Genomic DNA, 70422 nt, shown 5'->3' with positions numbered 1-70422 from the left:
AAATGTCTAGGGCTTCATCCAAGCCTGAAGTTTAATTTATCAGTGTCTGGGAGGAGCCACTGGCTTGTGCAGGTTTCTCAGTGTACTTGAGTGCTGCCGAGACTTATGCTTCGGGTCTCTTGTGTCAGGGATAACCTGGTTGACTCTTCCTTTGGTAAAAGAGAAGGAACCTGAGATAAGACATCCCATTTGGGTGTGTCTGAAATGATTTATCTCCTGAAATGGTTTACCATCTCTTGTTCCTTAACTTTATGGGATTTCTGACACAAGGGTAAAGTGCAGAAGCCTCTTCACTGAAGGAGGCACCCAGAATCCTGTGGGCCTAGTGTCCTAAATAAAGACGGTGCAGGACTTTGTGGCCAGTGCTCACCTCCAGAGCAGAATCAAGGGATATGTCAGGAAAGGGGCTGGAAGGAAGCGAAGAAGCCCCAAATGCATTTTCACAAAGATCAGGGACATTTACTCCTGGTATTTATGAAGATTTCTAGTAATGGTATGACAATTCTTCTTATCTTATGGAATCTTGCCATTAGGGAATTTATGTTTTAGAAGAACAAAGAAGCTAACAAACTTCTCAGATAGGGTCAGGGATGTGGAGAGGAGCTAGCCCAGATTACCTTTTCAACATCTTTCAATATTATAACTCCAATTCTAATGTTAAAAAGCTAAATATTGTTCATAAACTTGTTTCAGTGTCTGAAGGGTGAGGAATAAATTGGGAAACTGCATCCCAGTTTGAAACATATGTAGGTGATATGGTCTGGATTTGTGTCCCCGCCCAAATCTCATGTCGAATTGTAATCCCCAATGCTGGAAGTGGGGCCTGGTGGGACGTGATTGGATCACGGGGCGAAGTTCTCATGAATGGGTTAGCACCATCCCTTCAGTGCTGTTCTCCTGATGGTGAGTGAGTTTTCATGAGATGTGGTTGTTTAAAAGTGTGTGGCACCATAAGAATGGTATAATGAGGCCAAGCACGGTGGCTCACGCCTGTAATCCCAGCGCTTTGGGAGGCCAAGGCGGGTGGATCATGAGGTCAGGAGATCCGGACCATCCTGGCTAACATGGTGAAACCCCGTCTCTACTAAAAATACAAAAAATTAGCTGGGCGTGGTGGCAGTCGCCTGTAGTCCCAGCTACTTGGGAGGCTGAGGCAGGAGAATGGTGTGAACCTGGGAGGCAGAGCTTGCAGTGAGCAGAGATCGTGCCACTGCACTCCAGCCTGGGCGACAGAGCGAGACTCTGTATCAAAAAAAAAAGAATGCTATAATGAACTTGAGGACTCAGGGGGAAGGGTGGGAGGGGGTTGAGGGATAAAAGACTACATATTAGGTACAGTACACTGCTCAGGTGATGGGTGCACCAAAATTTCAGGAATCATCACTAAAGAACTCATCCATGTAACCAAAAACCACCTGTACTCCAAAAACTATTGAAATACAATAAAAATGAAAATTAAAAATTAAGAAGTGTGTGGCCCCTCCCCCTTCTTTCCCTGTCCTGCTGCGCAAGTGCCTGCTCCTGCTTTGCCTTCCGGCATTACTAAAAGCTCCCTAAGGCCTCATGGGAAACAGAAGCCACCATGCTTCCTGTACAGTCTGCAGAACTGTAAGCCAATTAAACCTCTTTTCTTTATAAACTACCCAGCCTCAGGTCTTTCTTTATGGCAATGTGAGAATGGACTAACACACTAGGCAAGAAGTCAGCCTGGGGAGATACTGGTGGAAGGGGGAAAAGAGGGCAAGAGGCTAAATCCTGAGCCTATAGAATGTAAAATTAACTTGTTTCAGGGTTATATTGAAGGGACTTGGGCTTCTATCTCAACCCATAAGCCTAAAAGAAAGAACAGTGTAAGTCCTCATGGTGTGGGGTAAGGAGTGACTGTTTTCCCATGAAATCATTGGAGGGTGAGAACACAACAGTGAGAACCTGGGGCTCCTCTCTATCTCCAGAAACTTCTCTCTGGTCTTCAGGCACCTGGCATCTCCTAGGGGCTTAATCCTGCTTCTATCATCTGTACCTGATTTTTTCAACATAGCCAATATTCCCCGGGCTAAGGGAGTTCAGAATGCTGTTTGCAACCCCAAGCCATGCCAAAATGTCAGGAAACTGAGCCCATTTTTTCCCATGCTGAAGCAGCAAGAGCTCCAGGGATGTGGTAAGAGATTCAAGCATGGAAAAGGGGGTTGAACTTTGATGTCTTCTAGCCCGGAGGTTCTGCAGAGGGCAAATGGACAGACTCGCAGTAGCTGTCTTTCTCTAGGATCCTACTGTATGGGATACCAGGGGAAAGGATGTCATAATTACCTCTTAGTTACTTTTACCTATGATCTCACTAGCCTCACCTAACCACTGTTGAATATCCCATGGACTAAGTACCTGGCACAAAATAGATCCTCAGTAAATGTGTGCTGAATAAACTATATCAAAAAATGTGCCAAGGCAATTTTAAATGAATAAAATTAGTAACGAAATTATGGATAATTTTTCTATTTTTCCAAATTTCAGTATGGTGTTACTACTTGTATAATAGTCTTTTCCTTAAATATTTTACAATTAATAAGTATATCCTTAAATAAAAAATATGTAAGTATATACTTAAGTAATTTTATATAAAATTAATAGTTTATAAATATATTTTACCTATCAGTATAAAAATACTATTTTATATAAAAATTCAGAAAAATTTTCTCCACATATTTTCTAAATATACTGCAATCACTGAATCACTGCTTCCCTCTTGTCTATCACAACCTAACTCCCACTAGAATGTGAGCCCCCTCCAACATGATAATATGAGTCCCCTCCCCACAATATAAGCTTCATGAGAGCAGGAACTCATTTTTTTTTTTTAAAGAGACAGTGTCTTGATATGTTGCCCAGTCTGGCCTCAAACTCCTGGGTTCAACGGATCCTCCTGCCTCAGCCTCCCGAGTATATGATACTACATGCATGCCACCGTGCCCTGCTAACAAACTCCTTTTATGTTCACCACTATTTCCTTAGCTCCAAGAACAATGCCTGATAAGTAGTAGTCACTCAATAAATATTGCTGAACAAGTGAATAAACATGCGTATGCTATGCATCTTTATTCAAAATCAGAAACACTAAAGCAATCAAGTAGAGGCAATGAGAATATATTACACAGATTTTCTTATGATATTAATAATGGCTAATATTTATTAAGCATTTATTAAGTAAATAAGCTGGGTACTATGCTAAGCACTGGCCATGTAAAAATTCTATGATATAGACTCACTCTATTATTAATTTTATTTCAAACCTGGAGGAAGCTGGGCATAGTGGCTCACGCCTGTAATCCCAGCACTTTGGGAGGCCGAGGTGAGCTGATCACAAGGTGAGGAGATCGAGACCATCCTGGCTAACACGGTGAAACCCCGTCTGTACTAAAAATACAAAAAAATTAGCCTGGCATGGTGGCGGGCACCTGTAGTCCCAACTACTTGGGAGGCTGAGGCAGGAGAATGGCGTGAACCTGGGAGGCTGAGCTTGCAGTGAGCCGAGATCATGCCACTGCACTCCAGCCTGAGCGACAGAAGACTCTGTCTCAAAAAAAAACAAAAAACAAAAAACAAAAAACAAACAAACAAAGCTGGAGGAAATTGAAGTTAGAGAGTTTATTAATTTTTTTTTTGAGACAGAGTCTCACTCTGTCACCCAGGCTGGAGTGCAGTGGCGTGATCTTGGCTCACTGCAACTTCTGCCTCCCAGGTTCAAGCGATTCTCCTGTCTCAGCCTCCTGAGTAGCTGGGATCACAGGTGGGTGCCACCACATCTGGCTAATTTTTGTACTTTTAGTGGAGATGGAGTTTTACTGCGTTAGCCATGCTGGTCTCAAATTCCTGACCTCAACTGATCCGCCCACCTCAGCCTGAGATTATTATTGTTATTAGGTCCTTCCAGATGATATATTTTTTAATTTAGCAAAGCACTAAACCATCTTCACGAGTTACTCTTGATAGTAAAATTACTGAGTAGGACAATGTCCAAGTTCTCATTATATAGATTCTCAAAATCACACTGGGAGTAAGAGAGTTGCAATGAGGATTTTGATTCCACAATTTCAGTGTGTGGCCACAGCCACTCAGATTCTTTCCAGAAGGCAGAAACAAACATATAGTAACATTGCTTATGTCACAAGTCTATGGTGAGGGAGAGTTAATAAGTGATTACAAAATTCTTTGTAAATACAGAGTGCCGTACAAATGCAAAACATCTACAACAACAGTAATTAGTTCTAATCACTATCTCTATTCTGTGTGCAGCTGTCTCTCAAAATTCATTTTGGGAGTTTAATCACCCCATCGCAATAAATAAAGTAACCTCCCTCTTCCTCTGACCCTGCTGAGAGCTGTCCCTCGTTCCTCCCAGCTGCTGAACATGCCTCCTGTGTAGCCCCAGCCCACCCCTCCTACTCTCAGCAAAGGCTGAATTCTGACATTAATTGGAAAAAAAAACAGGACCTCCTGAGCCTTAAGCCTTTCGAAATCCCTGACTCTCAAACTAAATTGGGCACAAGGGCTGGAGAAGTATACAGACCTTTCAAAATAGGACTCTGCCCTTCCCTTACACAGGAAGGGAACTTTTCCTTCCTTGGAGCTCCAGTAATGCTCAGGTAGCTATGGTGAAATACCAGGTTGACAAATGATCATTTATTTAGCAATGTAAGGCACATAATGGGTGCTGAATAATGTAGCAGTCATGACAATGATCAATTCAACATTTATATACTGTCTACAGCTTCTAGAGTAGTTGCAACAGAAACCATGTGGCTCACAAAACCAAAAATATTCTCTGGCCTTTTACAGAAGCAATTTACTCTCTGACCCTTTGTAGCAATAGTTTGCCAACCCCTGAAAGGATGTGAATATAAATAAAGGAAAGGACTGAGCCCTGAGTCAACATTTAGAGATGAGAAATATAAGAAAAAGCAGGTCATGACACAGGCAGAAAACTAGAGGAATGTGGCGTCCCCAAAGCAAGTGAAGATTGTTTACTGAGGTAAGAGGGAATGATCAACTACGTTAACGTTACCTGGAGATGTGGATTGAGAACTGTAATGTAAGATGTGGATTGAGAACTGAATGGTGGATTTCATAACTTGAAGGCCACTGGGGACCTTTACAAGACCATTCTCAGTGGAAGGGTAGGAATGAAAGTCTAATTGATGTGATGGGTTCAAGAGAGAATGGAACCGGGCACAGTGGCTCATGCCTGTAATCCCAGCACCCCAGCATTTTGGGAGGCTGAAGCAGGCAGATCACCTTAGGTCAGGAGTTTGAGACCAGCCTGGCCAACATGGTGAAACCTCATCTCAACTAAAAACACAAAAATTAGCCGGGCATGGTAGCACGTGCCTGTAGTCCCAGCTATTCGGAAGGCTGAGGCAGGAGAATTGCTTGAACTCGGGAGGCAGAGGTTGCAGTGAACCAAGACTGTACCACTGCACTCCAGCCTGGGGGACAGAGTGAGACTTCATCTGAAAAAAAAAAAGAGAGAGAATGGGAAGAGAGGTGCTGGTGGAGACAGCTACATAGGAAAGAGTTTCACTAGAAAGGATAACAGAGAAAACAGCCATAAATTAAAAAGGGTTGTGGAATAAAGGAGTGTATGGTGGGGGGAGTGTATGTGTGTGTGTGTCAACAGTATCTCACAACATATTTGTGTGCTGATGAGAATGCGAAAATTATCCAGTACAGATAAGAATGATGATGACGATGAAGACAGATGAGGACAAAGAGGAGGAAAAAGAGGAGAAGAGGTTAAATTAGGTTACAGATACACTGTGGAAGCTGCAGCCCTACTGGTAAGGGATAGAGTTTCAGCAGTGGGGTGAAGTGATTCCTGTGCCAAGTATCTGGGGTGAATAAGAGTCCTCAAAAAAGAAATGAAAATCACAACAACAAGGCAGAAGAAAGCTGTCTGGCCTCGCTTGATGTAAAAAAGGTAATGGTTTTCACCTAATGGAGGTCAACCAAGGGCCAGGAAGGGAAGAACCTGGCTAGCCCTGCGCAGAGATGGAAAGGATCATGAAGATTCTGAAAATAAGGCTCTTACTTCCAAGTCACGTTGCCTGAAATAGATTCATGGTTCTCTAGATTAGTTTCCCTTTTGTTATCCTTTACTAACGTCTCAATCAGATATTCCATATTTTTATAGAGAATCTAACAAAAGCCCTGTGTCCACGTGAGAATCAGAATGTTGAAGGAACAGTGTTTTCTTGAGGCCAATGCGGTGAGGAAAACTGATCAGGAAAAGATGGATGAATTCTACAGGCACAGAGCCCGGGCCACAAAGTGGAGACAGCCCTTGATTTTCATTCCAGTGTGTTAACCTTAGAAATTTTGTGTTTTGTTTAATGAAGAAGAGGAAGCCTTACAAAATCATAGAGGATTTTGCTTGAAGAAGGCACATGTTCTAGCATATGGTCTCTTATAAAACAGAACTTTCAAGGTTTAACTCTTCCAGGAGACTCCCCAGGCAATGAGGGGAAGTTCAGCAAAGCATCCCCAACTCTGTTCCCTGAGTTTCTCCTTCCCCGTTACCTCAAGAACTGAGGCCCACCCCAGGAATACAAAGTTCTTTCTTTCACGTTATGTTACAAATGTAGTCAAAAACTCCTCTTGCCTTTGCAGGGCAGAGACAGACTAGAATATTCAAAAGCCTTTCCGGGAGAGTAAGGGAAAATGAAGCAAACAGAAACTGCAGAGGCACGAAAACAGGAAATTGCGATCTAGGCACATGGTTATATCTCCAGGATTATCTGGATTTAAGTAATAGCTCTGACACTTACTGGCAATATAACCCTGTGCAAGTTACTCAACTTCTCTGAAGCATAGTTTCCTCCTCTATAAAATGGGTTAAAAAAGCCATGAGCCTGTTGCTGGGCGCGGTGGCTCATGCCTGTAATCCCAGCACTTTGGGAGGCTGAGGCCGGCGGATCATGACAACGGGAGATCGAGACCATCCTGGCTAACGCAGTGAAACCCCATCTCTACTAAAAATACAAAAAAAAAAATTAGTCGGGCGTGGTGGCGGGCGCCTGTAGTCCCAGCTACTCAGGAGGCTGAGTCAGGAGAATGGCGTGAACCCAAGAGGCGGAGCTTGCAGTGAGCCGAGATTGTGCCACCGCACTCCAGCCTGGGCAACAGAGCAAGACTCCACCTAAAAAAAAAAAAAAAAAAGCCATGAGCCTGATTTATTTAAAAAAATAATAATGTAATAAAATTGGCCAGGTGCAGTACCTTACACCTGTAATCCCAGCACTTTGGGAGGCCGAGGCAGGTGGATCACGTGAGGCCAGGAGTTCGAGACCAGCCTGACCAACATGGAGAAACGCCATCTCTACTAAAAATGCAAAATTAGCCGGGTGTGGTGGCACATGCCTGTAATCCCAGCTACTCGGGAGGCTGAGGCAGAGAATCGCTTGAACCCAGGAGGCGGAGGTTGCAGTGAGCCAAGATCGTGCCATTGCACTCTAGCCTGGGCAACAAGAGTGAAACTCCATCTCAAATAATAATAATAATAAAGTAATGGGTAAATTTATACCTACCTGTATTAGTTTTGGTCCTCCAAGAAGTAGATGCCAAGAATCAGTGTAGACTTGCAGGATATTGGGGGAAATGCCTGCAAAAGGTAATTGGGAGGAAGCAGGAGGATGCTGACAGAGCTGTCAGAGAGAGATGCACACCTGACCCCTGAGAAGGAGAGAAGGAAAGAAGAAAGGTTGGATAGGTCAGGCCTTAGGGTGCCACGTAGAATCCTCAGGCCAGGGTTGTCTGTCAGAGGAGTCCTGTGTTTCATAAGAATGGACCTGCCATAATATCCCTGCCATGTGCCATCACTGGCTGGAAGCAGACCATGGGAAGCATGGCCTCAGAGCAAATACAGTGATGTGTTTAGAACACAGCACAAGTCAATTGTATTCCCTACAGTAGGAGATGGGAGAGGCACATTCTCATGGTCCCACACATCTACTTCTACTCAGGGGACTGAGGAGCAGCTCCTCTATGGTTCCCACAGACTCTTCTTCCTAAAGGTAAACTTAGAAGGGCCAGGTTAGTGGAACATCTAACATACTGTTGATATCAGGCCTACAACTGGTACTCATACTCTCCCTTCTCCATTCTAAATTCCCCTCACTATTGAGGTGGGGTGTGACAGAGCAGGAGCACCGTCATCTCAGACAAACACCACCACTTTAAGTTCCAGCTCCCTTCCTAGCCTCATACATTTCAAGGAAATCACTTCTCTTCTAACTACAAGCAGCCAGAAAGAGCAGACAGTAAAACACAGATAAGACAGCTCAGGCACAGAGGGAGGTGGGGGGGAAGTCTCTTGGGTAACTGCCAAACTTCACCCTTATACAATGGGCCCCAGTGAAACAGTGGGTCTTAATAAGCACAGTCCTTTCCTTGCACTAAGATAGGGGAGCTAAAAGCAGACTTGGAGGGTATGCCTGCAGCTGCAGAAAGATGGGAGGGAACAGACACACAACTCTCCCTCCCAGATAAGCACAACAAAGAGACACAGAAGCAGTCCAAGCCTCTGATAAACTCTCCCACCCCGAATCCTGTAAGAGAGTGTGCCTCTGACCTAACTTGGCTAGAATGCTCCTCTCAGGTTTGTTTTCTCTAAAAAAAAAAAAAACTGTCTTGACTGGCGAGCCACCTTTCGTGTTTCTTTCCTCTTTCTTTAATTCTTACAGGGTGTGGTGGCTCACACCTATAATCCCAATACTTAGGGAGACTGAGTCAGGAAGATCACTTGAGGCCAGGAGTTTTAAGACCAGACCAGCAACATAGTGAGCCCCATCTCTCCGAAAAAGTAAAATAAGTTCCCTCTTTGTTATCTATAACCTTGGCATGTCTTGGTGGCTTACCTGCCACCAAGGTGTGACCCAGCCTTCACTCCTGAAGAGTCTGGTAATCATGCCGTTGGTAATCACATCCTTCTCCAGCTGGAGTTGTGTATGTGTCCATTTGAGAGGGCAAGGGAATACCAGGAGGTGCCCAACTGTGTCACTTAGGTTTCACACATATTCCCTTCCTGTTCCCACTGTGTAAAAGCAGCCTTTCCTCCTTCTGCTGATCGTGGTTAATTACCTCTGCCAGTATGGTGACTCCTTTTCTCTCAGACTGGTTTCTAAACACAAGGAGCCTGCAATGCATTGGGGGAAGGCATAGCTTATAGTTCGGTGGGACTCTTGACTGTATCTTTTGGCAAGAGTGCACCTTCTTTGGAGACCAGGACACCTCCAATTTTGCAGAGCTCAGATTGCATGGATGTGAAATACAAAATCCTCCAGTGGGTCATTAGGAGTAAGGGTAAGTGGGGTTACTCCTGCTTGCACCCTTGGTTCCCAGATGCATGTATTCTTCCTCCTGGGGACCTAGCACAATGTAAAGGTCTCTGTCTATATACTGCATCATAAAGGATGGTGCCCCATCCTTTCAGAATGTTGCCACCAAGCTGGCACTTTAGCTGTGCCTTTAAATGGCTTGTCTAGCATTTTCTGAGACCATCTGCCCCTGGATGATGCCACATGTGATGTGGCCAGTAGACAATATGATCATAGGTCAACTCCACACTTCCTTCACTGGGAAGTAGGTCTCATGTCTGGATGCTAATGCTGTGTAGGATTGTATGCTTGTGGATCAGGCATTCCATAAGCCCCTGAATAGTGATGCTGGCTAAGGCACGAAAGGTAGCAAAGACAAACCCGTACCCAGAATAAGTCATTTGTCCTTCTAAGGATGAAACCACTGGCCCTTTGTCTTAGTCTGTTCTGGCTGCTATAACAAAATATCATAAAATGAGTACCTTATAAACAACAGGAATTTATTTCTTACAGTTCTGGAGGCTGGGAAGACCAAGATCAAGGCACTGGCAGATTCAATGGTGAGGACCCTCTTTTTCCATAGACAGATGTCTTCTCACTGTAACCTTACATGGTGGACCCCTTCCACCATGCTCTCTGACAAACAAGCTCCCTTGGGCCTCTTTTATAAGGACATTAATCCCATTCATTTCTACCCTCATGATCTAATCACTTCCCAAAGGCTTCACCTATTAATACCATCACCTTGGGGGTTAGGATTTCAACATTTTGAAGGGACACAAACAGTCAGACCATAGCACCCTTCCAGTATGAGAGATGCCCAATGTAGTTGACTTGTCACTAAGTGGCTGGTTGGTCTCCTCAAGGAATAGTGTCACATCAAGGGCACACCATTGGTCTCTATTGCTGATAGCTTAAACATTCAGAAGCAGCAGTAGCCAGAGTTCCAAGGCCTGCATTGTGATTCCTTCTTAGGAGCTTAACATAACCTTCATACTGCATCTTTTCCTGCCACTGACATTTCCAACACCTTAGGGTTCTCCAAATCCTACCGGCAAGACACCTTGCACCATAGCCTAAACCTACTGCAGAGCCCTTTTCTTTTCCAGGTCCCATTCAAAGCTGGCAGCCTTCCATGTTGGGGCAGAGCAATGTTCCTAGGTGTAGAATCTGTTGCTTCCAGATCCCAAAGAAGTCTGCTGGCACTGTACTTCCATCTTTATGGTAGAGGATACATGAGGTGCAATTCATTTTTTACTTTGGAAAGATATGCCAACAAACTTCTAATGATCCTTAAAAACTTCACTGAAGTTGTAGGTTCCTAAATCTTTTAAGGTGTCTCCCACCCTCTAGAGCACATCAGCATGCTATCAATGAAATGGATTAGTGTGATGATTCTGCAAGATACACAAGTGGTCCAGATCTCATCAAACTATATTATGACAGAGGGCAGGGGCGTTAACATAACCCTGAGGGCAAATTGTAAATGAATATTTTTGGCCATCCCATATGAATACAAACCGTTTCTGATCCTCTTTACTGATTGGAATTGAAAAGAATGCCTTTGTCGACGAGTTCATCTCCTTTACAGGGACATGGATGAAGCTGAAAACCATCATTCTGAGCAAACTCTCACAAGAATGGAAAACCAAGCACGGCATGTTCTCACTCATAGGTGGGAATTGACAATGAGAACACCTGGACCCAGGGCAGGGAACGTCACACATGGGGGCCTGTCGTGGGATGGGGGGAAGGGGGAGGGATAGCATTAGGAGGAACACCTAATGTAAATGATGAGTTAATGGGTGCAGCAAACCAACATGGCACATGTATACCTATGTAACAAACCTGCACATTGTGCACTTGTACCCTAGAACTTAAAGTATAATAATAAAAAAAAAAAAAGAAAAAAATGCCTTTGTCAGTTCACTGGCCATATACCATGTACCTGAAGACTCATCAATTTGCTGTAGCAATTAACCCATATCTGGCACAGTAGCTATGATTGAGGCTACTGCTTGTTTAAGCCTGCAGCAGCCTTCAGTCATTCCTCAGGACCCACCCAGGGATGTGATACTGTTTCTTTGTTTGTTTGTTTGTTTGTTGCTCTGAGTCTGCTTGCTAGGGAAGATATTGTTTGTTTACTGCCTTGGCTGGGAGAGGAGGGAAGGTGAGGAAACAGTTTCAAGATTTCTACTTGGCCTTTCTCACTATTACGTCTTTTACCTCACAGGCTAAGAACCCAATATGAGAGTTACTCTAATATCCAAGTATACCAGTGCAATCAGGAACAGGAAAAAATGACCACTGGGTGCATCCACAAACTAAGCAGGTCCACTCTGAGCCAGATTTTAGCCAGGACTTCATTTATTAACTGGTCTCTGTAGAGCTCGTATTCTATTAGAACCATGAGGATGTTTTGGGCCTCTAAGTATCAATATCAACTCAGACTGTGTGTCCAGTAGTCCTCAAAATGTCTAGGTATTTTCCCTTCCTTGGTTTACAATCACCCAAGTAAACAGCCCCAAGTCCTTTTCAGGAAAAAAAACTAGGGGATTCATCCCAGTATATATTGGCCCTGGTGTTGCTACCTATTTTTCTCCCAGAGAATTATGCTCTATTACCATCTTTACAACTCCCTCAAGCTCAAGCTCCTTGGCTGTCCCTCAGACCTTGAAGGTTGTTACAATTATTACAGCCTCTGTTACATTGAAGCTCATTAGTCCCATGGATATCAATGAGCCCAGCTCTGTAACCACCTCTCTTACTGTCAGCCCCTGAACTGCAGAGGGGAGCCACCACTGTGGTACTAGTGCTGCTTTCAGCAGCATTTTCCTGATGGCCTGGGTGAACTATATGTCTTCTGAGCTCTGCCATAAGACATAATCAACTGGTATGTTTTGTAGCCTGCATAATATAGCTATTCTTGCTTGCTCACTTTCCTCAGCCTCTTTATTTCTTCTACCATCTGTCAGAATAGCTAAAGCATTTCTACTTCACTCAACATTGGCCATCACTTTCTTCAAGTCTCTAAGAACCACCCTATTCTCTAGGGTTCTTGCCAGGGTGTTAAATCCTGTGTTCCGAAAAATTGTTCACAATCAAAGCATGATGTAGGCTGATAAAAAGAAAAAAAAATATTCACAAGTCATTATCCAGTCTTATATTCTAGCCTGCTTGATGAAGCACCCTCAAAACACAATCCCAGGTATATCACCTAGCTTCTGCCAATATGTGATAGCTAATTCTTTTAGTTCCTTCAGTGTGTAACATTTTGTCTCCCTTATCAGGTCTATCACTTCCTGGCCAGGTTGTGCTGGTATTTAACCCTAACTTTTTGGCCTAGCAGCCAGGAGAAGAGGTAGAGCCCCTGCGAGGGCCAGCTGTTGCCTTATGAGAGAAGGGACTCTGCAACATCTATCAATACACAAGTGCCAGCTCTTACTAGAGAAGAGTCGACCACTTCTGCAAAGTCTTAGGGTTCAGAGGGTCTTTAGAGCCAACATCCTCAAAGCATTCATCCAGATGTCTGTATGCCATATGCCAAGGTCCCAAGTTTTTCCAACCAGGACTGTGACTGTAGCATAATAGACCTGCCTTGCCTGCTTATTTAAATGTCTCTGGATTAGCCAGGCATGGTGGCACATGCCTGTAATCCCAGCTGTTTGGGAAACTGAAGTGGGAGGATTGCTTGAGTCCAGGAGTTTGAGACTACAGTGTGCTATGATTATGCCTGTGGATAGCCACTGCACTCCAGCCTGGGAAACATAATGAGAACTTGTTTCTTTAAAAAAAAAAAAAAGGAAAAAAAGAAAGAGAAATCTAAAAAATCAAAAATAAAATAAATTCTCTGGACCTCTTAACTGTTAATGGTCCTCTGATTCTCATTGTCCCTCTGCAAAGCATCAATTCAGCTTAGTAGTAGTCAGCCAACTCCATTGTCTTTGTATGCACTGTTCCCCCCATGTCTTCCAAATGACAGAATCATTGTACCAGCAAAGGCAATCCTTTCAATCAGAGAGTTTTCCCAGGTAACCTCTAGTGAAATCTTTAGCACCTGCACCACCACTGCATGCCAGGGACTATCCATCCTCCACGTACCACCCAAGAGGGAGTAATCTCTGGTTACTAGACAATGGGTGAACTATACCCAGAACTCCATCTTATGCCTATTTTCTTGGACCATGTGCGTTGGTTAGGTCATCAAATGGGAAGATGTCAAGATGAAATTAGATACACGAGAGCTTTGGAGGGGGTGAGGGAGGGTGAATTCCTGTGAGGGAAAATAGAGGGAATCAGAGAAGGCTGGGAGAGCTATCAGAACATGACACAGGTCCGAGTCCTGTGTGGGTGAGACAGAAAGAAAGAAGGTTAGTTTGGAAGAGCCTTACATTGCTGCTATGGTATGAATGTCCCTTCCAAAACCCATGTCGAATTTAATTGCCATTGTGATGGTATTAGGAGGTGGGATCTTTAAGGGGTCTGCCCTCATCAATAGACTAATTCTGTTGTCTCGGGAGTGGATTCACTGTCATAGGAGTGGGCTCTTGATAAAACGATGTTTGGTCCCTACCCTTCCTCCCTCTGTCTCCTGTACTCACTTGCCCTTCCACCATGTTATGACACAGCACAAAAGCCCTTGCTTGATGCCAGTGCCATGCTCTTCTTAAACTTCCCAACCTCCAGAATCATGAGCTAAATACACTTATTTTCTTTATCAATTACCCAGTCTGTGGTATTTTGTTACAGCAGCAGAAAATAGACTAAGACAACTGCCATGCTGTTTTAAGAAAATTTCAGCAAGGCCAATGGGAATTCCTCAAGCCAAAGTAGCCTGTCAAAGGAGTCCTACATCTTGTCAGAATAGGCCTGCCTTAGTATCCTGCTGCAATCACTTGCTAGCTGAGAACAGGCGATGGAAAGTGTGGCCTAGGTGCAAATGCAGTTGATTCAGAGTGCAGCAGCTAAGGTTGCCAATACTATGCTCTGCAGTAGGAGATAGGAAAGGCACATTTTTTTACGGTCACCACAACACCTTGCAGGATTATTTGGAGGATTAAATAAAATAATATAATCTATGTAAAATGTTTAACTATACTTAACACATAGCAGGCACTTAACACATGCATGCTGTTAGTTGTTGGTGTATTATTAATGGTAGGTGGTTCCTAACTGCCTCATTGAGAAGACAATATCTTGTCTATTTAGAAGCTACCTCCTTAATGTCTTGACACCTTCATGGTCAAGTCTGATAGAAACAGATTCTTTCTATTCTGTTCAACAAGAGTTTCAACATCTGGCATATAAGACAGGGTTTTTTCTAAGTGATTGACACTATTTCTCTTGTAAGTTTCCATACCCACTTCCAAACCCATTCGAAGATGTGACTTTGCTGTTTTACAGGTTTATAGGCACAATTTTAGATTAATCTAATTAAAGCCAATATATTGTAGATTGAGATTTCTGGTTCTACATGGGGTGGTTATTTGACAATATGTGAAAGTACTTTACAAAGTATACAAAAATTAGATAAATGCTGACATAATTTTTATGATAATGATGATGAAGTTGGTGTTTTAAGAAGTTGCATACAGCTACAGACTACCCAGGGATTGTTCTTATAATGAGAAGGCAGAAAGGACAATTTGGAATTTATTGACACAAGCAGGTGCAAGGTCACAAAGATCCAGACCAGGGTGATGAAGTTTGGGAGAAGAAGATGAGAAACATTTAAAAGGAAAAATCATCGGAAATTTGTAATTAATTTGCTCTGATGAATAAGAAAGGGAAATGAAACAAAAAGAAATGAAAAGTTCCCAGGTCCTAAGAAAAAAGGGTGGTTCAGTTGAGAGGGTAGAATGGACATCTGTTTTTAAAATCTGCCCCTCAATTCTTTTCTCCTCTTCTTCTACCGACAGCAACCCTCGCCTTTAGAGAACTTTCCCCACTCTACTCCATGTGTTTCTCTTTCAGCTGCCAATTGTAGTATTGTACTTCCTTGTCACAGGGTGAGCTTGAGACTCAGACCTAGCCAATTACAGAGTCCCATCCTTCTAGCCACAGTAGTTGTCCCAGTAATAGGCATATGACAAGTAATTTCAACAAGTAACCTTCCTTTAGATTTTATTTACAGCTATGTGCTGCATAAATGATGTTTTGGTCAGTGGTGGATGAAATATACAATAATGGTCCCATAAAATTATAATGAAGCTGAAAAATTCCTATCACCTAGTGACACCGTAGCCATTGTAAGTCACAGCGCAGCACATTACTCACGTGTTGGTGGTGATGCTGGTGTAAACAAACCCACTGTGCTGCCAGTTATATAAAAGTATAACACCTACAATCATATATAGTACATAGTATTTGCTAGTGATAATAGATGACTGTGTTACTGGTTTATGTATATAAATGCTGACATACTTTTTATCTTTATTTTAGAGTGCCCTCTTTCTTCTTATTTAAAAAAAAATAGTTAACTGTAAGACAGCCTCAGCAAGGTCTTTGAGGAAGTATTCCAGAAGAAGGCATTGTTGTCATAGGAGATGACAGCTCCAGGCCTGTTATTGCCTCTGAAGGCCTTCCAGTGAGACAAGATATGAAGGTGGAAGGCAGTGATATTAATGATCCTGACTCTGTGTAGGCTTAGCCTAATGCGTGTGTGTTCATGTCTTCATTTTTAAGAAAAAAGTTTAAAAAGTTAAAATAAATAAATATGTTAAAAATAGGAAAAAGTTGGCTTGGCGTGGTGGCTCACACCTGTAATCCCAGCACTTTGGGAGGCTGAGGCAGGCAGATCACGAGGTCAGGAGATCGAGACCATCCTGACTAACACGGTAAAACCCCATCTCTACTAAAAAGACAAAAAAATTAGCCGGGCATTGTGGCAGGTGCCTGTAGTCCCAGCTACTCGGGAGGCTGAGGCAGGAGAATGGCGTGAACCCGGGGGGCGGATCTTGCAGTGAGCCGAGATGGCGCCACTGCACTCCAGCCTGGGTGACAAGAGCGAGACTCCGTCTCAAAAAAAAAAAAAAAGAAAAGAAAAATAGGAAAAAGTTTATAGAGTAAGGATATAAGGAAAGAAAACATTTTTTTATAGCTGTACAATGTGTGTTTCAAGCTAAATGTTATTACAAGAGTAAAGAAGTTTTTTAAAAATTGAAAAGTGTATAAAGTTTAAAAGTTACAGTAAGCTAAGGTTAATTTTTTTGAAGAAAGAAAAACATTAAAAATGTACTATAGCCTAAGTGTACAGTGTTTATAAAGTCTACAGTCAAGTGCAGTAATTTCCTAGGCCTTCACATTCACTCACCACCCACTCACTGACACCCAGAGCAATTTCCAGTCCTGCAAGCTCCATTCACGGTAAGTGCCCTATACAGGTGGACCACTTTTTATCTCTTATACCATATTTTTACTGTACCTTTTATATGGTTAGATGGGTTTAGATACACAAATACCATTGTGCTACAAATGCCTGCAGTATTCAGTACACTAACATGGTATACAGGCTTAAGCCTAGGAGCAATCGGCTATAACACATAGCCTAGGTGTGTAGTGGGCTATATCACCTAGGTTTGTGTAAGTACACTTTATGATATTTGCACAATGATGAAATTACCTAACAACACATTTCTCAGAACCTATCCCCATGTTAAGCAAAACACGACTGTATTTCACAGTCTGAAAAAATCCAAACTCTCAAGCATTTCAGATAAGGGATACTCAACTTGTATAGATAGATTAAAAGTTAAAATATGAGAAAACACACAGCATGGCAACTCAAAGCTAGACCAAATATATTAACATTAGACAAAGTAGACTTCAGAACAAGAACTATTACCAGGAGTAAAGAGCCACATTATATAATGATAAGCAGGTTGATTCCCAAAGGTAACATCACAATCCAAAGGTAGATGCACATAATAACAGATGCTAAAGCATAAACTAGTATTACTAAAAGTCAAATCCACAAGTATACTGGAACATTTAAACACTCCTCTCTCTGTAATCAATAGAACAAGTATATAGAAAATCAGTAAGGATACAGAAGACCTGAATGACACTATCAACCCATTTGCCCTAATTGCCTAATTTAAAGAGCACTCCATCCAACAAAATTATTTTCAAGTGCACGTGGAATATTCACAAAAATAAACCATATTTCTAGGTGACAAATAGAGAAATGCAAATCAAAACCACAATGAAATACCATCTCACGCCAGTTAGAATGGTGATCTTTAAAAAGTCTGGAAACAACAGATGCTGGCGAGGATGTGGATAAATAGGAATGCTTTTACACTGTTGGTGGGAGTGTAAATTAGTTCAGCCACTGTGGAAGACAGTGTGCCAATTCTTCAAGGATCTAGAACCAGAAATGCCCATTTGACCCAGCAATCCCATTGCTGGGTATATATCCAAAGGATTATAAATCATTCTACTATAAAGACACACGCAGATGTATGTTTATTGCAGCACTATTTACAATAGCAAAGACTTGGAAACAACCCAAATGCCCATCAGTGATAGACTGGATAAAGAAAATGTGGCACATATACACCATGGAATACTATGCAGCCATAAAAAAGAATGAGTTCATGTCCTTTGCAGGGTCATGGATGAGGCTGGAAACCATCATCCTCAGCAAACTAACACAGGAACAGAAAACCAAACACTGCATGTTCTCACTCGTAAGTGGGAGCTGAACAATGAGAACACATGGACACAAGGAGGGGAACATTACACACCAGGGCCTCTCAGGGGGTAGGGGTAAAGGGGAGGGAGAGCATTAGGACAAATACCTAACGCATGCGGAGCTTAAAACCTAGATGACGGGTTGATAGGTGCAGCAAACCACCATGGCACATGTATACCTATGTAACAAACCTGCATGTTTAGCACATGTATCCCAGCACTTACAGTAAAAAAAAAAAAGAAAGAAAGAAATCATAAGCCAGTTATGGTTAAAAATAATAATAACCACATGAAAAATAAAATTTATATAATTAAAAAAAGAATTGACTGGTTACGGGTGGATCACTTGAGGTCAGGAGTTCGAGACCAGATTGGCCACATGGTGAAACCCCGTCTCTACTAAAAATACAAAAATTAGCTGGGCATGGAGGCGCACTGCTGTAGTCCCAGGTACTCGGGAGGCTGAGGCAAGGGAATCGCTTAAACCCAGGAGGCGGATGTTGCAGTAAGCAGAGATCGTGCCACTGCACTCCCTCCAGCTTGGGTGACAGAGCGAGACTCTGTCGCAAAAAAAAAAAAAAGAATTGAAATCATACAGAGTACGTTCTTGGACCACAATGGAATAAAATAGGAATTAATGACAGAGAAATAGCTGTGAAAAACCTAAAATACTTGGAAACTAAACAAGACACTACTAAATAGCCCATGTGTCAGAGAATAAGTCTCCAGGGAAATAAGAAAATATTTTTAATTTAGTGAAATTTAAATATATCAAAATTTGGGAATGTTTATATCAATAAAGAAGAATATCATGAAATTAGATAGTGGTGATGATTGCACAACACTGTGAATGTATTAAAAACCACTGAATTGTACCCTTTAAAAAGGTGAATTTTGTAACATGTGAATTATATTTCGATTTTAAAAAAGAAAAGGAGAAAGATCTTGGGACCAAAAGGCTAAGCTTCCACCTTAAACTAAAAACAGAAGAGCAAAGAAAACCCAAGGCAAACATAAGGAGGAAAATTAAAAAAGTAAAGTAGAGTTTAACAAAATTATCAGCAGAAAATCAATAGAGAAAATCAATTAAAACAAAAGCTGATTCGTTGAAAAGGCCAATAAAATTGACAAACTTCTAGCCGGACTAAGAAAAAAAGAAAAAGACACAAATTACCAATATCTGGAATGAAATAAGGGATATTCATGAATGAAATAAGGTCTGTAGGGCAGATATTAAAGGGATAATGAGGAAACATTATGAAAAATTATATGCCTATTATATTAGTTTTCTATTGTTCCTTAACAAATTACCACAAACATAGTACAATACACTTATTACCTCACACTTTCTGTAGTTCAAGAGTTCATGCATAGCTTAGCTGGGTGCTATGTTTAGGGTCTCATAAGGCTGCAACTAAGGTTTTGGCTGGCCTGTATTCCCATATGGGGGTTTGACTAGTGGGTAGGCAGAATAATGGTCCCTCAAAGATGTCAGTGTCCTTGTGACTATGTTATAGTACAAGGGCATTATATGGCAAAGAGGTCTTTGCAGATATGATTAAGTTAAGGATCTTGAAATGGGAAGGTTATTCTGGATTATATAGTGGGCTCTATAATCATAAGTGTCTTTATAAGAGAAAGAGATTCAAAGAACAAGATGTAACAATAGAAGTCAGAGTGATGTGATGTGAGAAAGATTCAACCATCTATTGCTGGCTTTGAAGACAGAGGAAGGGGCCACAAGCCAAATAATACAGGTGGCCTCTAGAAGCTGGAAAAGACAAGGAATGGGTTCTTCCCAAGACCCTCCAAAAGGAATAGAGCCCTGCTGATGCCTTGATTTTATCCCCTATAGGACTCATTTTGAACTTCAGACCCCTAGAATTGTGAGATAATAAATTTGTGTAATTTAAAGCCACTAAGTTTGTGATAATTTGTTACAGCAGCAATAGGAAGTTAATATAACTGAAGAAGAATCCACTTCAAAGCTCACTCAGATTGTTGGCAGAATCCATTTTGTTGTGTCTGTAAGACTGAAGGCTCTGGATTCTTGCTGGCTGTTGGCTGGAGGCCACCCTCAGCACCTTGAGGCTTTCTTAACCTAACAAAGAGCTTCTACAACAAAACTTACAACCAACATCATATTTAATGTTGAAAAACTGAATGCTTTCCCCCTAAGATTGGATGTCTGCTTTCACCACTCCTATTCAACATCGTGCTGGAAATCCCAGACAGTGCAGTAAAGAAAGAAAAAGAAATAAAAAGCATAGAGATTGGCGAGTAATCATTAAAACAGTCTCTATTCACAGAGAACACAATTGTCTGCATGAAAAATCCCAAATAATCTACACAAAAGCTCCTAGAACTAATATGTGAGTTTAGCAAGGTCACAGGATACAAGGGCAAAACAAAAATCAAGTATACGTCTATATACTAGCTATTTGGACAATTGGAAATTGAAACTAAAAACTGCACAAACGATGTGCAGGATCTATATACAGAAAACTACAAAACACCAATAAAAGAAAGCATAGGAGACCTAACTAAATGGGGAGATATGCCGTATTCATGGATTTTAAGAGTCAACATTAAGATGACAGTTTTTTCCCAAACTAAAGATTTAGTGCAGTGCCAATTAAAATACCACCAGGATTTTTTAATACAAATCAAAAAGCTAATTCTAAATTTTATATCCAAAGGCAAAGGAACTAGAATACCCAAAATTATTTCAAAAAAGAACAAAGAGGACTCACACTACTTGATTTTAAGACTTACTAAAAAGCTATACTAATGAAGATGACAATGTAGTATGGGCAAAAGGATAGAGACAAAGATCAACACAGCAGAATAGAGAGTCCAGGAATAGACCCACACAAAAATTGCCAATTTATTTTTTAACAGCTTTATTGAAGTAGAATTGCCATACAAAGAACTACACCTATTTAATATATACTCTTTGATGAATTTGGACATATGCAAATACCTGTGATCATGAACAATTGATATCCAAAAAAGGCAGAGAGGCCACTCAATGAAGAAAGTCTTTTCAACAAAGGGTGCTAAAACAACTGGACATCCATATACAAAATCAGGAATTTCAATCTATACCTCATACCTTACACGAAAATTAATTAAAAATAGATCATAAACCTAAGTGTAAATAATAAAAGTATAAACTTCGTTTCTTCCTAAAAGATAGGGCAAAATCTTTTGTGATCGTGAGTTGGGCAAAGAGTTCTTAGATACGACACTGAGGGCACAACCCATAAAAGACAAGATGGATAAACTGGACTTCATCAAATTAAAAACTTTGCTCTGCAAAAGACACTGTCAAGAGAATGAAAGGACAAACTACAGATTGGAAGCAAATTTTTGTAAAACACATAGTTCACTGCAGCCTCGAACTCCTGAGCTCAAACAATCCTCCACCTCAGCCTCCTGAGTAGCGAGGCATGTGCCACTAGGCCTGGCTAATTTTTCTTTTTTATCTTTTATTGTAGAGACAGGAGTCTTGCTATGTTGACCAGTCTGGTCTCAAACTCTTGGCCTCAAGTGATCCTCTGACCTTGGCCTCCCAAGCACTGGGATTATAGGTGTGAGTCACCGCATCCAGCCTTATACTCAGGATTTTTAAGTGCCAATCCTAATAACAAAGAAGCCCAGGGCTTGTGTTTCTTCGGTAGGACAGGTATTAAGGGATTGTTGCAGTGAAGATACAAGCTCTGATTAGATGTCAACACCATTTTAGTATTGTTTACTGCACCAGAAGATTCCAATTTAGTCCCAGAGTCTTCATCTACAGTTCGGTGACTCTATTTCAACCCTACTAAGATCCCTTTAGGCTAAGGTGTTGCAGTTCACACCTGTAATCTCAGTGCTTTGAGAGGCCAAGGTGGGAAGATCAATTGAGGACAGGAGTTTGAGATCAGCCTGGGCAACAGTGAGACTCCCATCTCTACAAAAAATATATATATATGTTTTTTTAAATAGCCAGGTATGATGTCTACTCGAGAGCCTGAGGCAAGAGGATAACTTGAGCCTGGGAGGTCAAGGCTGCAGTGAGCTGTGATTGCGCCTCTCCACTCCAGCCTGGACAACAGAGCAAGACCCTGTCTCTTAAAACAAACAAACAACGATAACAACAAAAACCCTTTGGTTGTAAGCAACGGAAACCCACAGGCTGGCTGAAGCATTCAAAGGAATAGAAGAGATGGGCACGGTGTCTCACGTCTGTAATCCCAACACTTAGGGAGGCAGAGGCAAGAGGACAGCAGGAGCCCAGGAGTTTGAGACCTGCCTGGGCAACATAGCAAGACTCCTTTCTCAAAAAACAAACAAACACACACACACACACACAAAAGGGATGGAAGGACCAGAAGAACCAAGACGTAGGAAGAGCAGGGACCCACTGCAGCAGTGGGTAGGTCTTCACTTCAGGACACACTGTCACTAATGTACGTTCCACAATTCTCAGGCTCTTTGCTTCTGTGTTTTGAGTTTCAAGTTCCTGAGTGAGTATAATTGCACCAACTTTGGTTGGGTGTCTACCTCTGGATCAATTAGCGGCAGCCAAGGGATGAATGCCCTAAATCTGAGAAGGCCACTGGGGCTTTGTCCTTCTGCACTGAAGCCATTCACAACAAAGGGGGAATTGTGTGCTAGGCAGTGGCCCCAAGAGATGTGTATTGTAAGCAAAAAAGGTTGCACAGATTCTCTTCTACATGAGCTCACCATCAGGATATGAGGACAACACAGAGTTTGGTGGCATTCTGATTTCCCCCCACAGTCTCTTTAATATCCCAACAGGTTTTTGTCTAAGGCCTAAGAGAAATTAGTCTCATCTTCATGTTTATACTTTTATAATTTGTTTACAGACAAAAGATCATACACACTCTCATTCAGTCCTTTATCTAAAAGATAATACTCTAAATGCTTAGGGTGGTCCTTAAGATGTTACTACTCTGTTCAAAAACTTATAAGGAAAAAAAACATATAGTGCATTGCACTCCAGCCTGGGTGACAGAGCAAGACCCTGTCTCAAAAAGCAAAAACAAAAACTTATAGAGGCTCCCTATTATCTACCATATTAAAACATCTAAGAATTTAGTTACTTATCAAATAGCCTTCCCTTCCTTTCCCAACTCCTTTTTTATTAAATATTAGTTGAGCATACAATATTCTCTTTAAGTATTATTTTTTAACATAATTTTACACGACAGCACAGCTTTGCTGCTGGAGGTGAAAGATTGTTTCTTGCTATGTTGCCCAGGCTGGTCTCAAACTCCTGGGCTCAAGCGACCCTCTCACCTCGCTCTCATAAAGTGCAAGGATTACAGGTTTGAGCCACCAAACCCAGCCAGAACAATATTCTCTACTTTCTAGACATTAACATGGTGGTAACCGTATTTGTCAATCTTAAAAGCCCAAAAACTTATGGTCATAAATATCTGAACTCAGACCACCCCAGAATATTTTTGGCATATGTTTGCCATAGCCAAATAATATGCAAAAAAAAAGAAAGTTGAAAACAGTCCCTACCTTGTGAAGACAGTTAAGAGCTGTAGAGGCTAGGGCCAGGCGCAGTGGCTCACGCCTGTAATTGCAGCACTTTGGGAAGTCGAGGCAGGGAGATCCTCTGAGATCAGGAGTTCAAGACCAGCCTGGCCAACATGGCGAAACCCCGTCTCTACTAAAAATACAAAAATTAGCCGGGTGGGGTGGCACGTGCCTGTAGTCCTAGCTATTCAGGGGCTGAAGCAGGAGAATTGCTTGAACCTGGGAGGCGGAGGTTGCAGTGAGCCAAGATCAAGCCACTGCACTCCAGCCTGGGCAACAGAATGAGACTCTGTCTCAAAAAAAAGAGTGGTACAGGCTGCTCTCTAGCAACCCTTTCACCTTGTCAGAGTCCCAGCTGCCCCCAGACCAACCTTATTCAATACCACCTTGCTTTTTCTTTTGCTATTCCTTTGACCTTGAAAATCTTATCTTGTGCATAATTCTGTGTCCTCCACTTGCATAAACTACCTCCAAAAAGTTTGCACTTTCTAATCTCTCCATTCTCTGAACAATAACATAGTAAAAGCTGTCTGTCCTCAACATGACGAAAACTGCATGTAATTAAAAAATGAAACTGATAAATTTTGATATGACTTTTAATGTTTTAATATCAACAATAATTTAAATGGTCATTTTGCATTCCTTAACCCAAGTACCTCCCTTCGTGAAGTAATCTGTCTCTCCCACCTGGGAACTTCCATTGCATTTCATTCCTCTATTGCGCACACTGATTTTCTCTTTTGTATTATGATTATGGTTCTCTGTCAATGCTTGTCCTCTATGAGATTATAGTTCTTTGAGAGAAAGTACTGTGTCTTACTCTTATTTGCATGCTTTCTAGTTCTCAGCACAATGCCTGGCATGCTACAGATGCACAATATACTTTTGTGTGTGTGTGTGACGGAGTTTTGCTCTGTCGCCCAGGCTGGAATGCAGTGGTGCGATCTTGGCTCACTGCAACCTCTGCCTCCTGGATTCAAGAGATTCTCCTGCCTCAGCCTCCCGAGTAGCTGGGACCACAGGTGCGTGCGACTGCACCTGGCTAATTGTTGTGTTTTTAGTAGAGGTGGGGTTTCACTATGTTGGCCAGGCTGGTCTCAACCTCAGGTGACTCACCTGCCTCGGCCTCCCAAAGTACTGGGATTACAGGCGTGAGCCACCGCGCCTGGCCACAATATAAATTTTTTTGAATGAAGGAAGGAATTAACCGACAGAGATTTATATGATGATGTTACAACCTCCTTTTCCATATAAGCCCATCAGACGGCCTAGAAATAAAACACTTACTAAAAGCAGTTCAGAGAAGTCTATCTGTGAAACTGTCGGTATGATGTAATTCTAAAGAAAGTTAGGGGACCCCCAGACTATATGGAAGGCTCAGTCTGCTTTTTAGTGCTAGTTTCACAACAAGCAAAATAACCATAGTGTCTCTTGAGAAATAAGCACTAATTTTAGAACTAATAAGTACTAATTTTAGAACTCCATATATTAATGGTTTATAGCCTCTCCTTTCTCAGTGGCAGTACTGAGAAATAGGAGCTTGTGGTATGAAATCAGAATACCTGGATTTCAGTCTCACTTCCATCACATATTAGCCATGTGACCTTGGGTGAGTTGTTTAACCTCTCTTTGCCTCAGTTTCATCACTGGCAAAATGTCGAAACTAACAGTAGACTCCCTCAAAGGGATGGTGTGAAAATTAATGACAATATATTTAAACCATTTAGAATAGTACCTGGCACTTTGTGTTTTAAAGTGATAGAAATATACCACACTTATCTTATATCCCCTATTGGTAAATTCCATGTTAAGGGCAAAATTTCTGTTTTATATCCCACCAGGGTACCTATCACGGTATGTAACAAATACTAGACGCTCAAAAAAATGACGTGCATTATATTTGAGGTAAATAAATTGAATGCACAAGAAAATAAAGGTATTTTAAAAATGTAAATGCAATTAATATAAATTAAAGGGCTCTCGACATATCATTTGCATATCTTCAGTTTTTCCTTATAATTGGTTGCTGGGGATCTTACGATTTTATCTTTTTCTTGCCCTCTTCAAAGCATGTAGTTTGGTGTAATGCACATTATAGCCCTCAGAATTGCTGGCCTTCTGACAAGCTAGCTGTTTGGATAGTGTGAGGGATGAGGTTGCTGCAGCAAAAAGTGGGTTACACGACAGCACAGCCTCGCTGCTGGAGATGAAAAACCATTAATCCCAGAAAACAGCGCATAGGGTAGGTTGGGCCAGCCGAGGACTATGTGAAGGTTCGTTGGGACCCTCCGGAGGCCAGTGGGGTACTGCAAAGGTGAGTGCCCCAGTGCCAGGGTCGTGAGCCCGGAGCCCTGCGGGGGACGGCTGGTAGGACCTGCTGGATGAGTCATTCTCCCCACCCCAGGCACGTGCTGGTGGCGGCATCCACCCGGACCCCGCCTTCCCCCCGGCGCGGAACGCGAGCAGTGAGCGGCCCCAGCCCCCCCACGGCGCCCCCTCCGGGCCGCCTCCTCCGGGCGGGCACTGTCCTTGCCGCAGTCGGCCGCTGGCGCACTCCCCGCGCCGCAGTGCCGGGCGCTCGTGGGGGGCGCCCACGGGCACCTGGGCCGTCTGCTCATCGGAGCCGGCCGCCGTCCTCCCGCATTCCCACAGCGCCCCACGCCCGCGCGCCCGTCGCCGGTCACCCGTCGCCCGCGGAGCCGCGAGGGCCGCGCCTGGAGGCGCAAGAGGACTGGGCGGGGCGGGCGCGCCCACCGGCCGGCCCAGGGCACCTCGCGCGGGTGCACGCGCCGCAGCCCCGCGGGGCGGGTGGGTGTGCTCGGGGCGCGCGCGCCGCCGCCTCCTCAGCCTGCCACTCCGCCCGCGCCGCCTGCTGCCGGCGCTCGGCCCAGCACGCCGGCTCTCGGGCTGCCGTGGGCAGCGCGGGGCCCGCGGTGTAGAGTCCGCCGCCCCGGAGCCGCGTCCCGCACCCGGACGGTCCCGGTAAGCGGGGGCGGGGGCGGCGGGGACCTGGCCGTCACCTGAGGGGCGGGTCTGCGGCCGCGGACAGTCCTCCGGGACTCTGAGGTGCTTGTGTGGGAGCCGCCTCCAAGGTGGCCCCCGTGTCATTGGATGAACCCCGAGTGACAGCTGCTTCTACGCCTTGGGGGAGTCCCTGAGGTGCTGTGGGGAGCCACCCCCATAAAGACCCCCTGTGGGAATGGACTCCCGGGGCGCTCTCTGCATTTGCTGCCATAGGGAGCCCCAGCGTGGAGGGGACTGGCCCCAGAGAGCCATTCTGTGTCACTGTGGGAGCAGGCACAAGGGTGGTCTCTGGTGCTGGCTCATGGAAGACCACCTGGGAACATAGGGGAGCCGCAGGAGCCTCGAGGTGGTGGAGCCCCCAGAGGGCTCCCTAGAAAAGGAGGACCTGAGACTGTGCCCTAGAACTGTGGGAAGCAACCTCTGACTGGGGAGGGGGGATCCTGCCATGGGATCCATGAGTGACTTCCCACGGCTCCAAGGACTTTGGCCTTGACCTCCCTGTAGGGTTCCATGTGCCCCCACTTGTATCCCCACACCGTGGCCCAGAGGTGGGGGCCTTCTAGGACTGCAGCCTCTTTCCATTCCTCCTCTTTCCCCATTCGGATTTTTCTTCTCCATGGTAGCCCAGTTGCTCCACGCTGCATTTTAGTGGAGGCAGAAACTGCTGCGAGAGCACAGGGCCCTAAGCGGGGGATGAGGACCAGTGAGGCCTCTAAAGCAAAGATAGGAGATTTGAGTCCCTGGGTTTGACCGTCCAGAAGGAAGCAGTAAGATCAGGTGGAATAACTGACTTTGGCAGGTCCTGGAGGGAAAGGCCTTTGAAGGAAGGAATAAAGGATGTATAGGATTGTTGAGCACCAGTATGCTAGGCACTATACTAGGTATGTTTAAACATCTCATATAACTCTTACAGCAGCTTTGTGAAATTATCCCCTTTTAAACATTGAGACTCAGAAAGGTTTAGCAATTTGCCCAAGGTCACAAAGCTGATGAAAAACATAATCATAAAATGTTTTTCAAATTTTATTTGGGAAAAAGTACTAAGGAGCAGCAGAAGAAAGAATAGATATTTGTTAATAAGTTGCATTAAGGTGCCTGCCGAGCATAGGGTTTTGCAATGGTACAAGCTCAGTAAATGTGATGATTAAATAAGTGGATGAGGACAGTTTAACTGGCCATGAGATTGCTGCAGGAACTAATTTCCACAGAATCCCCAGATTTCAGGGTGTGGCTTCCTTCACTGGCAGTCCCACTGTCATGATGCCTTGGGGTGGCTCTGGACTTAATTGAGGCCTCTGGGTGTGGTTTTTGGGTTACTCTGGGGATCTAGGGGGACCCTTCTGCGGATGGAGTGTCCCAAGGCCACCCTACCTGCTGCAGAATACTTGAAGGAGAGAAAGGAGAGACAGGATCACTTTTAGGAAGTACGATCCACACTGTCCTTGTGACCCTCTGACTACATGCACCGGTGGACAATGATCCACAGATAGCACTCAGGACACTTTTGCCCAAGAGTGCCTCTGCATGAGGAGGAGGACAGGAAAGGTGCAGAGCCAAGGAAGGCTCACTGGGAGTCTGTTAGGGGGAGCGCAAAGGGTCTGCGCCAGACATAGTGTTGCCTCCTCATCTTGCCCCCTCGTTGTTTTCATTCTAGCTGAATCCCAAGAGTTCAACTTTGAGCCCCAAGGATGGATTCTGGGCCAAGCAATGATATTCATTACAGAGCCATTCTGGAAGGGTTTTCCTGCTCCCCTTCCCTGCTTTCTTCCACACAGTCAAACCTAGTTAAATCCTCCTTGAATAGAAGCGGCTTCCTTTGGTTCCTGGAATTACATAGTGAGAAGAGAGACCAAGCTAGTGGGAAAACAGAACAACATAGTTTACCAGTTGTTAGATTTTTTTTTTTTTTAACTCAGTGATGCTACCTTGCGCGCAACTCAGTGGAGTAAACTCTGACAAAGGTTTATGTTGGTTAGGACCTCCCCATTGTAAAGTTGTTTATAATCCCCCTTTCAGTTCAAACCCATCTGATCAGCTTAACAGATCAGAATAAATAGGTAGGCATATATTTAAAGGAAGTCAGAAGGACCAAACCTGAAGATATGATCTTTGTTCCAGCTCACTGATTTGTCATTGAGGTTTTATTCCTAAATTGGTCTTTTGTTGAGGGTGCTTATTATCACACCCACTCGTGACCCTGGAAAAATCACTAAATGGATCCAGGCTCTCCCCTAATCTTGGACCTTGGATATCACCTTCCCCATGTCCAGCATTGGGTAAAAATTAAGATATCAAAAATCCTAAGAATACTGCCTAACTCTCCCTAGTCACAGCATGAGTCTGCAAATCAAATCATTCCAGAATGTGCATGAAAGATGTCACCAGGTGGCCTTAATCTTCTCAAAAGTGCTCTCTCCAAAGGGAAATAAAAGGGGAGAGAACGGCTCACCCAGTTTCATTTGAGTGTACCCAAATGTGTCTGGATTTTACTGTCTGGATTTCTCAACTTTTGATCTTTCACATATTCTCCAATCTTCTAACATTGTCTTCTTCTAACATTTGCCATTCCTTTTCCTCAACATGGATAGTAAGACTTCCCCAGGCCCATTTCCCCGACTCCTTGCAATTTTTTCCACTACACCTGTTCCTAAGTGGATCACATTTATGCAAATATAGTTTCCCTTCTCTTTAGCTACAGAATCTATTATCTTTTAGTCCCACACGCTTCTCTCCAGCACTGCTGCTTGGCTTCTGCTATCTTCATGTCCCAAATTGATTTATTCATTTCTGATGGGAATATCATTATCCACTCCACCCCTCAATCTTAATGACCAAATTCTGACAGGAATTGCTTGCCAGCTTTGGACCAAGAAACCAAGACCATCAGTGCCCAGCTGAAGACATGATTATTTTTTCCATTAGCACATCCCCCTCCATTCTCCCCACTCTTCCAGCAATCCCCTCAGAGACTCACTAACATTTACTAAGTGCTACTTACTTGCCAGGCACTATGCTAGATAAATATGAGAGTTTCTTGCCCTTGAGGAGTTCACATAGAATCAGTCTGCATTTCTCTAATCATTCACTATAAAGAGTAGGAAAAGTAAGGGGGAAATTATGGCATTACAGAATATCTACAGGAACCAATATAGAGTATGCCTTTTCCCAAGCATCACTGAAACTCAGCTGCTGTGCTATGCCTCCTCTGGCAGCCACATTTAGCCCTCCTGCCAGTGCCCTGCCAAAAGTACCTTTGCCCATATACTCTGAGTGTAAACTGACCACATTTTTGCCTTCCTATGATAGTAATGACAGAACCTTTTATTTGGATAGCATGTTACAGTTTATGAAGCCCTTTTAGATATATGTTGGCTGTCTGGTTTTGAGAAATGCTTCATCTTACTGGGGTCCTCTCACTAAAGCAGAACTGTGTGGGCTAATTGGCTCTCTCTCTCTTTTTGTATGTTTGTTTTTTTGAGGCTTAGGAGTCTCCCAGAGGGAAAGCCCCAATGATTCACTACAATCACCACCTACGAGCTCTTAGGTTGCGAAGGAGTTTCCTGTTGGGTCCTAAGGGCCAAACGATGCACTCATTGGTCAGCGCTGGAACTTATAAGGGCAGTCCCTCTTCCTGGCCTCAGCAAATCCAATTCTCTGGGATTTTCTTCCTCCTTGAAACTCAAATACATATTCTCTTCTAACAAATATTTTAAGCATACTATCTCAAACCAGTTCTTTGGGCTGATGCTAATTCTTATGTGAAGACACGTTTCCTTGCCTATTTCTATCTAGCCCCCAGGCTGGCTTCATACCATCTAAGTCATGATGGAGTCCCCATATAGCTCCATGTCTTGGCATGTGCTGTTACCTCTTCCTGGAATGCTTTTTTTTTTTTTCCTTATCCACTGATGTAACTCCTACTCATATTCAAAATTTAGCTCAAGCAACACCTTTTTTTTTTCAATCCTACACTTATGCCCCCTGCACACGCACATACTCACTGCATTCTCACAGGCTGAATGGGCTTCCATTTGTTCATTCTACCATGAGTTATTAAGCACCTGATTTGTGCCTGATGCAGAGTAGGCTGCACTCAGCAAAAGTCTGCAGAATCAACGGAGAAGTAAATGGTGATAATTAAGGTGTAATAATCGCATTACATGGGGCTGAATCTGTGTTTCAGGGAACCAGAGCAGAAAACAGGGAGTGCCTCTCCATTTTGCTGAAAAGCTCTGCTTGCTAAGTGCAATCTCACCAGCCAATCACTGATGGTGTGATGTTCCTTAACTGTTGCTCTGCCTCTGTGGGAAGTCAACACTGTGGCTTTTAATGAAGACTCAGGCCCTAAGAGGCTAAGCTCATGCCATAATTTTGCTCTCATATATATTAGAACTTTGTGAGCTTTCAGTAAATATTAAACAGCAGCAGGATGCCCTGTAGTCTTGAGCTGAGGCCAGAAAGACAGTTTTTCTGTCTTTAGCCTTTCTGTTCCTTGGAAACCCCAGAAAAGCCCCATGTAGTTGTGACTGTGTCATCCCGAATAAACAGGCTGAATGAAGAGAGGTGGGGAGGTACCAGGTAGACCTTTCAGGGTCTACAAACATGAATACTAAAATTAGTTTCTAGGCTACTGCCAGGTGACAAAATGTCTGAATAGGAACAGGCTCCAAGAGCACTGTAGTGAGGCACTGGATTTTCCTAAAGCAACAGCCAGTCACCGGAGAGCAGTCGGACCCCTTGGGGCTTGGATTTCCTCAAAGACCCGCAAGAGAACTCTTTTTGATGGTTTCTTTTTGCTTAAAATCTTGAGGTTGATGCTGATGTTCACAGTAAGCTCAGAGTCTGTGCTATGCATTCACCGTTGTTTTTTTTTTTCAGACCCTGGTTCTGTTGATTTTCCACACTCTTGCAGCTGGTCACCTTCTGTGTTAGGCATGTGGCTTTTCCTAAGGCTCTCAGCCCTTTGGGCACATGCTTCCAGGAACCAATTGTTGACCACCTTGAAATTTTTCACTTGTACATGCAGATAGTGCTCATGCTAAATTTCAAACCCAGGACAAAGGCAGTGCATTTTCACACTTTCTACTTGTGTCCTTAAGGCAACTGCCCTCCTGTGGGCCTCACCATAGTCCACAGGACACAGCACAAATGCAGGGGACTGTTGACTTTGGTAATACTGGCTTCTTTTTTCTTACCATTGTGATTGTAGAAACCGGCTAAATTGCAGAATTTCTTAGCTCTCCTCTGTCGTCAGAGAAAAATCACCCTCGTGTTCTCATCCCTGCTAGCCCTGACTCACTGTCCAGGTGCCACCTCTTGGGAAATAGAGTAGATGTGATGATGTGAGCTGGTGACTACATAGTTTCTAGAATTGAGTTTTGGAGATTTGGTATCATTAGTCTGTCTGGCCAATTTGATAAAGAGAAAAGACATTATGATCTTAAATAAATTGTTTATGTTGCCCAGTCATCTCTGCATCATTCATTCAACAAAGATTTAAGAGGCTAAAACCCTTAATGCTTAATGGAGAGGATCAAACCTGTATACAAAAGACACTTTGATTAAAAGTGAGTGCCACATGCTCTGTGGAAGTCAGTAAGAACTGTCTCTACTTTTCTCCCTCCTGATCTCAGTGAAACACAGATTCCTTTACTCCACTTGCTCAACCCATTCTCTTTGGTTGTCTTTCCCTTTCCCCTCACTCAGAGGTTTTCTTTGCCTTGTTCCTTCCTAGGGAAGCCCTGACCTCCAGGCAGCCACTTTTACTTGCTTGTGAGCCTTTTAAACAGCCTCCATTCCCATACCAAGAATCAGATTGAACCAGCTACTCGGGAGGCTGAGGCAGGAGAATCACTTGAGCCCAGGAGTTTGAGGCCAGCCTGGGTAACATAGTGAGACCCTAGAACCACCCTCCATCTGAAAACATAAATTTTAAGAAGAGAAAATCAGTAAATGTACTTTACATTTAACAGGCTGCATGAGGAAACTCCTGCCTGTCAGGAGTGTTGCCCTTCAGGCTCTCCACAGCTCTGAATCTTTATAGAGAGTGCTGGGAAATAGAGGCTCCCCAGCTTCCTTCCCCTTCCTTACTTCTCTATCAGCTCCTGCTGCAGAGCAGCCCCTCCTCCTCTTACTCCCACCACTTTGCCCTTATAAATAATCCCGCTGAATTCTAAGCAGGTGCTCTGCAGAAAATGGGTGTGTCTTGCAAACATTCCAAGCTGCCCACATATGTCTTACTGCCTGACAAACACATCTAGACATGCTTCTCTTACCCAAGACAGATTCTACTTGTTGCTATTTTCATTTCTTCCAGTTCATGAAGTCAGATGGCCCTATTCCACCTTCTTGCCCCGCTGTTATTTACCATCACCTGCTCCTCTCCCCTGAGTTTTTTTCCAAGCCTTCCCCAGACACCACAAATTCCCTGACAGCCACATAATTCTTGGGACAATATCTTTTTGGCCTCTTTTCATCATTTTTAGGGAGGCAGAAACCCCCAGTCCCACCCACCAGCGAAAGAAGTAATCATTAGGTATAATTTGTGGGATCTTTGCAACTTGATTTCCTTTTAACTCTCTCTTTTTCCTAGGACTTCTTCCAGCACAGGAGAGGCCAGGTTTTTATACACAGGCATTTGTTTTTACCTGGCACCAATCACTACCACTTGTTTCTCTAAAAATCTGAGCTGATTTTGTTTAGTTCTCAAACATCCCAGGTGCACTTTTTGGATATTTCAGCACACACACTTTTAATCAAAGTGTCTTTTGTATACAGTTTTGATCCTCTCCATAAAGTATTAAGAGTTTTAGACTCACTTTTAAAGCTGAATTCTGTTGTGTCCTCACAGTTTACTGTCAAAGTCAAAGTCATGTCAATTCAAAATGACTTGGTGGTCTTGTTTGGATTTTGATGGTTTACTGTGAATAGTTCTACTTTGCATTTCTGCCCTTACAGGCATAAAGTGGTCTACAAGATTGAACCATCTCAGGTAAAAGGAATAGCAGTGCTCCAAGAGCCTGTGGTTAGGACTGGAAAGCATTTGTTTTTATGTTTGTTTTGCTAGTAGATGTCAGCTTCAGTCTTCATAGAAACTGCTTTAAGGATAAACTCCCAAAACCATTGCAATGACATAATTGACCGTGGAGATAGCTTCATAGCTATTCTTGGTATCCTTATAAAGAATAATGATATCCTTACAGTTAATAATGGGTTATAGCGGATCTACAGTGTGTTGGGAGGTGTCTGTGGTTAATTTGGTGATTCTCTGTTAATGAGTAAGTTCACTTATAGAGTAACTTCCTAACTGGCTGGTCTTTGTTCAATAACTTTTATTGAAGCATCTGAAAAAGCCAAAAACAAAGGCAATACCATCGGTTTTCCTCTAATGAATCGTTCTTGAAAATGGGAATTTAGTATGTTTTTTCCAGATCTCCAAATAAGTGTTTCTCAACTATTTTTTTCCAGTGTATGCCTTCCTTCTGATAAACATAAAAGTCTCTTGACTGTTCCCTAAAACTTGTGATATAACTCCTGGGAGGAGGCTGCCTCCAACTATTTAGAGAGTTAGTACCTTCTGTATAGCCCTAAGAACCAAGAAGATACTGTCAAACTCACTGTTTTGTAGTCTATGTCACACACACACAAAAAGCAGAGATGGTTTTTAATATTTGTTTTCCAAATATAAATATATAATTGATAAGCTCTTGAAACTCACTTATTTCTCCCCTCCTCCCAGTGTTTCTGATATATACCTCCCACCTGCCACAGGATCCAGCCAATTCACCACTTGAGAATCATTGCTCTGGTTGTTGTGTTTAAAAAATTAAATCAAGCTGGGCGCTCTGGCTGGAACCTATAATCCTAGCTACTTGGGAGGCTGAGGCAGGGAATCACTTGAGCCCCAGAGTTATCAACAAGTCTGGGCAACATAGCAAGACCCTGTCTCTTTAAAAATTTTTCAAAAATTAGCACGACATGTAGTCCCAGCTATGTGAGAAGATTGTTTCAAATTTTTCAAAAATTAGCATGACCTGTAGTCCCAGCTATGTGAGAGGATTGCTTGAGTGCAGCAGTTCGAGACTAGCCTGGGTAATATGGTGGGACCCTCTCGCCCCATCTCAAAATAAATAATTAAATCATTTTTTCTCTTTTTTAATAGCATGAATATATCACAAGTTATTCAGTAATTTCCCTATTGAGGTTGTTTCCACCTTTTTTCAAGAGACAGGGTCTCACTGTGTTGCCCAGGTTTCAGTGCAGTGGCTATTCACAGGCACAGTCATGGCACACTACAGACCCAAACTCCTGGTCTCAAACAATCCTCGTGCTTCACCCTCCCGAGTAGCTGGGATTATAGGAGCAAATCACCATGCCCAATTTGTTTCCATCCTTTTAATCACTGTAAAAAGAATGCTCCAATCAATCATTTTTTTTATTGTGATGAGGTATTGCTATGTTGCCCAGGCTGGTTTTGAATTCCTGGGCTCAAGCAGTTCTCCCACCTCAGCTGCCCATGTAGCTGGGATTACAGGCATGTGCCACTATGCCTAGCTAAAGTTTTTTTTTTTACATATACCCACAGGTGAAAAAGCACCAGCCTCTTGGATACAACAGGTTTTCTTTAGTCAGAGGTGTATTAGTAGCTGTCCATCTCTGGGGGATCTTCCAACCACACAGACTCCTAAGAGAAGCTTGAATAAACTGTTCATCTTTCACCACATCAGTTAAGGGCAGCGCTTTCCTTATATCCTTGTCATTTAGAGGTGCGTTCTTCAAATTGCAGATTTAAATCCATTAGTAGGTCATGAAATCATTTCAGAGAGTCACTATCAGGGTTGTTTGAATGAAATAGGATAGAAAATATCAGGGAGCATCACATGTAGTAAAAGTATGATTGTTCCACAAAATTTTGACTTCAGTTGCAGATCTATAAACACATGTGTCTACAGGGTTATCACATAAAATACATTTCTTACTCTGAGCCACAGTTGAAACATGATATTTGAGAAACATGCCTTGGGGTTTCTGAGGAAAACCTAGTGGTCTGGAAAATGTAATTGCTCATAATAAAAATATGTTCAAATAAAAATATGAAGAATTATCTGTCAGTTTTGCATTTTCTCTCTTGGGGTGCCTCTCTCACTGTAAGTTGGGGAGTTGCATCCCACCCAGCCATCGAACACGCTGTTGCCCATGAGGCATTTGAGCAGCATCTGGGGACTACAGGGCCAACCCTGTCACTTCAAGAACCCACTGGGTCCAAAGCCTCAGCAAAAAATTTAACATATACATACTCTTCTCTCCATCCCCACCCCACCCTGGCTAGATTCCCTCATTAGATCATATGAACTTTTAAAAGAAGATGAAAAACAACATGAGCATTCTAAATGCTTCAGACTATATGTTCCAAATACACTCATTAACAGACAGAGAACTAAAGCCCAAAGCAACCAGCAACAGGTTCTGAATCACAGAACAGGGGACCCAAAACAAAAACAAGTCATCAAGTTGCCAACCCTAGGATTTGTTGTATTATCTAATTAATGTGCAATGTGGGAGAATTGGAAAATATAGATCACAAAAAGATTAAAAGTACATACAGTACAGAATTTAGATCAGAACATGAGCATTTTTGTAACTTGCTATTTTTGTTAATATGTTTGCATATTTTGAGTATCTTTCCCACCAATAAATATACTGCTACCTCAGTGTTTTTTGTGTTCTTTGGTCTTTCGTGGTACATAATTTATTTCCCTATTGTTTAATATTTGTTTCTAGCTGATGAAAAAAATTATTTCTTAGTCACAATTTTTTATGAATTTATTTGGGGATGAAGGTATTTTCATTTTAATTACAATTTATTCTTAGTTGTCCACTGAGGCATGAATACCCTAAATGATTTCCTGAATTTGCTCAACAAATCTTTCTTCAATAAATCTCCTGTGCCACTGCCCCTTAAGGCAGTATTAAGTATTTAAAGTCAATGTTCCTTTGTCACATACTTCAGTTTTACAGACAAATTTATAAATGGAGTCGGGGAGGTGGTTCTTTCCTTTCCTATCAATCAGTTTATAAATTCAAGAATATGAATTTCCTTGGTAGCAGTAGTGGCAAGGCAGGCACCTGAGCAGTGTAGGAGTTCGCACCACTGTGGCACATACAAGCAGTGTTTCCGAAAAGAAGATGGGCTGTCATCAGATAGTACATGTATTAAGCTTTCATTTTTAAAAGCAAAAAGAGTTCTCCACAATTAATTAGCTAATTGGAAAATGTTTATTAAGAATCTATTCTGTTAGATGCTTAATAGACAGACACATTGCTAGGCAGTGGAGATAAGTACTGTGTGGGATAAAACAGTCTAATAGGGGAAACTGACATTGATCAGTAATCATCCTATTGAATATGTAATGATGAAGATAAGTGCCCAGAGCAGAAGGGCATGGTGCTGTGAGCACTCCGACCTGGACTGGAGTCAGCAGTGACTTCCCCGACGAAATGAGACTTGAGCTAAGCTCTGATAGACAAATAGGAACTAGTCAGGTGGGGAGGAATGTTCAAACTTCCCCAAAACAGAGGGAGTATAGCAAATAAAGACTGAAAAAAGGCCATTATGGTTGGGACACAGAGTAAAGAAGGGAGGCCAGACCGTGCAGGGCCTCACAGGCCACAGTAAAGAGACTGAGTGTGGGGACTTCCTCCTGAAAGCTGAAGGAAGCACTGAAAGTTTTAATCAGGGGATGACCCGACACCTGAATGTCCCAGGGACATCTTTAATTCCACATATACAAAATCCAATTTAATTATCCCTCTTATTTCCAATTTCTGTAAGTGGCACTCCCATTCTTCTAGTTAGTCCATTTAAAACTGCCCTCTTTCGCCGGGCGCGGTGGCTCACGCCTGTAATCCCAGCACTTTGGGAGGCCGATGCGGGCGGATCATGAGGTCAGGAGATCGAGACCATCCTGGCTAACACGGTGAAACCCCGTCTCTACTAAAAATACAAAAAATTAGCCGGACATGGTAGCACGCGCCTGTAGTCCCAGCTACTCAGGAGGCTGAGGCAGGTGAATCACTTGAACTCAGGAGGCGGAGGTTGCAGTGAGCCAAGATCGCGTCACTGTACTCCAGCCTGGGCGACAGAGTGAGACTCCATCTCAAAAAAACAAACAAACAAAAAAACCTGCCCTCTTTCTCTTTATCCTTCATCCAATCAATTATCAATTTATTCCTAGATTTCCCTAATTCTATTTCCATGGTAACAGATACAGTCAGTCAGTATTATTCCTGCTATCATCATTTCCATTTAAACCGTCTACTTCTTGTCTGGACTATGATATTAACAGTAACCTTTGAATTGGCCTTACTTCTCCTCCTACCTGCTGTCACCTTTTCCCCCAAACAAACTGAGCATAACCACCTGTGCATCCTTCAGGGTCCACTTTGACCACCAGTAGTGTGGTGGGTCTCGCCTTCCTTTAGGTACTCTCAGCACTTTGACTTCTTTGGCTTCTAATATTAAGTAGCTTGAGTGGTGAGACTGTTCTCCTGTCTTCTGTTTCCTATGATGAGTAGTTGGTGCCTTGCACATAATACTGTTCAATAAGCCTTGATTAGAATGGATTGAGAGCAAGGCTAAAATGGACTCTGCTCCAGTTTACTTAGAAAAAGCATTCTCCAGCTGACTTCCACTAAGTCTCCTCAGGCTAGGAAATAGCAGACCAGCTTTGCAATGTGCCCTGTCATGCCCTCACTGTCCAATGCTGTGCTCTGGTACTGCAGAGAAGAGCAGGTCTGATGTTACTTTTTAACCTGGAAACGATATGGACCTTTCTTAAACAGTTCAGAAGAATTAAAGCAGAAAATGTGGGAGTGACATTAGTGCAGCCTTAGAAGTGTAAGAGGTACCTTAGAGCTTTGTAATATGCCAGTGTCTGTAATAGATAAACAGACCCACAGAGAGGCACAGCTATTAATGAGAGGGGGCAAAGGAGTGTTTGTGTGACCTTGACCACATGGATACAAGTGGCAGAGTTTCCTTACTGACTAATTCAGGAGTCCTCTAAAACTAGGAGTTCATTGACTTAAAAAGTAGGCATTTGATGAGGATTAGCCCCAGATGGATTGTTCATGGCACTTACTGAAGGAGCTTTTCTTGTCTCAAAAGGCCTGAACTGTGTTGCTGCCAGCTTGTTTTAAGCCTTGAGTCTTCTTGCAGGGTAGAGGAGAAATTTGGATTCTGAAGTCTCCAACCATTTCGAAGTAGCAGAGGTGTAGGACCCCTGGACTAAATTGGTTTTAGGACAGGAAGGGAGACAGAGATATCATTTCATGCACGTAGAGTGCTTTCCAGTCTACGAAGCACCATTAAGCCCATTTTCTTACATTATCCTTGTAACATCCCTGTGAAGTGGGCTGGGGAAATAGCCCTCATTCCATAGATGGGAAAACCAAAGTTGCAAGGCCTGTCAGAAATCGAACCAAAGTCATCCAGGCAAGGTGGTAGGCCTGTGATCCCAGCTACTCAGGAGGCTGAACCAAGGGAATCACTAAAGCCCAGGAGTTCAAGAACAGCCTGGGCAACATAGTAAGACCTCATCTCTAATAAATAAATAAATAAATAAATAAATAAATAAATAAATAAATAAATAAAATTTAGGAAAGAAGTAGAACCAACATCTTCTGATCCTTAACATGTGCTGTCTCCCCCCCACCGCCCATGTTCTAGAAGAGGGAGAAACTGTTTAATAGCCCTTGCCACTTAGGTTGAAACTGATTGGCCTGACATCCTCAGCCATTGGCTGAACCTGTGCCCCTCTGCTTTTTGTCCACAGAGCCATGGGGGTGTTGATGTCCAAGCGGCAGACAGTGGAACAGGTGCAGAAGGTGAGTCTGGCTGTGTCTGCTTTCAAGGATGGGCTGCGGGACAGGCCTTCCATCCGACGCAGAGGTGAGCTGCCAGGGTCCCGCCGTGGCACTGTAGAGGGCTCCGTGCAGGAGGTACAGGAGGAGAAGGAAGCAGAAGCAGGAACCTCGGTGGTCCAGGAAGAGAGTAGTGCCGGTCGCGCAGCCTGGGAGCGGCTCCGAGATGGGCGCGGAGTGGAGCCTGAGGAGTTTGACAGGACCAGCCGCTTCACACCCCCTGCCTTCATCCGCCCCACCCGGAAGCTGGATGATGACAAACCTCCAGAAATCTGCCTGGAGCCCAGAGAGCCTGTGAGTATCCAGTTAGGACAGGATCCTCAAGCCTTAGTGCATCAGGGAGCAGGACAGGGAAGATGGATGTGGGTAAGGTGATCCTTAAAACCGGAAAAATGGAGCTGAGTCCAAAAAAATCTTTGAATTTCTTCTGTAAGAATAAAATGTTTGTTATATCCTGGATTCATCTTAGTCAAAGGCTTGGGGCAATGGATGATAAAGAATGATGCTGTGGCGGGTCTTCTGTCGACCCTCCCCCTCTTCCCCGCTGCCATGGGTTTTCAACCATGGATAGTACTGCCCCCTGTAGGAGGCATTTGGAAATTTGGGAGGGAGGAGTTTGGGGAGGTCACAACACCAGGTGGCTACTGGTGTTTGGTACCAAGAAAAGCAGGGATGATAAATGTCCTGCAATGCCTGGAACAATCTCTCACAACAGATTGTTCTTTCTAAAAGTGCTAGTAGCTCCCTGTTTATAAACATGGTCACAAAGGCATGAGCAGCTGGAAGGACCTCCTGGTTCTTGTCGTCCAGAAAGAAAACCTCGACAATGGCTTCAGCTGGAGCTGTTCCTCTAGGCTAATCTGGGAAGACTCAGCCCATGCAGGTAGCTCTGTGCTTAGTGGCCTTGGAATCTTGCTGCCTACGTTTACACATCTCTGTTTCCTCCTGCCATCTTTCTGCAGGTTGTCAACGATGAGATGTGTGATGTTTGTGAGGTCTGGACAGCTGAGAGCCTCTTCCCGTGCAGGGTCTGCACCAGGGTTTTCCATGATGGCTGCCTGCGCCGCATGGGCTACATCCAAGGAGACAGTGCAGCGGAGGTGACGGAGATGGCCCACACGGAAACAGGCTGGAGCTGCCACTACTGTGTAAGTCTGGACTGCAGGGACAGCAGACGACTTGGCACTTTTCCTGGAGGCCCGGTCTTAGAACACTTGATTTTAGGCAGTGACCTAAAGAATTTTCCAATGGGCTGGGCGCGGTGGCTCACGCCTGTAATCCCAGCACTTTGGGAGGCCGATGCCGGAAGATCACAAAGTCAAGAGATTGAGACCATCCTGGCCAACATGGTGAAACCCCATCTCTACTAAAAATACAAAAATTAGCTGGGCGTGGTGGCACGTGCCTGTAGTCCCAGCTACTTGGTAGGCTGAGGCAGGAGAATCACTTAAACCCAGGAGGCGGAGGTTGCAGTGAGCCGAAATCAGGCCACTGCACTCCAGCCTGGCGACAGAGCAAGACTCCGTCTCGAAAAAAAAAAAAAAAGAATTTTCCAATGGTACATACAAGAGACCTAGAGCTAGGATGGGGTTTCTCAACCTCAGTACATTTTAGGCTGGTTAGTTACTTGTTTGGGGGGCCAAGTGCATTGTAGGATGTTTAGCAGCACTCCTGGCCTCAATCCCCTAGATGCCAGTAGCATACATCTCAATGTGAAGGTAGCAAAATCACCCCCGGTAGAGAACCTCTGAGCTAGGAGATTGACTGGGGCCTAATTACTCAAAAGTAATTCTGCTTGGAGCAATTCTTTCTCTACTAGTCTATAGTTGTCATTCACTGTATCCATATGAAAACTAACCTGAGATCCTAACCAGCTGGCTTCCAATAGGGGTAGAATCTATCACAGGAAAACTTCCTAGGCCTGCGATCCTCACTCAGCCTGCCACCTGACTCATAAGCATTTGCTCTTCCTCTTTGAAGTGGTTATTATGTGAATTAAATGACAAAGCTCTATTGATTCAGAACTTCGCAAATTATATATAAATGCCTTCTAACTGTTAATGAAGGACAGAGTCTAAGGTTTCCATTGAAAGCCAGATTTATATCCATTTCTCACTACACCTGAATAGAGTTCAAGTCTTGCCTTATTGATCTGTTGTCCTGCAGATATCGTCATTGTTTATTGATTTCAGAGTGAGGAGCACCTGCTGATCCCCTTCTGCTTCCTGCTGCTTAGACGAAAGCAGAGATGTGCCACTTTCTAACAAATAACTCTTCCTCTATGGCTTGTTATGGAACAGCTATTTTCAGCCACTTAAACACCTGTCCCCCTGGAGTACACTGCAGCAGACCCTGCTGTACCGGTGACCTTCTCTAGTGCCTGTCGCCCCTTCCAGATGCCAGCCTTTCATCTCAGCCACTCTGCTTTGCGGTGTGCTGCTGCTATAGGACTAGGGTGAAGGGGTCACCTCCCTAACCCCCAGGAACACACTGCTCCCTCCCCAGCTTCCTGACACAGTCCTACCATCATTGCCACCATGCTCCACTGGGCTTTTTACAAAGCCTTCTTCCAAGTACCTCTCCTTTCTTTCCTTCCCTTCACAGCCAACAAATCTTCTTCTTTTTTTTTTTTCTTTTTATGAGACAGGGTCTCACTGTGTCACCTGGCTGAAGTGCAGTGGTGCGATCGTAACACTGCAGCCTCGAACTCCTAGACCTAAGCAATCCTCCTGCCTCAGCTTCCTCAGTAGCTGGGACTACAGGCACAAGCCATTGCACCTGGCCCCACAGCCAAACTTCTTAAAAGAATTTCATCATCTCCTATGGTTCTTCAACCACCTATCGTCTAATCTGACATCTGCATCCATCATTCTGCAGAATTGTCCCTTCCTAAGGTCACCAGTCACCTCCTAATTGTCAAGTCCACTGACCTTTTCTGAGGCATCTTCTTACTTGATCTCTCGGAAGTATTTATTACTTCTTTATTCCTCTCTCTTTTCTTTAGGATTTAAGTATTTTTATGAGAATTATTGCATAAGATATGGAAATGAGAGAAAATAGAAAGTCAATAAAATCCCACCTCAGTGGTGTAACCACCGTTAACATTACCTCCCACATTCTGCAGCTGTCTTTGCTTGGTATCCAGTACCTTCTCTACTGATGCTCTTCCAGCCTTAGTCTCTAACCATTCTTTCTCAATGCCCTTTGTTAGTTTCTTGTCTCAGTCCTATGTTTCTCAGGGTTCTGTTGTTTAATACTCTTCTTTTCTCACTGCGCCCTCTTTGGGTGACTTCATCTACAGCCACTATCTAAACACTAATGACTCCTATTTTTGTGTGTCCAGACCTAAATTTCCTGTCTCTTGCACTTATCCACCTCGATATCTCACAAGTACTTCACACTCATCATGCCCCAAAATGAACTCATCTTTGCCCCCAAACCTGCTCTTCCTCCACTCCTTCTCTCTGTGAATAGTAATACCATGCCCCAGTTACCAATTCCAGTTCAATCTCTCCCTCATGCCTCACATCCAGTGAGTCATCAGGTCCTGTTGATGCTGCCTCTAATATCTCTCTTCCCTTCTTCATTCTCACGTCTCAGTTTAGCTGCTCATCATTTCTTGCCTGGACTGTTGCAGCAGCCCCCAACTGCTCTCCACACCTCCAGACTCTGCCCCTCTAATCCATCTTCCACACAGCAGCCAGAGAGCTGACCACAGCATTCCCCACTTGAAAACCCTTTGTTGGCTCCCTTTTGCCCTCAGAATAAAGGCCTAATTTGAGGGGCTCGATAAAGGGTATTGGAGGTACTTCATAGTAGGCCCCCTCCTTCCCTCACACACACACTCACACGTACTCCAAACCTCAGCCACACTGAACATCTCACAGTGTTACACACCATTGTGGTGCCCGGTGTTTACTAGGGGCTCAGTAGGTGTTTATTGAAAGTATGGTTTGAAAGAAAAATACAACTATTATATATGAGTTTTTAAAAAGTGTTATGGAAGAAAAAGAATGGTTTGATTTCTTTATGAAATCCACATATGAATATTCATGAAATATCTGCTCTTGTACTTTGCTGGTATCTCAGAAGAAGAAAATGACCTTGTACTAGAAAGGATCTTTGATGGTTTAAAGACTGTATGGTAATGTCAGCACAATAGGATATCAGTGCTCCTTTGGAATTAAAACTTCTGTGGCACCACAAAAAAACTCATTTGGCTTTAGGAGCCTTGTAATAATGGCATCTTTTAAAACCATTCTGGAGCTATTTAAAGTGATACAACCCACTTGGAGCAGAGCTATGATTAAACTTTTTTTTAACTAAAATATATTTTTAGCACAGCCTAACACAGAAGCCAAGTAGATAAAAGGGATGGAGATGGAGCCGCTCTGGTTGATGGAGATAGGGATTCACAACCTGCCTACTCACTAGCCCCCTTATTCCCTGCAGCAGCTTCCTAAGGCACTTCCAAGAAATCCCTAGGTTAGCTCAGAGGAGAAAACCACTGTTTTAGTAAAGGGACTCAGTGCTGGAGTCAGGATATCTGGGTTCTGGGGAAGATTCTGCCCCAGAGTAAAGACAACCCTGGCCAAGTCCTTTCCCCTCTCTGGGGCCTCAATCTCATTGATCGTGAATAGGAGGCTGGGATTAGATGATCTTGGAATTTCTTTCCAGTTGAAATTCTATTTCTAGCCCCCTTGACCCTGGCATTTCTTACTGGCCTGTATGGCCACCGATTCAGCTCTTCCTTATTTTCAGGACAACATCAACTTGCTGCTTACTGAGGAGGAAATGTACAGCCTCACGGAGACCTTTCAGCGGTGTAAAGTCATCCCTGGTAAGGTTGGGTGGTGCTGCTTGGATGGAGAGGGGCCGGGCAGATTTCTCCTTCAGGCTTTCTAGGATGAACCATGAAAGGAGTGTTCTATATTTAGTGGGTAGAGGGTAAATGAGTCCTTGTTCCTGAGTTGTTGGCCAGCAGAGTCACCCATCCCCTGTCACAGCCTGGATGACCCTGGCCATGGGAGGCAAAGACTTAGCAAGAGCTGTGGGTGTGGGGGCCCCGAGGGTGCCCTGGAGGTGATGGAGGTGCCCTGAGGCTGAGGAAGGATGGGCATGGCTAGCACGGGGTGCCTCCCACAGATTGCTCCCTGACACTGGAGGACTTTCTGCGCTACCGCCACCAAGCAGCCAAGCGGGGGGACCGGGACAGGGCCCTGAGTGAGGAGCAAGAAGAGCAGGCAGCCCGCCAGTTTGCTGCCCTGGACCCTGAACATCGAGGCCACGTAGAGTGGCCTGACTTCTTGTGCCACGAGTCCCTCCTGCTTCTGCAGCAGTTGCGTCCCCAGGTGAGGGCCAGTTGGGGCAAATGTTCCTGAGATACTGGGTGACAAGGGCCTGGGAGGCATGCTGGGCAGATTTGGGGAGCACTGGGTCCTGCCCAAGCAGGGACCAGTATCAGGAATGGGCTCAGGTTCCATCCAGTGACAGATGATCTGGTGCCCAGGCTGAGGAAACTGCGTGAGGAGGACTAATCTGCCCTGGGCTGCACTGGAAGTGCTGGTGCCTCCAGAAGGGCTCTGGGCAGCTTCTAAGGGAGGTTGCAAAGGTGGTAATGGAGATAGGATTCTCTATGGCTTGGCAGTTCACAAGATATCTTCACCTCTAAGATCTTGTCTTTTCTTCCCCAGAACTCTCTGTTGAGGCTTCTGACAGTGAAGGAGCGGGAGCGAGCCCGAGCCACCTTCCTGGCACGGGGCAGTGGGAGCACCATCAGTGAGGCAGAGTGCCGCCGGGCCCAGCACTCTTGGTTTTGCAAACGGTTCCCAGAGGCTCCTTCCTGCAGTGTCAGGTCTGCTCCTTACCAGTCCCGGTCCCCACTCAGCCTCTCCTCCTCCCTTTTCCATGCCAGTGGCCCTTCCATACCTCCCTGCTCCCCCTGCCAACAGCCGAGAGAGGAGCCTCCTGTGCATTAAGTAGAGGATGGTGATGCCTACGGGCCAGGGCATAGGACAGCCTCTACCTTCAACTCGATGTTGCCACACGTCAGAAGAGCCTGGATGAGCATGTCCAGAGCCTTGGGCTTACCAGAGTTTGGGAGGGGGCAGGCATTTCACTATCCCACTCCTAACCACGTGTCCTCATGCCCAGCAGCATCAGCCATGTGGGTCCCATCGCAGATAGCAGCCCAGCCAGCAGCAACAGCAAGAGTCAGGACAAGCAACAGCAGGACAAGACCCTGCTGCCCACAGAGCAGGAGTCCAGGTGAGTAGGATCTCCTCACCTGGCCATTTGTACCCTCTGAACCCCCACAAAACACACAAGTAAGAGAGGGCATTACCCACTCCCACTCCAAAACAGCAAGTGCCCACCCAAGAAACCAGGCTCCAAGAGTGCACATTTGACCCAAGTCTATAGGACCAGCCAGCTGGTCTGTTGGCCTAATAGCACAGCCAGCCATAGCCAGGTCAGGCATGAGCCAAGCTTCCCTGAGTTTTGTGTAGCCCAAGCCATGCTGCGGCTGGGATCAGGGCTCACGCGTCTTCAAACCAGCCTCACGACTCTGTTCTTTGCTTCCACTCCAGATTTGTGGACTGGCCTACATTCCTGCAAGAGAATGTCCTCTACATCCTGGCTGCTCGCCCCAACAGCGCAGCCATTCACCTGAAGCCCCCAGGATAGCATGGAGCAGAGAAGCTCGGTTTGAGGACAGTGACGTCCTCTCCCTCCTTTCCTTTCTCCCTTCCCCCACCAACTTCTGGCACTGAGACTCATGGGGTTGGGACACTGCCAGCATCTTAATTTGTCACTAAGCTTTATGGCACTGAAATCACCATTCCCCTCACAACAGAGGCAGTGAATGCATTGCCACAAGGAGAAGCCCTGGGAGCTGTGGCAGCATCCTCTCCTGGACCGCCCTTGCCCCACATCATAGACGGGACCTGCCACCACACTTATACACATGTGCACATGCTGCCCAGCTGTCCATGCCTTCAGAAGCCTGGTTCTTTTTGGTTGAGAAAGGACCAAAGTCCCTTTGTGAAGCCCCTGGTATAGAGGAGGGGGTCTCTACTCACCCCTTCTATAGGCAGGCCAGTTCTAATTTCCAGTAGATAAGTCTCTGGCCAAGTGATTCTTAATAAGGGGGCATGTCAGACTCGCATGCCTGCCTAGAGATCCTGGAGACCCTAATGGGCCCCACTTTCTCCACTGAAAATCCCTTCTGCAGTGAGCTGCTGTTACTAGTAGGTGTGCATTACATACCTCGGCTGTACTGAGCTGGGAAAAGAGTTAAACATCACCACTGAATTCAGCCCTTTCTTTATTTAAATTCCAACTCGTGGTGACAGAGAAGGCAACTAGCCTGGAGAATCCTGACTGGAAGAGGGGGAGGCAGCCCTTCCCAGGGACTCAGGATTCTAGGAACCTCTCATTCAGGTCACCTGAGTCCAAAAGTCTTTAGCAGCGTAGTCAAAAGTCAAGGTGAGCCTTCTTGGCCCCTATTTTTCAGATGGTAGCTCATAGCCTAGGGCCAAGGGGGCCTGAATGGAGCAAACACACTGGCAGGAGCCACAGCCCTCTGTGTTAGATGCTTCACCCAAGTCACCAACCACAGAGACTGACGAGAGCACACTCTGGAGGAAGAGGAGAGAACGGGACTCATGCTTCCTCATCGTTCCAGCTCAGCTCAACTGTAGACACCTTCCACAGCCCAAGAAAGATCTGCAGAGCCCTGAGCGGGACTCTGTCAGCCATCCTGACACAGAGGATAAGAGGCCGGGGCTTAAGAAGAGGCTCCGCAGAGGAGGTCCTGGGAAAGCCTTACAGAAGGAGAAGTTTTCCTCTTCTCCCTGTCACTGAGACTCGCCTTGAGTGGCTCCCTCTCCTCGCTGCTCACCATATGTCCTTCCCCACCAGGCTAGGGCTTGGGCCTGGCATGGAAGGCCTTTTGGGGCAATCAGAGGCTGCCACAAGAGCACTAAGCCTGGCCTCCAAGCCCCAGCCCTCCTTCCTAAGTACTCATCAAATTCAAATTCTTCAGTCTGTGTGTTATGGCTCATCTTGGCCGGCCGTGGGGTCCATGTTCTAGGCTTCTGTTTCCAACCTAATGACTTAGGCATAGCGAGATCTGACTACCAAGAGTTATTCAAAAGGGAGTGGAGCGCAGTCATGCAGAAGCAAACTCATCTTCATTGCTCGAGGCCCTTGTGCTAAATCGGGTGCGTACAGAAGAAAGCACACACCGCTCAGTGCTGAATGTTTCGAGGAAAGCAAAGAGCTGCAGCCGGGGGCTTCGTGAGATCCCTGTGTATTCTCCTCCTGCAGGAACCACCTTAGCTGGAAGCAGGGTGGTGAGCTGCTGGGGTTGGATTATTTGGGACTGAAATGAAGCAGACAGGAGACAAATCTGGACTCAGGTGTATGGCCCACAGCTTTCAGAAATGCTCTTCAGCTGTCCCCCAGGATTGATCCATAGGAGGGGCCATTATTCAGTCTAGTCAGAAAAAGAAAGCACAGGACTCCTGGGCCTAAGAACTGCATCTGAAGCAGCCAGGCCTGGGGTTTTGCACTGAGATTAAAGCACATTAAGCACAGGGGCTCTTACCTACTCTCCTGGCAAATCGTCTCCTGTGCCATTGGCCTTGGGCTGCTCAATCACAGACAGGGCATTTTGAGCAGAGACAAGCTCTAGGCTTTGAGAGCTGAACAGCATTTTTCTCCTGCCTCATCAGTCACAGGGACTGGAAGTCCATCTTGTTCCCTGATCTTTCCCAGATCAAGGTGATGCCTACCTCTTTGGAGCTGCTGCCTCTAGCTCTCCACGGGTAAGTGAGGAGAGTCGGTGGGCCAGGTCAGGCCTGGCAAAGCAGCCCCGGGGTTCTTCCACAACAGGGGCAGGCCCATTTGGATCATCCTTCTCCCTATTCCAGAACAGCAAACTTCCTGGGTGAGGGCCTGCCACAGAGCTCCCAGCAGACACTTCCCCCAGCAAAGAGTAGAGTTCCCAGCCCACAAGAGTCCTAGGAAGCAGGAAAGCATGAAGGAGCAGCCAGCGTCTTCTCCACAGGCAGTCATCTAGCTTTTCACCATAGGGGAAGTGCCGTTGCTCCCCAAGTCCAGAGTTGCAGAAGCCCTGCCCCAACCCCCTGTCCAGAATCTCCCTTTGCAGTGTTCTAATCCCCAGAGCCCCTCTGTGGTATGTATAGGGATGTTAAAAACGTTCAGAAACCCAGTGAAGCCCATTTCGTTTTCAAGCCCTCCCATCACTGTGACTCTGAAATTCTGCCAAGTACAAATATTAGCGTTTGGCTCTAATAAGGGTATGAGAAAATGTTTCAGTCTTTTCTTCGTGGCTACCCAAAATTGAGATCAGTGTTTCTAACCAAGGAAGGCCTGGGTTACAGACAGGCTCCCCTGAAGCCCACTTGCCCTAAGCGTTTTTCACCTGGCATTCCTCTTCCTCATGCTCAGATGTGAATGAAGGGGCAGCTGGATGATGTGGTGGAGCTGCAGGGACCGAGGGTCAGCTGAGCAGTGGCCCTGGCCACAAAACCACTCCAAGTCTGCTCCTTGGCTTCCTCTCCTGAGCCCAGCCTTCCCCAATAGAACACTTGAGCAAGGGCCCCTAGGGTATCCCAGGGATGGAGCAGTCCCCTCACTCTAGGTACTGATCTAACCTTCAAGTGCTCCTCTTCGTTTGAGGACACGTGCAGTAGAAACCATGAGGACATTGCCTCTTTCTGCCCTCAGCCCAAGTACCTGGGTCTAGCAGGGCAGATACCAGCCTTTCTGGTCCTGCTGCTCCCTATGGGATGTCACCCTGACCTTGCTTAAGTGGCCAAGTCTTAGGGTCCCCTTATTCCTGTCACCATTATGGAAAACACAGCATTAAACTGCCTGGGAAGAGGACACCTCCTTGGGAAGTGAGCCCCAAGGTTATACCCAGGACTCATAGCCCAAAGCACAACCTCAGCCATTACAGGTTTCACAGCTTTAGTCAGAGTGGTGCCAGGAAGCCCAAAAGCCAAGAGGGAAGGTCAGCAGAAGCTGCCTTGCAGGGCCGCAGGCCAGCCAGGCCCACCCCAGAGCCAAGAGAAACTTCAAGCAGGACTGAGAACTGGTAGCTGGCTCCAGTGATCCTGAAAGCGTGTTCCCTTCAGACCAGCAGAGTGAAGACAGATAGATGTGTGGCCCTAAAAGGCAGAACAGGTTTGATGCCAAAACTTCAGGACATCCTGGCAGTACCTGTCACCACAGTCCCTTTTTACCCCTCCTCTATTTACAGTGAAATAAAATTCCTATTTTCTTTTTTTTATTTTTTTTTTCTTTTCCTTATTTCAAGCTCTTATCTGAAAAATTGCTACTTTCTGCTACCACTTAGTTTGAATTTGCCCAGGATATCTCTCTGGGCCCCTGGCTGCAACCCAGACAATGGCAAGATCTCCTGGAGTGGGGGATATTCATGCATCGTGCCTGTTCCTGACGGCTCAGCCCTGGTGTAGGGTGGGACTGGGCATTTTCTCTGCTGTTACTTTTCTGCTGCCACTATTTTTGGCAACCATGGAAAGAAAATAAACAGGTTACAGAATTTCTACTAGCACTAAGGAAAAGCTTTTTCCCTCTGGGCCACACGCTCCAGTGACCCAGAGCATGGAAAGGGGGTCAGCTCTGGTCTGGGCCAGTGACTAAGAAGCCCAATCACATTCCAGTTTCTATAGCACTGGGTAGGCACAACCCACAGTCAAGAACATCAAGTTATAAGTAGCCAGGCCTTTCCATAGCCACGGTGACACAAAGGCCCTCAAGATTAGCCTCCTGCCATCATGGGTTGGCCTGTGATCTGTCCCCCAGCCAAACCCAAGCTTGTGAGAGGGACTCTGAGAACACTTGAGTAACACGGGGGAATCCAATGTGCTCTGGTCCCTCATGCCCTTCCCATGCGCTTTTTTGCGGAAGGTAACTTGACAGCAAGCTGAGGGGGACGTCCCCAAGCCCTGTCTCTCTGTCTCTATAGCTGCATGCTCCTCTGCGTGGCCCAGCCTTCACAGCACTCCAGAAGAAGCTGATGCCCTGAGGCTGGGCACAGTGGAAATCATAATAAAGCGATTGCGATGCTCTACCGGCTTCCTGTTTCTTGTTTGGGGAACCTGCCATTTCTGTGTGGTTTCCCATTGTTGACCAATTCCTGGGTCTGAGTATAAGACCGGGGCAGCTGTGGCTGCCAGGAAGGACACAACATGCTGTGACTTTTTCTAGAGTTCTCCTGGCCCTGACCTTCCCCAAAATCAAGAGATGGGTAGAGATAGGGGCACCACACATACAGATACAGAGATACTTATATTTCTGTATTCAGCACAGATACAGAGCAGAAACAGGAGCACTGAAGTGGAGAGCCAGAGCTTTCAAAGAAATTAAGGATGAGGTCATAAGGTCTCCAAGGCTGTCTGCTACGTGTTGTCCCTCCTCTGTGCCATGCCCCAGGGCCAGTTTTAGACACTTCCCAGTTCCTCCTGAGCTAAAAGTAAGGAAACTCATTGGCTGTTTTCTCCTGGTCTGAGTGTTTCCTCCCCATTTTGACAAATTGCTTTAATGAAATATGATAGGGTTGGGAAAGCTAAGATTGGAAATGCCATTTGGAGGACTATGGGATCCCCATTCATCACTTTTATCTGGTGAGAACAGAGCCAGTACCTGTAGGTGAGACAGCATCTCTAGGCTGTGGATCAGAGGCCGATACTGTACCTCCAAAACCAGAGAGGGTCCCAAGTACAAGTCGTCTTTAACACTTTTTGAGCACTTACTATGCACTTGGCAGTGCTTTGCATAGAGTCACTAATCTTCACAATAATCCTATGAGATTTTTATTACAGGTGAGAAATATGAGGAACAGAGAGCCCATGTTCCTCAAGGTTACACAACCACACAGTTGGGAAGTAGGGGAACCAGGCAGTTTGCCTTCAGAGGACATGTTCTTAGCCACTTTGTTGTGCTTCCTGTCAATGCACACCTCAAAGGAACCACTGCTGTGTGAGCCAGCACCTCCCCTCCCCACCCTGGGAATAGACACAGACAGGTAACCAGGCCTCTATCTATGGCACGGATTTCTTACCACTGCACAATTCACCCCATCCACTCACCAGGCTCCCACACCTCTCCTCCCTGAAGTCTTCCCATGGGGTCCACCAGACTGACAGCAGATTAATGATATCCCACCAGCCCTTTGTCCTTGTCTCCAGGCTCGGTGAAGCTAAGCATTGGGACAGAAAAAGGGCATAAAAGGGCTGGGTGTCTGTGGGCCCGAATGAATAAGGTTTCCCCGCCCTGAGTTCAGCAGTCCTAGCTGGAACGTAAGACCCTCTGAGGACTGTTCCTCCCACCAACTGCCATTTGCTCCCAGGACTGGCCGGGGTCTTGGTCCTACACAAACCTCCACCCACCCTGTCCTGCTCTGGTTCAAATTCATTTCCTCTTTATCCCTGGGGAGAGTCATTCTTTAAGACAATCAATGGCTGCTAAATTTGCTAAACATGGAGTAGTGCTCTCTCTCACCCCACCCTTTCTAAGAGTTGCTTGGAGGTTGACTTTGCTGAACCTCAGTTTCCTCAACTATAAAGTCTGTAGGACAGTCCCTGTCCTGTCAGCCTCCTGGGCTGGTTAATTGATGAAAGAGTTTTGTAAGAGGAGAGAGCTTTACAGATTGTAAGGCACTGAGTAAGTAGCAAGGATTTCTGCTCCATCTGAAGGCTGTGAGTGTATCATCTCCACACTCACACAGTCCCAGGCATAGCTGGGTCGGGGTGGGGTGGGTACTGTGATTGCCTCTGTCCAAAGTGCTGAAGTCACAGCCAAGCCAGCTGAGGACCTTCAGTCCCTCCTTGTCCCACCTTTGAGTAACCATCAAGTACAGAGATTTCCAAGCCCAAAGATTGTCCTAAAATTGAGAATGTATTGCCAACAAATTTTTTTATTTTATTTCAAGTATCTTTGTTTAAAACGAATACAGCTCTCCATTCAAAATTATAACACATACTCGTGAACAAGAGGTGATTTAGCAGCTCAGGGAGAAAAGAGCTTATGGCCTTAACTCAGTATGGGTGAACAGTATGAGTGGCTACCAAAAAATAAACTGATGGGCCAGGTGCGATGGCTCACTCCTGTAATCCCAGCACTTAGAGAGGCCGAAGCAGGTGGATCTCCTGAGGTCAAGAGTTCAAGACCAGCCTGGCCAACATGGCGAAACCCTGTCTCTGCTAAAAATGCAAAAATTAGCCAGGCGTGGTGGTGAACACCTGTAGTTCCAGCTACTCAGGAGGCTGAGGCAGAAGAATTGCTTGAACCCAGGAGACAAAAGTTGCAGTTAGCCGAGATCACGCCATTGCACTCCAGCCTAGGCCACAGGGCGAGACTCCGTCTCAAAAGAAAAACAAAACAACAACCACAAAAAAAACTGATGTAATCTGAGCCTATGTGGAAAGAAGTTCACGGTCAGAGGAGGGAGGCAGGCCGGCTCATTCATACCCTGCACCAGCTCTCCTGGAAAAAGCTAATCATAACTGGGCACCACAAATTGAAACCCATTCAGAGGAACATGATCTTAGTGAGTAGAATTGAGAAAGGCAGGGGATGAACCCATGAAGGCATGGGTCCTGGAGAGAAGCAGATTTGAAGGATGCAGATGGTGACGTTTGGCAGATGGGCCAATGAGGTCAATGTGGTCCCAAGGACAGGGCTAAGATGAAATGTGAACACTATGGAGAGGCAGATTTCTACTCAACAGGACCAAACATAACTGGTTACCAGGGAAGGCAGTGGAGCTGTATTAAGCATGTGACAGAAATGCTGATTTGGGGGTGGGGTGACTTCAGTCCTCTTGAGACCTGAGATGCCAGTAAACAGTTAAGCACATTCTGTGCATACCCAGTGCTGAGCCCAGGTGAGCCAGAAGGAGAAGATTCATGACTGTAAGAATCCACATAACCCCAAAGTTTTGGCATCAAAGACGCGAACTTTAATTTTTTTAGTTCACAGGTGGGCTCTTGGACGCTTGCCTCTAGAACCTGATGTTGCACGCCCTCTGCTGGTCATCCCTAACATTGCTCTCTCATCCGAAGGCAAGAAATCATCCCTCTGAACCCTTTTGGTGCTGGTCAGCATAAGTTCAGAACACGCAGGGAGACGCCAGCAAATATCAGGGAGTCAGATCCCTGGCAGTGTTCAGTCAGTTCAGTATAGGATTAGAACTGAATCTGAAGATTAATTCAAGTATTTTGTATCAAAATTAGGGCTCAGACATGTCTAGGAGGAAGGTTTGGGCAGAGGCTGGATTTGGGGAACTGTCTCTACCAGGACAACAACCAGGTTGTGTCTCAGGCTGAGGTCAAAGTTGGGACTCAGTGTGGGACCAAAGTCTGGGCCTGGGTGTCAGCATGAAGCATGTATCAGGTGAGACGCTCAGAGTCTGATCACAGGAGGGAGGCCGTCTGCTGCCAAGGTGATGGGTCAACGTGGCATTCCTACACCCAGGAGAAAGCATCAGGTAATGAGTACCCAGTCACTGGAGAACTCAAGAACAAACAGGGAGACTGCCCAGGGGAGAGGTATGAGGGACAGGGGACAGAAGGAGATAGTCACTCATTTCTTTATTTTCTTTTTTTTTTTTTTTTTGAGAGGGAGTCTCGTCTCACTCTGTCACCCAGGCTGGAGTGGAGTGGCGTGATCTTGGCTCACTGCAACCTCTGCCCCCTGGGTTCAAGCGATTGTTTTGCCTCAGCCTCCTGAGTAGCTGAGATTACAGGCATACGTCACAACACCTGGCTAATTTTTTTTGTATTTTAGTAGAGATGGCTGGTAGTCACTAATTCGTAAGGCCCTCCCAACTTTAAGGATGGTGATGGGTAGGCCAAGGAGCCCCCTTTTCCTCAGTATTCTAGTATCCCAGTATTCTAGGTCTGGTTTCCTCTTAAAGCCCCCACTCCTGCTCCCACACACACACTAGTACGACCACATACAAATCATAGGTACAACTGGGGGAGAGAAGTGGCCCAAGGGCCAGTTCTGTCACTGCAGAGAGCCGGCAGCTAAGAGGGTAGTCTTCCTTCCCCCCAGGATTCTCTGTTTCTACTGGCAACAGGGTCTGGCAGCCTCCCACACCCAGATCTTAGCAACCATGGGAACCCCTGGCAACCGCTACCATGGTGACAAGACAGGGAACTGAAAACAGGCTGGGGGCACTTCCTCTGCAGCCTTTGGGATGTAAGCAGGATAGGGGCTCCCTTCCCTATACAGTCTGGGAGGGAACATGTGCCTCTGTCTAAAACACCTCCTCACTGGCACCCACCCCCACCCCTGCCCACGAGTTCCGGTTCCCTCAGGGTGAGGAAATGAGGGACACCTAGGGTTATGACGTCTCCAAGGGGAGGGAGGGTGAGTGGGGGCGTTTGGGACTGGCATGATTGCAGATGCGTGCATACGCTGGCAGACATGGTGTCAATGTGTCAGCGGCTATATACCTCATCCACTCTTTGTCATGTAGACACATGCCCGCTCAGTCATTTACTCACACATGTACACTGACCCAAAATCATACACCTACAACATATAACAGAATCAGGCACAATACCACACAAAAATAACTGCACAGATCCACTCACAAAGCACATTACCAGTACCACACTACAAATAACTCCCAATCAGACTCAGATTTATAGATGCACTTGCACTCCCAGCATCTGTGAACATGTAGAGTAATGGTTAACTTGGTTGAGTTAACCAAGTTAACCATTGGTTGGGTATAAACTACATGCCCAGCTCAAAACTAAGTGCACTACCTGTGTTACCTTAATTAACCCTCTCAACAGCTCCCTGAGGCACCAATCCCCACTTACAAAGGAGATGAGGCACGAGTGTGGTGTGTAAGCTCACAAGGTGCATAGACTCCAGACCACACTGTCACGGTCCATGCCACACTGAGCACTACACACACTTGACACCCAGGACAATGGAACTGAGGGCAGGAACCGCAGACTAGGCAAACAGTGGAGTCCGTGCCACCAACACCTGAAGGCACAGTCCCACACCCTCAAAGGTCCGAGCCTACACTTTAGCATTAGCAGGGGCCAGGTAAAGGCTGGTGACTAAACTCTCTGCCTCCGTGTTGGCACAGGCAAGCTGGGGGAGGCAAAAGAGACAGAACTGGAATAGGAAGAAGTAGAGCCACCCACAGCCTGGGCCCCACGGGTCTGGAGGTGGGAGAGTGAGAGCCCCCAGATCTGAGGAGCCAGCAGCGGTGCAGGGCCCCTCACCCCACCTTACCCATCCCTGTGTCACACTAGTCCATCCCTCCTCCTTCCCCTCCCCCTTCCTCACTCCTCCTCACCCCATCTCTGTGCCTCATCCTTTCGTTACTCACCCCTTCTTTCCTCATCCCCCACTCTGCCTTCCTGCCCCTCCCCAGCCCTTCTTTCCTTATCCCCCACCCTGCCTCCCTGCCCCTCCCCAGCCCTCCTTTCTTCTGCCCTCCTTACTCCCACCCTATCTCTCATCTGCTCCATGCCCCTCCCCTCCTCATCCCCCTCACCCCATCTCCCCATCCTCTCACCACCCCCTCTCCCTACCTCCCCTCCCTCAACCCCATTTCCTCAAATTCCTCATGCTCCTCATTCCCCCACATTCATCACCCATCTCTGCTCCCCTCCTGGCCCCCAACCCCACTTTCTTTCCATCCTCCTGTCACCCCAAGCCTCTTTTTTCCTTCACACCTCATGCCCCTTTACCCTTGGGAGCCCCATCGTGACTCCTGGCACTAAGGCAGGTAGTGAAGAATCTGCAGACCTGACCCCAGGACCCTGCCCGCCCCCCACCCCCCACCCCTTGCTCTGCTCTTGGCCCAGGTACTCAAGCTGCAGTTTCTAGCAAGACCTCATGGGTGTCCAAACTCTGTCTCTGGAAAATAGGGAAGAAAGAAGTAAAGGAGAGCTTCTGGCCTGACCCTTCTTTTATCATCAACCCCCCAGCACTTCCCTCCCCCACTTCACCCCCAAATTACTCCCTCCCCACCCCCGCTCCCTCGAGCACAGATGGGCCTGGGAGACAGTGACGTGGGCGCCAGGCACCGCGTCTGCTCGAGTGGCGGCTTCCGCCGGCGACCGCCTCCGCAGCCCCGCCTGCTCCCTGCATCGGGGACACTGGGGCTGAGATCTAATGACTTAATGGGGGGTGGGGGAGACTAGAGATTCTGAAGGTGTTAAGGAAGGGGATCTTGGGGAGTGAGATGAAAGATTAAATGGGAGAGCTAGGATAGGAGATCAGGGGTGTAAAGAAAGAACCAAGAATAGGACAAAACGGATCACTGCGGGAAGGAAGACAGGAGATTATCGAGGGCCAAGAAGGAAAGGGCTAAAACACAGGCACTCCAGGGGGAAGCAGGATGAGAGACTGATTAGAAGGGGGACTGAAATGGGGACCGCGGGGTCGCTGAAGAGGGGCGCGAGGATGAGGGGCTGTACAGAGGGTAGGCGGGGGAGATTCCTGGAGGCGCCGGCCTGGGCAGAGCCATCCGTTTCCCTCAGGGGAGAGGTCCGGAGGGCTCTGAAACCCAGCATCCGTGGGGTCTGTTAGAGATTCCGTTAGGTCACATCAGGCCACCGCGGGGTCAGGATAAGGTAAAGCTAAATGAGGTCAGCTCGAGGTGGTTACACCGTTGGCTGAAAGGCGAGTAAGAAGTGCTGACCTTTTGGTCCCGGTCCAGGGACTACACCTCCCAGAGTGCACTGTTCTCTCCCCCTTGCCCCCCAATGAAGAAAGGAAAGAATGCACGGCCGCACGGCCAACTGGTGGGTACAGTTTTCCTTTAAGGCTGCCTTTGACGTCGCAAGGGTTCCAGAAGGTTCTCCTGGGATTCGAGCAGTGGCCAGTCCATCCCACCTTCTCAACTCAGAGATTGGACTAATATAGTTGCCCCCAAGGCTCAGGTCTGAGTCTCAGGCACGAACCAATAAAATCAAAGGGCGAGCGGGGTTGCCGCCCTCTGTCTTTTTCACCAATGGGACGACAAGACGGCAAAGAGGCGTGGTTGAGTGATCCCAGAGGGCGCCAATCAGATCCACACCAATCACTGCCTGGAATGTGTGCGCGTGTGGCCGGGTGACAGGGGCGGAGGATGGGCGGCTATCACCAAGCTGCTTGTTGAAAACTGCCCAATCACAGTAGAGGCTGAGCTGAGTGACAGGAAGGCAGTTCAATGGGCGGCGCGGAGGCGGAGCCGTGGGGGCGGGCTCCCGGTCCCGCTGTCTGCGGCCGGCGGGCAGGCGACTCCTGTCCCGGGTGGAGGCGGCGGAGCCGGAGCCGGGGGAGGGGGCAGCGGCTGTCTCACGGACCACGGCGGCGCCCGCAGCTCCTCACCGGTGAGGGCGCCGAGCCAGGACTCAGGAATCCCGGGAGCGGGGCGTCGCGAAGCCAGGGCTCCTGGTGTTGGGGGGTTGGGACACTGAGGGCCCGTAGGCTCTGCTGCTGTGGGGGTGCGGGGCCCCGGGGTCTGCAGGGTGCTCGGAGTCCTCGACCCGGGCTTGGCTGTCACAGGGGGCAGCCAGCGTCTGAGCCGGGGAGGGGAGGGGAGGGGAAGGGAGGGAAGGGGAGGGGAGGGGAGGGGAGGGGAGGGGAGGGGAGGGGAGGGGAGGGGAGGGGAGGGGAGGGTTGGGTTGAGTCGGACCGGACCAGACTGGGTTCTGTGGGGCGGAGGCATCTGTGAGCAGACCAGCCAGCCAGCGCGGGTGACATCACCGACCACCCTCCCCCGCCCGAGCCCCCTCCCCTCCTCTCCTCGCCGCGCCTTTTGTCCCGGCCGAGCTCCGCTCTGCCCCGCCCATCCGCGAGGGAGGAGACTCCCATCAGTGACTTCATTGAGTAGGTTCTTGGGGATTGGGGTCGGGTCCTCCCCAGGGAGAGGCGACAGGAGCTCACTGCCTCTCGGGCCCTCACAATCACACCTGTCACAGGTATACACGCTGCCACTCACAAACACACGCTTGCACTCCCAGCCTCACTGACACGCTGCCATACAGCCGCTCACAGCCAGCCAGACACTGCTGCACCTGAGAGCAGGTGGCCGCGGGTCCTCTCCCTTCACTCTCCACACCTGGGGATCAGGTCCGGCACCTGCTGCGCCAGACAGGCCTTGCTGGGCACGCGCCTCTGAGAGTCCGAGGAGGTGGCTTCCAGAGCTGCAGCACTTCAGGCCGGCTCCGGTGGAGCAATCAGAGGTGAGGGGCTTGGCTGGGCATGTTTAAGCGCACAGTGCTCTCCTGCCCACCCCCAGCAGCACCCCCACTGCAGGCCCGAGGAGCTTTCCGGAGCTTCCCACACTCCTGGGGAGAAGACTTCTTAGCCAGCTTGATGTTTAAAATTCAGCTGGAGCCCTTAAAACTTCGAGCGTGGACGCTGAATGGGTTTGTAAAGTTTCGGTAAGTCCCTCCGGAGAAGGGCACTCACACCCATACCCGGTCAAACCCTCCATGCGGCCATCCCCTCCATTGCCTTCCTGCTTCCTCCACCTCATCCTCATCCCCTCCGTGACATACAGGAACCCCCCTCCTGCCTCACCCACATATTTGAACGAATTGCACCCCTTATCATTCCTCTCTTATCTCAAACCGTTCAGGTATCCATTTTCCACAGACATTTCCTCCATTATTTCAACTCTACATTCCTCCCTTTCAACCCATCATTAACCCGTTTTCCACCTCAGCCATTTCCATCTGTCACTCATCCCCCTCCATCAGTACCTCATTTTCTGTATCAGCCATCTCCCCTCCGTGTACCTCAACAGTCCCCCTCGCCATTTTCTCCCCATTTTTCCTTCCTGCCTCTACCTTAACATCCTCCTCATTCTTCTCCATCAAAGGCAGTGCCATGCCATGGGGCTCCTTTGTCATTCCAACACGTGGCCTGTGGGTAGGGGGGAAGGGAAGGAGGGAGGAAAGCAGAAAGAGAAAAAGGAGGCAGATCCTGAAAGAGCTTGCCCTGTGTCTGTGGAGGCAAGAGATGTATGGGCCTAGAGCAGCTAGCAGGTGGGTACCAGGGAGGAAGCTGGCCGGGTGGGGAGGTAATGCAGGGACACCAAAAGGAGGTGGGTGGTTGGTGAGCCGTTCCACTGGCCCTCTGCCTGGAAGCTGCACTCGTTCTCTGGGGGCACCCTCTTGGTGTGCTACGGTTCTTTCCCAGTCCCAGGGGAAAGAAGGTGTGGGTTGAGGCAGAAATGGCAGACCACCCCCAGCTCCCTCTCAGACGGCTTTGGCCGCCATTTCCGAAAATCGCTGCCCCCCTCTCGAGGTGCTCTTTCTTCTCTGCCTCTCCCAACCCTACCCCCACCCCGTCTCCCCCACAGACGTGACATGCTGGTGGGGGGCGATGGGGGAGTACCCGCCTTTGTGGAGCCTTTTCTTCGTCAGAGAAAGGTGACTCCAAGAACCATGAGTCAATCCAGCCACCTGCAGCAGGGCCTGTGGGGGCAGCAGTGAGGGCCATTGTCCCTGCCCACCTAGGGCCTTGGGTGCCTCCCTGTTACCCAGTTACAGCCCTCACTCCTGCGAGGACACCCTGTACACCTCCCTGCTGTGAAGCAGTCAGAGGCAGAAAGGCAGGTCTCAGCTGTGGCTGCCAGCCTAGGACATTGCTAGAAAGACGCTGGTTCTCTTGGCTTTGGCAGGGGTTGGCCAAGTCTCAGAAGGGCTGAGAATGGCTTCTGGCCATCCCCCAGAGAGCTCTAGCTACAGGAAAGTCCCCCTTCCCCTGATATCCACCACAGACACACCGATGGAAGGAGACTGGAATGGAAGAATTCGGGTTGTGCGTTTGTCTTAGAACAAATGCTCCTGCACCCACCTTAAAAGGGACTCAGAGGAATATGGGTCTGACGCTGGGCCAGATCCTAAACCACAGGGTGGACTGGGGTCGTGGGGTGGGGCTAGGAGAGGTATTAATGAAATGATGGTTGGTTAGTGCCCAATTGTCTCCTAACAGCTGGGGTTGAAAAAGTCCTGTCCCCAGGATGCTTTTGTTCACTCTCACTGGTGCTTAGGCGGCACAGCCCTCACAGTTTTGTGTGTAGACACTGGCAAATGAGTAAAGGGAACTGTTGCCCTGGTTGGGGGAAGGATAGTGTCATCCCCCCTGCTAATGAGGGAGATGGAAATAGCAGTTTCCAAAGGCTGTGAGTCACCCTGTGATCTGAGTCACACGTGAGGCTTAGCATCGTCAGAGGGGTGGGGGCGGGGAGGCCTGGGGTCTCCAATGGCAGACAGGACTCCAGACACCCATTCCCTGACTCAGTCTGGCTGTCCAGGACAGCTGGCAGAAGACCCAGGCCTGTTCCCAGTCCTGGGCCACTGCCCCAGCTGCCCTCAGCCTGGGCACCATGCCTGAGGCGTGGCGTAGGAGACCACGATGCTCAGGTGACCTCACCCGTTACACTGACCTTCGCCAGCTCCTGTGTGTGGGTCACTCAGTCCATGGTGCCACCTCGCTCAGCAGGGCCTCTCAGGGGTCCTCAGTCTGGCCCAAGGACCAGGGCCTCAGCCTAGCCCCAAGAGTGGGCCACAACCTTCAGCTTCCTGCTGGGAAAACCCAGGAGGTGAGGACGGAATCACAGAATTCTAGAATGTCAGAGCCAGAAGCGATCATCTAGTCCAAACCTTTCATTTTACAGATGGGGGGACACAGGCCCACAGAACAGGCATGACCTGCTGAAGGTTACCCAGGGAGTCATCTAGGGATTGCAAGATCATCAGGAACAGGGCTGGGGCAGAAGAGAAGGCATCAAGTCTTGGCCCTGGGTTTCTTTCAGAAACAAGGAGACCAGTGCTGGTCCAGTGGCTGTGATGGGAAAAGATTATTACAAGATTCTTGGGATCCCATCGGGGGCCAACGAGGATGAGATCAAGAAAGCCTACCGGAAGATGGCCTTGAAGTACCACCCAGACAAGAATAAAGAAGCCAACGCTGAGGAGAAGTTTAAGGAGATTGCAGAGGCCTATGATGTGCTGAGTGACCCCAAGAAACGGGGCCTGTATGACCAGTATGGGGAGGAAGGTAAGAGGGCAGCACTCCAGCCCAATCCTGGACCCTCCACTTGGTAGGGGTCCCAGGTGCACCAGTTTGTGTAGCAGGGAACTGGAGGCTGTGGAGGGGGTGAGGGCGGCAAGGGTTTCCAGCACTGTCACCCAGAGGAGAGAGGAGCCCACTCACTACCCAGCTCAGCTCACCCTAGTTCTCCCGGCCTCTCTCTGCCCCCTCCCTCCTCAGGTTCAGGCCTTAGAGAGGGCTGAAGCAAGAGCCAGAGGCCTTCCCCGCCCTTCTTTCCTTCCCAGCCTTATTAGTCCTGCCTGAAGTCTCTGCTGCTTCATTGGCTGATGGGGAAGTTTGAGGAGAGGGAGTGTGTGGCTCTCTGAGGACAGAGCATTTACATTCATCAGCATAAAAGTCTGGCCCTTAAGCAGCCTGGGAATTAACTGCCAGAGCTCTGAGCAGAAATGGCTTTCCCCTTCTCTCCCCTGGCCCTGCCTGCTTCTGGCCAGCAGAACAGAGGTGGAGCTTTGCCTCCCAGAGGAAGTGGCAGGGATCCAAGGGTGGAAAGGGAACTGCTGCTGGCATCTTCCCCCTTCCCTGGGGTAGCTGGTGGCCATGGGATGGGAGGCAGGAAAGGCCCAAATAAAGCCTCTGAGAGGGAGGCCCCTCCCAGCACATCCCACGGCCATGATGTAGCTGCTAATTCTGGGCCTGCCCCTCAGGGCTGCCTGCCACCCGCCAGCCACAGGCACCTGTCAGGCTATATTAAGAGACATTGTCACACTGAAGACTCTCTTTCCTGGGAAGAACTGTCCTTCCTCCCCAACAGAATCCACCTTTCTTTCACATTCTCCTCCTCTTCACCCTCCCCATTCTATCCTCAAAACTAAATGGGCTAATCATCTGTAGATAAGAAGGTTATTTTCTTCCCCTCCTCCTGGCCTTGTGTTCCCTGCCCCTCTGTGCACCCTCGTCCTCCCAACTCCCTTTTCCTATTCTCCATGCTGCCAGTTCCTTCCATTCTTCCTGCCTACCTCCTAGACATGTCAACTCCCAGATTCACCAGATACCAGCTGGAACCCCCAGTATTCTTCCAGCTAAGACATTTTTCTCTCTGGCATGGAGGGATGGGAGGGATAGCAGTGGGAAAGAGGGAAGCAGTGCAGACACCATGCCACCATGTGACCTGTCTTGGAATTGCACCCATTCCTCCATTCAGCCTCACCTTTGTTTAGAAAGAAGGCAGGAGCTGGGAGAGCTCCCCCGAGATACTTCACCCCTTCTGCCTAAGTGAAGGGGTCCAGACTCCAGGTTCTGATGCAGAACCCCATCCCAGGAGGGCCCCTGAGGATGCGGCATGGCCTTAAGGGGACCTCCATGGCCTGGGGAGGGAGAAGCAGCTCAGAAATGTTGGTTATATTTCTGTCCACCCTGCCCAATCCCCAGCAGCCATCTATTATAGAGCAGTTATACACACAGACTCTGTGTGCAGCTCCAGCTAGGGACAAGTTGCTCCCAGCTTGAAAAGGGGGTGGTAGTGGAAGAACAGAAATCTCTATAGAGAGAATTACCCCTTCCCGTCATCATCGGTCCAGCCTCCCTCCCTCTCTCACCAAGCTCTCCCAGGCTGCTTGAACTTGCTTGATAATCAGCCCCTCGATAAAAGGAAAGGAGAGATCCTAGGTCTTGGGGGAGGGGTGAAGAGGCAGCTGCCACAAGTCCCTGAACCGTCTGCCACTTGGCCTCTCTAGTGAAACTCAAATCTGCCCTTGTGGTCCCAGGAAATAAGAGGCTAATTTAGGCTCAGATCTCCATGATCAGTTGAAATTCTAGATAAACGGCCTCAAAGAGAAGGGTCTCTTTCCTAGCCTGGACCCCACCCATAGTCTCCGTATTCCGGAGCAGTTCTCAGTGTGAACCCTTTCCCCACATCCCCCACTACCACCAGCAACCCCTCCTCTGCATGAAGGCTGCCTCCAGGAATCTGAGCCCCTTAGACAGGACCCGACAGAGAGAGCAGCTAAGGTCACCACCTGCCATGTGCCAGCCCATTCATGCATTTTGGTTGCTCAACATTAGGTGTGGGGTATGGCATTTGCTGTTGTATAACTCCAGGGAGCTCCATTCCCATTGTAGTCTATGTCTGTACAATGTGTGAATGACACTCCCTAAAGTTGTGTAACACCGAGCAGAGTGTGGGAACAAAGCATTTGAAAACTTTTTCTAGAAAAATAGCTCTTCATCTCCAAGCTAATGAGCTTTCCCGATTTTTAAGGCTTCCTGATTTCCTATTTGAGCAGGAGTCAGGGAAAGAGGAAACATTGCTAGAAGCAGAGTGAAAGTGGTCTTCCTCCTGGGTTGGATCCCTACCCTATTTGCGATTGTTCACTTACCAGCCCCCTCTGTGGTCACATCCTGTCTGATGGCCCCTTGTCCTGTATGTCTTTGGAGATAAGCAAAGATTTGGGAACCAAGTATCACTTGTAATGTGACACCAGGCTAGTCATTCAAGGCTTTTTGAGACATCTTTGGACCATGAGTATGTGGAAAAGATTACAGGACTGGAAGTCACATCCTCTAAGTCCTCTAGTCCTGGCTTTTCCACCTATTGGGTAAGCAAGCCTCTTTGAATCTCAAGTTATGCATCGTTATTAAATATATAATTAGGAATGGAAAATAATCTTGCCAGAAGCCTTTCTTACTCTATTAGCCTGGCCCTCTCTGTGGGATTTAAAGGTTACTTCTTTCTCTAGGCCTGTGAACTGGGAGCTAGAGGGCAGGGGGAAGACACTGGGGTGGGGCCAGAATAAGCCACACTGCCCCTAACTTCTCCTCCCCTCTAGGCCTGAAGACCGGCGGTGGCACATCAGGTGGCTCCAGTGGCTCCTTTCACTACACCTTTCATGGGGACCCCCATGCCACCTTTGCCTCCTTCTTTGGTGGCTCCAACCCCTTCGATATCTTCTTTGCCAGCAGCCGTTCCACTCGGCCCTTCAGTGGCTTTGACCCAGATGACATGGATGTGGATGAAGATGAGGACCCATTTGGTGCTTTCGGCCGTTTTGGCTTCAATGGGCTGAGTAGGGGTCCAAGGCGAGCCCCAGAACCACTGTACCCTCGGCGCAAAGTGCAGGACCCCCCAGTGGTGCACGAGCTGCGGGTGTCCCTGGAGGAGATCTACCATGGCTCCACCAAGCGCATGAAGATCACGAGGCGTCGCCTCAACCCTGATGGGCGAACTGTGCGCACCGAGGACAAGATCCTGCACATAGTCATCAAGCGTGGCTGGAAGGAAGGCACCAAGATCACCTTCCCCAAAGAGGGCGATGCCACACCTGACAACATCCCTGCTGACATCGTCTTTGTGCTCAAAGACAAGCCCCATGCACACTTCCGCCGAGATGGCACCAACGTGCTCTACAGTGCCCTGATCAGCCTCAAGGAGGTGGGGCCTAGTCAGGCTGTGTGTGTGTGCTGGGGAGATGGTGGGGACATTCCCTCTCTTCCCGCCAGCTGGCACATTCTTTCCCCACCTCAGTCTCTTTCCTTCCTTCCCACTCACCTTACCCCACCTTTTCCTCACTTTCTGCTTCGTCTTTCCCAGGCGCTGTGTGGCTGCACTGTGAACATTCCCACCATCGATGGCCGAGTGATCCCTTTGCCCTGCAATGATGTCATCAAGCCAGGCACCGTGAAGAGACTCCGTGGGGAGGGCCTTCCCTTCCCCAAAGTGCCAACTCAGCGGGGAGACCTCATTGTTGAGTTCAAAGTTCGCTTCCCAGACAGATTAACACCACAGACAAGACAGATCCTTAAGCAGCACCTACCCTGTTCCTAGGCTCTGCCCCAGCCAGTCCAGAGCCTACCACAGCAATACCCCCAACACTCACTCCACTCAGTGTGCACCCAGCTTGATGTCCACTGGACACTGGCAACTTTTTCTAAAATGCAAAAAAAAGCCACTGGTTTTCAGGAAAATGTTCCTGTCCCTGACCCCTTTCAGAGCTGGGCTGCCTGGGGGGAGTGGGAGGGAGGTGGGGAGAGCTAGCCCAGGCCAGGGGTCAATGTTCATGTCACTAGCTTTGAATCCAGTTTCCACTGCAGTGGCTGGAGAGTGACCTGAGTGCTACTTGAAGATATGTAGAGATTCCTTATCCATGCCTGTACATAGCATGTCCTCCTCCCCCCAGCTTTGCTAATACCAGTCCCCTCCCTTCCCTTTGGCTTCCTGCTGTTGGGGGTGGAAGAGACTAGAAAGGACATTGCTTTCTCAGCCCCACCCCCAGGTCCACAGTGTCCAAGGCTATCGCACACATATTCATGCACAAGAAGCACTCACCTAGAGCTGTCTGTGCCTCTCTGTGAGAGAGGAGAGAGGATGAGAAGGGAAAGTTCACAACCTGTGAACAGGGACTTGAGCACGAGACACTTTTCATCTGGAGCAGGGGGGTGAGCTCCTCAGCAGCCTCTGCAACAGCTGCCCTGCCTACACCGTCAGAGCTGGAGGTTCTCTCCTCCCTGCTGCTCTCAGGAGTGTTCAAGGGTGGAGGGCAGGGAATGGGGCCTGAGATATTAAGGCTAAGAGGTGGGGGGCAGGGCCCATCTCCCAGCCTTCATCAGGAAGGGAAAGGGCTTTGGGGTCAGGTGGCAGCTATTCCCCACCAAGAGATTCAGGGTCACAGGTTTTTCCCCACACCTCTGAACTCAGGGCCTAGCCACCCCCAAACTTCCAAATCCCACTTTTGTGATATGTGAAGCTACTTATTTCTTACCCTTGGAGGCTGTGTGGGGAATTTCCAGCCCTTTTATGCCTGTGTGATCCCACCCCACCCCCACAGTTGTATAAAGGTCATAGTGAAGGAGCTGGGGGAAGACTGCTTCAGCCAGATCCTGGGGTGGGGTCTTTAGGTTTTCTCACTTTGACAAGCCCCTGAATGTTTTTATAGTAGTTTTTTTGTATTTTTTTGTAATGACAGTATTATGTAAAAAATAAAGTATTTTAAAAATATGGCATCTGAGCAGAAGCAACAAACCTGGGATGGGGGTGGGTGAGGAGGGCCACTGTCACCCTCCCTCCCGGGCTCTGGTCACCTTTGAGAAGCCCAAGCAGGCCCTCAGTATAAGCTGAAGCTGACCTCTGCCTTCCTCTAAGCCTCCTGGGATTTCTAAAACATATACTCCAAACACAGCACAGACAGAAAGTACCACTCAGCTATTAGAAGAAACATATATTTGGGAAGGAAAAATATCCCTGCTCATGAGAGACAGAGACCATTGTCTTCAGATGTGCTAGCATGAAAACAAACAGATTTTCTCTTCTTGTCTAAATTTTCTCTGAGTCAGATAAATTTTCCTTCTAGGAGAAAATTTTTTTCTAGGAGGGGATGGAGAACTTTTTTTTTTTTTTTTTGACATGGAGTCTTGCTCCGTTGCCCCAGCTGGAGTGCAGTGATGCGATCTTGGTTCACTGCAGCCTCTGTCTCCTAGCTTCAAGCGATTCTCCTGCCTCAGCCTCCGAGTAGCTGGCATTATAGGCATGCACCACCACACCCAGCTAATTTTTATATTTTTGGTAGAGACGGGGTTTCACCATGTTGCCCAGGCTGGTCTCAAACTCTTGACCTCAGGCCGGGCGCGGTGGCTCATGCTTGTAATCCCAGCACTTTGGGAGGCCGAGGTGGGCGGATCACGAGGTCAGGAGATCGAGACCACAGTGAAACCCCGTCTCTACTAAAAATACAAAAAATTAGCCAGGCATGGTGGCAGGCGTCTGTAGTCCCAGCTACTCGGAGAGGCTGAGGCAGGAGAATGGCGTGAACCTGGGAAGCGGAGCTTGCAGTGAGCCGAGATTGCGCCACTGCACTCCAGCCTGGGCGACAGAGCGAGACTCCGTCTCAAAAAAAAAACAAAACTCTTGACCTCAAGTGATCTGCCTGCCTTGGCCTCCCAAAGTGCTGGGATTACAAGCATGAGCCACTGCTCCTGGCAAGGCTGAAGGACTTTCTGGCTGACTAGAAGAGCTACCCCCAAGTGTTATGGGCCTGGAGTGAGGAGAGTAGCACTCTTGTGCAGGATATTGATTTCACGGAGGATGGTGAGCGAGAAACCACTATCTGGGTGGGGGGGGGGATATCTGTGGTGATGAGGATTTATTTGACTGTAATGTGCTATGTACGATGAACGACTGAATGTACGATGAAAAGTACTGGTCGATATTCCTGTGGGAAGGTATGTTCTTTGGAAGTATGGAGTTGATGTATTATAGTTAATTAAGGTTTTATGGTTCTGGCTTATAAGCATGTTCTATGAACAATAGCTGTGGAAAGTGCTTTCATATGTGCTATGTACAGTTAAACACTTATAGTACTATATAATATTCATGGTGGCTAGCAGTAAAAGACAGAGCCTGGACATTGGAAAGGGTAGCGAGAGGTACCTGGCCTCCTTGGCCCATGCTGGTGAGGCCTGGCTATAGACACAGGCTCCCTGGGAGCCTGAACACAGCTGCAAATCCTCGAATCTCACAGTTATCTAGGGATCTGTCCTGGCCTCTGACCTGCCTGTGTCTACGGAGACAACCCTGGCCCTCAGGACCTGAGTGGTGGCTGCATGAGGGGGCACTTGTCCCTTTCCTGCAGTCTGGGTAGAAGGAGCCCTATAGTTGAAGAAATGCCCATCTGCAGGCTCTGCCTAGCCCTGGACGTCCTCCTGGGGCTGACTTTGAGTATGAATCCCACATCTTCTCCAGGATCAGGCCCATGACAGTCATGCCCTCCTGAGTGCCAGTGTCCCTAGTACTATCCAGACAGCTCTGCCTTCAGCTGGGCCTGGCTGAAGCTGACACTAATTGGCTTTTTTCACCACAATAAAGACACTGATTAAAAGCTCATCCTTTCACCTGAGGTACTTTTGTACCCCCTTCGAAAGGAGGAAATGTGCAGAAACCAGGGGGTCTTGCTCACAAGGGTATCTGCTAATCCCCTGGCCTGAGCAGGGAGACGCCCCCGCCCTACATCCCCTACTCAATGGTCTCCTCCTTTGGGGCTCCTAGGGTAGCCTCTCTCTTGACTTGTGGCTAAATTCTTGTCCGGGATTTTTCCTGAGGGCTGAAGTTTTGGGATTCTGGTCTGCTGGGCCAGACTGCTCCCTTTGGCCTCTGTGTAGACACACAAGACCTGGGAAATTGTCATGTCCTGCTGAGCACACTCTGGGGATAGGATTTTTTTTTTAGATGGAGTTCACTCTTGTCACCCAGGCTGGAGTGCAATGGCATGATCTCGGCTCACCGCAACCTCCGCCTCCCAGGTTCAAGCGATTCTCCGGCCTCAGCCTCCTAAGTAGCTGGGATTATAGGCGCCCGCCATCACACCTGGCTAATTTTTGTATTTTTTAGTAGAGACGGGTTTTCACCATGTTGGCCAGGCTGGTCTTGAACTCCTGATCTCAGGTGACCCTTGGCCTCCCAAAGTGCTGGATTACAGATGTGAGCCACCACGCCCGGCGGGGGATTGGATTTTGAGAGCCTAGAAGCAAGGCTATCTGAGAGAAGCAAGGGACACTTCACTGGGAAAGTCCTAAGGCTGACTGCAACTTTACCTGCAATTTGAACCTTACCCTTCTTAGAGGCTGCATGAGGAATTTCTGCTATTGTGATGCCTGTGTAACCACCCCTAGAGACAGGCACGTGTGCACAGAGCTGTAGAAAAGTCAAGATAGTAAAAGAGCTGTGGGAGAGACCAATTCAATCTGGTCCTGAGGGGTTGGGGTCGTTATTGGGTTTTCCCACATTGATAAGCCCTTGAATGTTTTTATAGTAGGTGTGTGTGTGTGTGTGTGATTTTGTAATGACAGTACTATGACAATCGTTTGCTCATCTTGTATGACAGTAACATCCCCTTAAGCTTTGGCCATCCTGGATCTTGGGCAACCAGGATTCTTGGTTGGGGAGTATTCCTTAGTCACCGGAGCCCCTTGACTACCCAGATAGGCATTTATCTCCTGGACATCTTCCCGTTGTGGCTTAGGAACTGAAGTCTCTTTGGACTTCCTACCTCCCTGTCCTCTTCGGCTCTTAAAGAAATACCTAATCTCCCATATCCTTTTCCTAAAGAAGAAACTATGCTCTGTGGTGAGCCCCTTCTGCCTCCAGGCAATGCTCCTCCATGGCCAGAGTCTGTTGGGATACAACTCCACTCTCATCCATTGGGTATGTCCTGTCTTTGTCTAACTTGAAGTAACTCCGGACTGCCTCTCTTGGCCCTCAAATAGACCCACTCTGACAAGACTTGTCCATGGAGAGGGCAAAAGGAGCTAAAAAGTTTGTTTGCTCTCCTCCTTGAACTCAGGGTCCTCTGGACTTTCTTGCTCACATTTGAGGAGGCAGGGAAAGGACTCTCCAGGGTGGGGGCCGAATTTCTTGTGATCAGCTTATCTCCCGACCTGCCTGTTTGTTTCAAGGAGCTAAGCAACCTCAATTTAGCCATCCCTGAAACATAGGTGGCTGAGGGATAAAAGTGGACTTGGGAAAGGAGCCACGATTGGGTCTCTATCACCTTAAGTTTTACAGATTCAGAGACTTTAAAGAGGTAAACTCTATCTCTGCCATGCTCAAAACCATACCACTTAGGCTTCTAGTGCCGTGTAGCACCTGCTTCAAGAAAGGAAAGCTTCCAAGAGGTATTTAGGCAGTGTTCCTGCACTGAGGGTGCCAAATTTCCAGTTTTCAAGTAGCTATAGGACTTCCCAGAAGGGAGTGATATATCACTGTCAGCAAGCCATGAGCAATACACATAATATAGGCCAC

At 47.0% G+C, this 70422-nt stretch overlaps 2 protein-coding genes and 1 long non-coding RNA gene across 10 annotated transcripts; 2 read left to right on the top strand and 1 right to left on the bottom strand.

Moving 5' to 3' along the window:
* The first annotated feature begins 25715 nt into the window (after positions 1 to 25715).
* PHF24 (PHD finger protein 24) lies at positions 25716 to 50677 on the top strand. 4 transcript variants are annotated; one of them, XM_030817534.1, is made up of 8 exons: positions 25716 to 25926; positions 39470 to 39851; positions 40520 to 40705; positions 44319 to 44397; positions 44703 to 44908; positions 45251 to 45411; positions 45714 to 45824; positions 46145 to 50677. In XM_030817534.1, the coding sequence occupies exons 2-8, from the start codon at positions 39474 to 39476 to the stop codon at positions 46239 to 46241; spliced, it is 1218 nt and encodes a 405-aa protein (XP_030673394.1). In that variant the 5' UTR covers positions 25716 to 25926; positions 39470 to 39473; the 3' UTR covers positions 46242 to 50677. The 4 variants fall into 4 exon arrangements, with proteins under 4 accessions (XP_030673394.1, XP_030673393.1, XP_012364249.2 ...); XM_030817533.1 differs by having other exon boundaries at positions 45711 to 45824; XM_012508795.2 differs by lacking the exon at positions 25716 to 25926 and adding an exon at positions 26161 to 26594.
* Positions 50678 to 53553: 2876 nt separating this feature from the next.
* Positions 53554 to 57509, bottom strand: LOC105740300. Its single transcript, XR_001116340.1, has 2 exons — positions 57289 to 57509; positions 53554 to 54073 (listed from the first exon to the last, which is right to left on the bottom strand). It is a non-coding gene; the product is annotated as an uncharacterized LOC105740300 (long non-coding RNA).
* A 261-nt stretch (positions 57510 to 57770) lies between these two features.
* DNAJB5 (DnaJ heat shock protein family (Hsp40) member B5) lies at positions 57771 to 66632 on the top strand. 5 transcript variants are annotated; one of them, XM_030817530.1, is made up of 5 exons: positions 57771 to 57961; positions 58876 to 59017; positions 61399 to 61643; positions 64463 to 65064; positions 65224 to 66632. In XM_030817530.1, the coding sequence occupies exons 1-5, from the start codon at positions 57799 to 57801 to the stop codon at positions 65455 to 65457; spliced, it is 1386 nt and encodes a 461-aa protein (XP_030673390.1). In that variant the 5' UTR covers positions 57771 to 57798; the 3' UTR covers positions 65458 to 66632. The 5 variants fall into 5 exon arrangements, with proteins under 5 accessions (XP_030673390.1, XP_003263430.2, XP_003263429.1 ...); XM_003263382.4 differs by having other exon boundaries at positions 58873 to 59017; XM_030817531.1 differs by having other exon boundaries at positions 57875 to 57961; positions 58704 to 59017; positions 65224 to 66627.
* The last annotated feature ends 3790 nt before the right edge of the window (positions 66633 to 70422 follow it).

This window comes from Nomascus leucogenys, chromosome 8 (assembly GCF_006542625.1).
Source record: "Nomascus leucogenys isolate Asia chromosome 8, Asia_NLE_v1, whole genome shotgun sequence".
NCBI lineage: Eukaryota > Metazoa > Chordata > Mammalia > Primates > Hylobatidae > Nomascus > Nomascus leucogenys.
The sequence above is the reverse complement of the archived record's forward strand: the minus strand, read 5'-3'. Positions and strand labels throughout refer to the sequence as shown.

What these genes read in the sequence shown, in the direction of transcription:
- PHF24 (XM_030817533.1), top strand. Translation starts at nt 39,474, where the DNA reads ATGGGGGTGTTGATGTCCAAGCGGCAGACAGTGGAACAGGTGCAGAAG. An exon ending in GCCTGGAGCCCAGAGAGCCT is followed by an intron (nt 39,852 to 40,519) that starts GTGAGTATCCAG and finishes ATCTTTCTGCAG; the next exon opens with GTTGTCAACGATGAGATGTG. An exon ending in GCTGGAGCTGCCACTACTGT is followed by an intron (nt 40,706 to 44,318) that starts GTAAGTCTGGAC and finishes CCTTATTTTCAG; the next exon opens with GACAACATCAACTTGCTGCT.
- DNAJB5 (XM_003263382.4), top strand. Translation starts at nt 57,799, where the DNA reads ATGGGCGGCGCGGAGGCGGAGCCGTGGGGGCGGGCTCCCGGTCCCGCT. An exon ending in AATGGGTTTGTAAAGTTTCG is followed by an intron (nt 59,018 to 61,398) that starts GTAAGTCCCTCC and finishes GGTTTCTTTCAG; the next exon opens with AAACAAGGAGACCAGTGCTG. An exon ending in TGACCAGTATGGGGAGGAAG is followed by an intron (nt 61,644 to 64,462) that starts GTAAGAGGGCAG and finishes CCTCCCCTCTAG; the next exon opens with GCCTGAAGACCGGCGGTGGC.